Source organism: Salvelinus namaycush, chromosome 19, assembly GCF_016432855.1.
Source record: "Salvelinus namaycush isolate Seneca chromosome 19, SaNama_1.0, whole genome shotgun sequence".
In the NCBI taxonomy this organism is placed as follows: Eukaryota; Metazoa; Chordata; class Actinopteri; order Salmoniformes; family Salmonidae; genus Salvelinus; species Salvelinus namaycush.
The window spans coordinates 39,291,408-39,352,355 of record NC_052325.1 but is presented as its reverse complement, the minus strand read 5'-3'; the positions used below and the strand labels follow the sequence as shown (position 1 = coordinate 39,352,355).

Below are 60,948 nucleotides of genomic sequence, written 5' to 3'. Positions count from 1 at the left end.
GCCGGAAGCCATTGAAGCAACCACTCTGAACGGCAGTAGTCTGGCACGGATCACTATGAGGACTGAACCGGTTAAGATGTTGGTGTCGGGAAATCATTCAGAGTTTATCTCTTTCTTCATTTTGTCCTCGCCCCATGTTCCTCTGGTTCTTGGTTACCCCTGGCTGAAGGAACACAATCCCTCGTTTGATTGGGTGACAGGGAAGGTAACTAGTTGGAACATTGAGTGTCATGCTAACTGCCTTAGGACTGCCTGTTCTCCTGCTGTTTCCAGTCAGGTCAGTGACTCTGCTCCTCCTGATTTGTCCCTGGTTCCAGAAACATATCACGAGTTGGGTGAGGTATTCAGTAAACAGAAGGCTCTGTCTCTTCCTCCCCACCGACCATATGATTGTGCGATTAATCTGTTTCCTGGATCTGCCTTTCCCAAGGGACGGTTATACAGTATCTCTCGACCGGAACGTGAGGCCTTGGAGACCTACATCAAGGAGTCTCTAGCTACAGGTCTCATTCGGCCATCGTCATCACCTTTGGGAGCAGGATTTTTTTTTTGTGAGCAAGAAGGATGGTTCTCTTCGACCGTGTATTGATTATCGGGGTTTGAATGAGATTACGGTTAAGAACAAGTATCCCCTGCCCTTGATGAGCTCGGCTTTCGATTCCTTACAGGGTGCTACGGTTTTTACGAAGCTTGATTTACGTAATGCTTATCATTTGGTTCGGATCAAGGAGGGGGACGAGTGGTTGACTGGGTTCAATACTTCGATGGGACATTTTGAGTACCAGGTGATGCCGTTTGGACTGACCAACGCTCCGGCGGTGTTCCAAAGTATGGTGAATGACGTTTTGAGAGATATGATTGGTATTTTTGTGTTCGTTTACCTGGATGATATCCTCATCTTCTCAAAGGAGCTTTCTAGCCACGTTCTGCATGTCAAGCAGGTCCTGCAGCGGTTATTGGAGAACCGTCTGTTCGTGAAGGCGGAGAAGTGTGATTTTCACGCCCATACAACGTCCTTCCTCGGGTACATCATATCCAGGGGAGAGATCAAGATGGACCAAGAGAAGGTTCGGGAGGTTCGGGATTGGGTCCAGCCCGGTACAAGATTGCAGCTCCAGAGATTCCTGGGGTTTGCGAATTTTTATCGGAGGTTTATCCGTGACTACAGCCGGGTGGCTGCACCTTTAACTGCCCTGACGTCTTGCACCAGAAAGTTCTGTTGGACTCCTGAGGCAGACCGAGCATTTCTGGACTTGAAGAGCCGATTCACCAACGCCCCGATTCTCTCTCAACCTGACACTTCCCGTCAGTTCGTTGTGGAAGTGGATGCTTCTGATGTGGGTGTGGGCGCCATCCTGTCCCAGCGTAGCTCCACTGACGGTAAACTCCATCCCTGTGCTTTCTACTCTGGTCGTCTTTCTCCAGCTGAAAGAAACTACGATGTGGGTAACCGGGAGCTTCTCGCTGTGAAGCTTGCCTTGGAGGAGTGGCGGCACTGGTTGGAGGGAGCGGAGCAACCGTTTGTGGTCTGGACTGACCACAAGAATCTGGCTTACGTACAATCGGCTAAACGTCTCAACGCCCGTCAGGCTAGGTGGGCCTTGTTTTTTGGACGTTTCAATTTTTCCCTGACGTTCCGACCTGGGTCTAAGAACGGGAAGGCGGACGCCCTGTCCCGGATGTTCTCTAAGACGGAGGAGAGTGGGGTCAAGACTGAGACGATTCTTCCCCAGAATGTTGTCGTGGGAGCCGTTACATGGAGGATAGAGGAGGATGTGATGGCGGCCCTTCGGACGCAGCCCGGCCCCGGTAACGGTCCACCCGGTCGGTTGTTCGTACCCGAGTCGGTCCGTTCTGCTGTCCTTCAGTGGTCCCACGCCAGCAAGATAGCTTGTCACCCTGGCGTTGCTCGGACTATGGCACTACTGCGCAGACGTTTTTGGTGGCCTGCCATGGGAGAAGATACCCGGAGGTTTGTTGCCGCATGTCCTGTTTGTGCCCAGAACAAGAGTACCAATCAGCCCAGCTCTGGGCTTCTTCACCCCCTACCTATTCCTCGGCGACCTTGGTCGCATCTGGCCCTGGATTTTGTCACGGGATTGCCCCCTTCTGTTGGGAACACGGTCATTCTGACCATTGTGGACAGATTCAGCAAGTTTGCTCATTTTGTTCCTCTCTCCAAGCTTCCATCGGCTACGGAGACGTCCGAGATCCTGGTCAGGGAGGTTTCAGGGTTCACGGATTGCCCAGTGACATTGTGTCTGACCGTGGTCCTCAGTTTACCTCTGCTGTCTGGAAATCCTTCTGTTTGGCCATTGGAGCTACAGTCAGTCTCACTTCTGGATTTCACCCACAATCTAATGGTCAAGCGGAGAGAGCCAACCAGAAGATGGAGTCCACGCTGCGTTGTCTCCTCTGATCCCACCTCTTGGTCATCTCAATTACCCTGGGTTGAGTATGCCCATAATACCCTTCCTTCATCTGCCACTGGGATGTCCCCCTTCCAATGCCTTTACGGATACCAACCTCCTTTGTTTCCTTCTCAGGAGAGGGATCTCTCGGTTCCCTCTGTCCAGACCCATATTCGTCGTTGCCACCGGACCTGGCATCGGGCCAGGAAGGCTCTCCTTAGAGTTTCTGACCGGTATCAGATACAGGCGAACCGTCGCCGTATTCCTGCCCCAGCTTATACGGTTGGAGATAAGGTTTGGTTGGCTACACGGGATCTTCCTCTACGGACGGAGTCAAGGAAGTTGTCACCTAAGTTCATTGGTCCGTTTGTAGTGGAGAGAATCATAAATCCTGTGGTGGTTCGACTCAAGTTGCCTGCAACACTTAGAGTGCATCCCACTTTTCATGTCTCCTGTCTCAAGCCGGTTCACCTCAGTCCTCTGTTGCCTCCTCGTCCTCGTCCTCCTCCTCCTCGGATGATCGGAGGTGGTCCTGTCTACACGGTGCGCCGCATCATGGACTCCAGACGGCGGGGTCGAGGGTACCAGTTTCTAGTGGACTGGGAAGGATATGGTCCAGAGGAGAGGAGTTGGATTCCTCGGCGACAGATTCTGGATGACGACCTGATTCGTGACTTCTACCGCCTCCATCCTGGCGCTCCAGGTAGTCCGCCCGGTGGCGTTCGTCGGAGGGGGGGTACTGTCACGAATCCCGCTTCCTGAGTCTGGGTTTGCCTGTGTGTCTGTCCTGGAGTGTGTTTCAGGTGTCCTGGAACGCACCCTGTCTGGTTGCCGGGCGAATTAGCTCATTGGGAGATTGATTTCACCCGCACCTGTTTCCCGTCAGTAATCTGCACACCTGTCCTGATCATCATCTCTACCCTTCAAAAGCTCTGACCTGACTTCCATTCCCTGCCGGATCGTTAGCCATGAACAGTATGTTGTGCCTGAGTACCAGACTCCAGTTGGATAGAATTTGTTTTGTTGTTTTCATTTACGTATTGCTTGCCTTGAACTTACCTCCGTTTGTTTTGTCTTCAGTTACTCACCTGGATCATTCACTCCATTCCCGCCTGGTTGACAGAGGATTCTGCTACTACATTGGATTCACCTATTTCCTCTCATCTACTCACCACCGCTGCCCGCTACGCCATCTGGATATATCTACCTTTTCACATTTCACTGTAAATAAATACTCACCTTCTTCCTACGCTCCTTGTCCTGGTCTGCTTCTGGGTTCGATCTTGAAAGATCGTGACACCTTCTTAACATGCAGATGGAGGTTTAGGTCAGGGTCCAACATTTGAATGCTCTTTAGGTTGTTTTGAGCCATGTGGAATGATGAGTACAGTAATCTCTGTTTACAGCACTATACTGTATTCCTGACTCTATTCTCTGTGCACAAAATGTTGATGTGCTCATTATCCAATCAGACCTCACACTTCATCAGCAATTTGATTTAGATCGGATTTACTTCCTTGTCTGTTTACAGAAATGTCATTTACGTACAGAAAATGCCCTGTGTTAAAAATCCACAACAAAAAGATGAGATATAAAGATTTGAAAGATACATACAAAGAATTCATGAAGATGACAACTTATTTTATGTGACATCCCACTAGGCACAGATGTCAGTTCAATGTCTAGTTTTGATTTACATTTGGTTGAGTTGTCAACTAGGGTGAATTCAACGTGAAATCAACTAAACCTTTCAACATGCCATTGGACTTAGGTTAAAAGTCGGGTGGAAAAAAAGTCTAAATTCCCTTACGTTGATGACTTTTTGCAAATCCAATCAGTTTTCCACATTGATTCAACGTCATCACATAGAATTTTCTTGTTGAAATGTCGTGGAAACAACGTTGATTCAACCAGTTTCTGCCCAGAGGGATAGGTCTTCATGTATTGCCCACATGGCTTTACTGTACGCACTGCATTCATATATAAGACTCATATTCAGAAGCATCATCATAAATATTGGATATACTTTCATTATATTCTAGTCCAGTAGTTGCTGAAAGCTATATAGTACACAGTGCCTTCGGAAAGTATTCAGGCCCCTTGATTTTTTCCACATTTTGTTATGTTACAGCCTCATTCTAAAATGGATTCAATCGTTTTTTTTGAATTTTTTGCAAATGTATTAAAAATAAAAACAGAAATATCTTATTTACATAAGTATTCAGACCCTTTGCTATGGAACTCGAAATTCAGCTCAGGTGCATCCTGTTTCCATTAATCATCCTTAATGTTTCTACAACTTGATTGGAGTCTACCTGTTGGAAATTCAATTGATTGGACATGATTTGGAAAGGCACAAACCTGTCTATACAAGGTCCCACAGTTGACAGTTCATGTCAGAGCAAAAACCAAGCCATGAGGTCGAAGGAATTGTCCGTAGAGCTCAGAGACAGGATTGTGTAGAGGCACAGTTCTGGGGAAGGGTACCAAAACATTTCTGTAGCATTGAAGGTCCCCAAGAACAGAGTGGCCTCCATCATTCTTAAATGGAAGAAGTTTGGAACCACAAAGACTCTTCCTAGAACTGGCCACCCAGCCAAACTGAGCAATTGGGGGAGAAGGACCTTGGTCAGGGAGGTGACCAAGAACCCAATGGTCACTCGGACAACTCTAGAATTCCTCCGTGTAGATAGGAGAAACTTCCAGAAGGACAACCATCTCTGCAGCACTCCACCAATCAGGCCTTTATGGTAGAGTGGCCAGACAGAAGCCACTCCTCAGTAAAAGGCACATGACAGCCTGCTTGGCATTTGCCAAAAGGCACATAAAGCATCTCAGACCATTACAAACAAGATTCTTTTGTCTGATGAAACCAAGATTGAACTCTTTGGCCTGAATGCCAAGCATCACATCTGGAGGAAACCTGGCTCCATCCCTACGGTGAAGCAGGGTGGTGGCAGCATCATGCTGTGGGGATGTTTTTCAGCAGCAGGGACTGGGAGACTAGTCAGGATCGAGGCATAGATGAACGGAGCAAAGTACAGAGAGATCCTTGATGGAAACCTGCTCCAGAGCACTCTGGACCTCAGACTGGGGAGAAGAGTCACCTTCCAACAGGACAATGACCCTAAGCACACAGCCAAGACAACGCAGGAGTGGCTTTTAAGGGTAAAGTCTCTGAATGTCCTTGAGTGGCCCAGCCAGAGCCCGGAATTAAACACGATCCAACATCTCTGGAGAGACCTGAAAATAGAAGAATGGGATAAACTCCCCAAATACAGGTGTACCAAACTTGTAGAGTCATACCGAAGCAGAGTCGATGCTGTAATTGCTGCCAAAAGTGCTTCAACAAAGTACCGAGCAAAGCATCTGAATACTTATATATGTAAATGTAGTATATCAGTTTTTTCTTTTCAATAAATAGAAAAAATGTTTATTAACCTGCTTTTGCTTTGTCATTAAAGGGTATCATGGTAGCTCCACTCCCATTCCCCAGGCGCTCTCATTTGTTGACTTCTGTAACCGTAAAAACCTTGGTTTTATGCATGTTAACATTAGAAGGCTCCTCCCTACGTTTGTTTTATTCACTGCTTTAGCACACTCTGCCAACCCGGATGTCCTAGCCATGTCTGAGTCCTGGCTTAGGAAGTTCACCAAAAATGCTGAAATCTCCATCCCTAACTATAACATTTTCCGACAAGATAGAACTGCCAAAGGGGGCGGAGTTGCAATCTACTGGGACATGCTTAACACCCCGGCCATCCTCCAATCTAAACTAGATACCCTCAATCTCTCACAAATTATCAAGGAACCTACCAGGTACAACCCTAAATCCATAACCGTGGGCACCCTCTTAGATATCATCCCGACCAACTTGCCCTCTAAATACACCTCTGCTGTCTTCAACCTGGTTCTCAGCGATCATTGCCTCATTGCCTGCGTGCGTAATGGGTCCGCGGTCAAACGACCACCCCTCATCACTGTCAAACGCTCCCTAAAACACAAGCAGGAATTTCTAATCTACCTGGCCCAGGTATCCTGGAAGGATATTGACCTCATCCCGTCAGTAGAGGATGCCTGGTTGCTCTTTAAAAGGGATTTATTCTCCATCTTAAATAAGCATGCCCCATTCAAAAAATGTAGAACTAAGAACAGATATAGCCCTTGGTTCACCCCAGACTTGACTGCCTGTGGCGTTCTGCATTAGCATCGAAAAGCAACTTTTTTTTTACCCTCGTAAAACTGACCTTCCTACCGATCCTTGACTTCGGCGATGTCATTTACAAAATAGCCTCCAACACTCTACTCAGCAAATTGGATGTAGTCTATCACAGGGCCATCTGTTTTGTTACTAAAGCACCATATACTATCCACCACTGCGACATGTACACTCTCGTTGGCTGGCCCTCACTGCATATTCGTCGCCAAACCCACTGGCTCCAGGTTATCTATAAGTTTATGCTAGGTAATGCCCCGCCTTATCTCAGCTCAAAGGTCACCATAGCAACACCCACTCGTAGCACACGCTCCAGCAGGTATATTTCACTGGTCATCCCCAAAGCCAACACTTCCTTTGGCCTCCTTCCCTTCCAGTTCTCTGCTGCCAATGACTGGAACAAACTGCAAAAATCACTGAAGCTGGAGTCTTATATCTCCCTCTCTAACTTTAAGCAATAGCTGTCAGAGCAGCTTACCTGTACATAGCCAATCTGTAAATCGCACACCCAACTACCTCACCCCCATATTATTATTTACCCTCTTGCTCTTTTGCACCCCAGTATCTCTACTTGCACATCATCATCTGCACATCCATCACTCTAGTGTTAATGCTAAATTGTAATTATTTCGCATCTATGGCCTATTTATTGCCTACCTCCCTACTCTTCTACGTTTGCACACACTGTACATCGATTTTTCTGTTGTGTTATTGACTGTACGTTTGTTTATGTGTAACTCTGTGTTGTTTGATTTTGTCGCACTGCTTTGCTTTATCTTGGCCAGGTCGCAGTTGTAAATGAGAACTTGTTCTCAACTGGCCTACCTGGTTAAATAAAGGTGAAATAAAAAAATATAAAATATTGTGTGTAGATTGATGAGGGAAATTTAAAAAAAATCAATTTTAGAATAAAGCTGTAACTTAACAAAATGTGGAAAAAGTCAAAGGCTCTGAATACTTTCCTAATGCACTGTATATGTTGGCTTCCCCCTGGGAAGTATTTGGCCTTTTGTAGTTGTTATATTTCATGAACTGCCATGGACTTGCTTGCCTAAAAAATGCTTATAATGACAATTCTGTTTATTCAGGTGTCAACTCCTGGACACAGAAGTGTGGTAAGTTAGTTCTCAGATGTATATTTTATGTGCATGAAAAAACATTTTATTTCTGTTTATTGGTCTCTCTGTCAAAGTACATCGTTATGTGTCTCTAAAATAGATTCATAAAATCAATGCTAAACAAATGAATTATCTCAGTGTCAGTGACATTGTTGTGTTTGTTCAAACTGGCATTGATACACAAACGAACATTGTTCAATATGTAAATGCTGGTACTGGTACGCAATGCATCATGTAAAGGTGCAATGCAGCCGTTTTTATCTCAATATCCAATCATTTCAGGGTAACAATTAAGTACCTTACTGTGATTGTTTTCAATTTAAATGGTCAAAAAGAAACAAAAATAGCTTCTTAGCAAAGAGCAATTTCTCAAGCAAGAATTTAGCTAGGGCTGTCTGGGAGTTGTTTGAGTGGGAGGAGAAAAACGGAACATTTGCTGTTATTGGCAGAGGTTTGGAACACAACTCCTTCCCACCAAAATAGGCGGAAATTTCAGGTGGTCTTTTCAAACAGCTCTTACACTAAAAAGGCATTATCATATTATTCCAACCTCATAGTGTAGAAATATAAAACACACATTTTTGACTGCACTGGGCCTTTAAAATAATGAACTTATTACACTGTATAGAAGGGTTTTAGTTGGCTACATTGGGGTGATAGCTCCCCATCTTTTGTATTGCCTCATGGTTTACCTGAGCTCCAGTCTGCAGAGATAGAGAGAGAGAACAAGGTCAGGCCAGAGTGGCTAGGCTGACGGGTCAAGGCGGTGCGGAGCGGAGTGGTGCAGCGATGGCAAGCTGCTACAACAGGGGCTTTACTCTGAAAGCCATACAAAAGAGGGAAACACAGTGGCTTAGCACCAGCTATCTCCCTCTTAGAGAAGAGTCTGGACACCAGTGATGTCATTGTTGTAATCTCATGTAGGATTGGTGGATAAATGGTTGCTCAGTTGTTAAAATCAACAGAGGGAGTGAGTGTGCATTTGTAAGGCTGTTCCTGTCATCGTGAGAAGGTAGACTGCTTTGCAGAGTGTGTGACTGTCCCGGGAGCAGAGGCACACAGGTACTACGGAGCTCAGCTCAGCCTCCTGACCTCGGCTCAGCAGCACTCCTAAGTACAAGAGGACACCTTAAGGATATGTTCATGCATTCTGCTGGAGGCTTGGGTCCTAAAAGTCGTTTTTATTCTTTAAAGGTATAATTGTGCTCTGTTTACTCTGTAATGGTGTGACTATGCTCTGCTATCTGTTCTGCTCTGTGTTTGGGAGGATGTTCTTCGCCAGATGTTCTTAAGGCTATCTAAGGTTAAAGGGTGTGTGTGTGTGTGTGATGCTGATGTTTCCTGTTAATGCTAAAAGCCTTTTAGAAATATCTGTACAACTCGGTGTCAAACAGCTTCACTTTATCATGCTTGCAGTATCCTGTTCTTTAATGACATCAGGGCAAAGTTAACACAACGAAGTATACTATTTGAACGGTGTAAAGTTAATAGCGGAGTGAACACTGTATCGGAGAGTACAGTAAGTACACCTCTCAGAGATAGGAGAAGATAGAGGAGAGATAGAGGGCAGCCAGGGGGCTGAGGTGGGAGAGATGTCCTGCTGATGTCAGCCATTGATCCCTGGGTTACAGGAGAGGAGATGAGTGCACCCATATTAATTCTGCACCAGCAAAGGTGAAGCCTGCTTGCCATTTGGTATTACAGAGCCTGTAGGGATGATATGCTTTTGGATGTCCTTCGTGATTCTTAGAGAGGTGCCAACTTTGTTGCGGGAAAAGTGAATGGAGGTTGATGGACTGTATTCTTTGTATTATGTACTTTGTGTTCTATGCAAAGCTGAGCTCATCTGAGCAGTAGACGCTGATCTTGGGTCAGTTTAGCATTTCCCCCCCACTTATGGTTAAGGTTCGGATTGGGGGAAGGGAAGCTGAAGCTAGATCTGTACCTATGGGAAACTTGACCCCGGAGCCATCTGAGCACGGTGTTGTTGTCATTATGAGGCTGCTGGTGCTATTGCTGCCGGAGTGAACATTGCCATCTGCACGGATCAGACCCCAAATTATGTCTGCCTCATCCAATTAAATCACTTGGGCTGCCCCCACTAATGCCCCACAGTCCTCTGCTCTCAAATATGCCTTTTGCCTTTGAGTGCACAGCGCTCATACAGTGCGAGTTAGGCCAACACTATTCCACATCACCACCCTTTCTATTTTCAACACCGTTGTTCATGTATTGTAGCCTACTGATCTCTGGTAATCTTTTTTCTCTCTTGTCATTCATTCCTACAGTATGTCACGCTGCTACTGTATGCTCGATGTCATTCTCATTGGGAGTGTTGGATGTAGATCAAATCAAATCAAATGCATTTATAAAGCCCTTCTTACATCAGCTGATATCTCAAAGTGCTGTACAGAAACCCAGCCTAAAACCCCCAAAACAGCAAGCAATGCAGGTGTAGAAGCACACATGTAGTGTTGGATGTCGTGTTGGATGTCACACCAGGTTAGCCCGAAACTCCACATAGAGAGGTGTTGTAGTTGGGGGAAAATAGGTCACAAGCCATTGCTTCCTAAAACACACTACATTAACACTTTACACGCACAACAATACACGCCTTGGCCTGCTTTATTGTACAGACAGCGTAGAACGCTATACACGACAAACAGAAACACTTCCGGATGCACACAGACAAAACTGAATACAATAAGAACACATTTTAATGTAAGCTAATGTACTGCGCAGCCGGGACAAAGAGGACTAAGTAAGTAAATGTTCTGTTAATATATCGCTGAACAAAATGTGTGGTGTGTACTTTAATCCTGAAGCACTGTACAGACTTTGATCCCTCCTGTGTATTAGCATTCAGATTACCAACCTGGGTCCTGGCCACAGAGCCTGACCCATGTGCCACAGCAGCTGTGGAAGGACAGCAGTGTCCTTCAGAATCCAAATGGGCCCTTATGTCCTAGCGCTGGTCCAGGGCCAGAGCTTCTGTTGGAACTAGGAACACAAGTATTTCGCTGTACCCGCAATAACATCTGCTAAATAAGTGTATGCGACCAATACCGTTTTATTTGATTTTATTTTGATTTGATGTCCAAGACAGGTTTCAGGGAAGCATGAGCCAAGGCAAACCAGACATGCTAGATCTATACAGCACATGTAATCAATGATAACACACTTCACCCATACTTCAATTGTACTGTAGATGTAATTTGTAGATAAACCTCTATGCTTGTGTCTGTGTTGTGGGAGTGACAGGTCTGATAGCAGAGCGTGCTGCTGCGTCATTGAAGCACTACAGTAGTGTGGGATGTGTACTGTAATGCTCCCAAGTCCAGATGTTTGCTCTACACAGAAATGCTGCTGCACTGTAATTACAGCTTGGATGTACTTACTGCACTTGATGAGACCAGACCATTAGTACATTATTCAACAATAGATTGGTTGCGTCCCAATTGCGCCCAAATGGGCACGGGTCAAAAGTAGTACGCCGTATAGGGAATAGGGTGACATTCGAGACGCGGCCATGGACTTGAGAGACATCGTCAATGCTTTCGAAAACTTGATCTTTGACCTCTGAACTTTGTCTTTTAATGTCTCTGTTTTGATGCTTTCTGAATCCGCCCCCCCCCCATACAACCTGTTCACACACATGACATCCTCCTACTAGAGCGCGTTTTGTGTGAGAGGCCATAGTCCTGGCTGAAGAATCAGAGATGTCCAAAGTGTTGTCTTCAAAGTTTAATTTAGCTTTTTTTTGCCACATCCAGCATGGTTTTCACGCACTTTGTTTGGTTTACACTTTAGAAGCTTTTGGTTAAAAAAAAATCGACTTCTTTTGGTTACTAAGTGGATTTCATTTGTCAGTTTCTGACCATCTTAGAGAACCCATCCAAACAAAGCTGATTCTGTCATTCTTAGTGTACAGAGATGTACAACATACCGACTTTGTCAATGTTTCACATTTCTTGTGCTTGGTATGAACATGGTGCACTAACTGTGTTTGAAGAATATAGTAGAACTTGTTCAATTGGCTTCAGTTCACTCGTAACGGCTACCCGTGGGAAAATGTTGTGTGATATCCATGTCATGATGCCCTGTCCATGTTGCTACAGTGAAGCAGTGAGACATGGGATCCCGTTTGTTTATTGATTGTGTTCAGGGTGTGCTAATTATATACATAGCACTATTGACAGGCCAGACGTTCTTATTGATTTACTGCAGCGTTGGTGCTATGATACTGATACACACTGAGTGTACAAAACATTATGAACACCTGCTCTTTCCATGACATAGACTGATCAGTCAGGTGAATCCAGGTGAAAACTATGATCCCTTAGTGATGTCACTTGTTAAATCCACTTCAATCAGTGTAGATGAAGGGGAGGAGACCGGTTAAAGAAGGATTTTGAAGCCTTGAGACAATTGAGACATTGTTTGTGTATGTCTGCCATTCATGGGGTGAATGGGCAAGACAAAAGATTTAAGTGCCTTTGAACGAGGTATGGTAGTAGGTGCCAGTCAAGAACTGCAAGAGTGATAGGTTTTTCACACACTTTTCACAAAGTTTCCCATGTGCATCAAGAATGGTCCGCCACTCAAAGGACATCCAGCCAACTTGACACAACTGTGGGAAGCATTGGAGTCAACATGGGCCAGCATCCCTGTGGAACGCTTACGACACCTAACTCGTTGTCAGTAATGAGGTTATTACTGCTAGTTCTCCGGAACACTCCTTGGGCCTCTGTGGTTAGGGAGAAGACAGCTATTTGGGTCACACATTTCCATAGACAGGCTGACATTGTAATGACAGTATTTATGTCAGGAGAAGAGGCATCTGGATCATGTCTTATACAAATTAAATGTCACACATTTTTTAGGACATGAAATGCTTTTCTTTTTGAATTAAGTGCTCTCATGTCTGTGAGCCTATGTATGCGTGTGTGTCTGTGTGTGTGTCTGTGTGTGTGGTGACTCATACAGAGAGCAACTCCTATATAGAGCACATGGTACAACAAACTACCGGATCGTTCACATATATCTCCGCGCATTCATCAAACCGGAAGGACGTTAGCAACGTTCCGGTTAATGTATGCAGGCCTATCCAATGACAGTCCACACTGATAAACCAATCAAAGAGTAGATCTGTTGAGCAGGATTGACAAAAACATCCAATGGCACTTTGTTGGGGGCAGTATCATTGAAGTGCTGCACTTAGCTTACTAGAGCCTTCCCACAATTCACTTGCTCTGCCTGCTACTCCATGCCCCTGTGTAGAAAGGCCAAGGTGTTAGAGGGAGTATATCTTCATCTGGCCATGCTTCTCTCTCTGCTGTGTGCCGCTCTCTCTCTTATGTCTCCTCAAAGGCTCCCTCACAGGCAGTGTATGTACCTCTTGCAGAAATCACTGAGTGGGCTGGTGACGTGCACGCTTCTGCTCCCCCCCCCCCCCCCCCCCACCATCTCCTGGGAGTTCTGGTCATATGACCTCCGAGCTGCCACCTGCACACATTAGCATTAGCATGCATTAGCATATTAAGCGAATGGAAGGCACTCAATATAGCATGTTAAAATATAGAGCTGTGAACTACTGCGAAGGCTCTCAATAGGGCATGTTAAAATATAGAGCTGTGAACTACTGCGAAGGCTTGAAGAGAGTTGTGATTATGATTCAGTGCCCTTGTCCGGCTAGCTGTGTGTCTGGGGAAACAGCAGGTCGTGATAGAGCTGGCCAATATCTGCTAACAGAATAGCAGTACTAGCAGAAGTACTTGCATTTAGACAGCACACCATGTAGGGTTTGTGTTCAACTGAAGCAGGGGTAAGACATCTTGAAGTTGTTGGGTTGTTGGATTTCCGTGCCATCTCTGTTATTTGTAAATTCTTATTTTTTGCAGTAGCAGCATAACATTTGGTCTTCGAAATATAACAGCCACCCTGAGACCATAGCCCAAGTCATAACAATGACAAAGCATAATTGTGCGATTGTAATCTACATTGATAACACATCACATCCGGACAAAGACTGCTCAGGACCAAGACTGCTCAGTTGGAGGTTGTAATTCCTAGGGTTTCGAAGGGGAAATCCCTTTCAATTAGATTTGTGAGCATCTTGCTGTGTCGTGACACACATCTGTCCCTTCTCTCTCTCTCACTCGCTATCTCTTGCTCTCTCTCCCTCTCTCTCCCTCTCACACACTGTTTCTCTCTCTCTCATCATCATCCCTGCCGCCTTACATAGGTGGACATGTGAGGTCATCAAATCAGCAGCACTCACCACTAATCCCCCCGCGTCTCCCTCTCATCAGCACCACACATCTGACACGTTCACACTTCATTTAGACACTTCTTCCTCCGTCTATTGTTTTGGAGAGCAGAGGATTCGTTGCACAATGATTGTGTGGTGTAAGGTGCCAAATGTGTTAAAATGTGTTTAGTAACTGCATCACAGTTCATTCGCAATAGGACTGAGTGGTTGTTCGTTCTGATAAGGGTTTTTAGAAGAGGCTCTTTTAGTCAGACTGGGGCTTTGCCAAACAGGAAACACAGTGTGTAAATCTACACTATCCACTGTACACTGTCTTTCTGTCACCATTTAATGTTTTCTGAGGTCAACTTACTTCTCACAAAGGTCTTATATACCCTTTCTGTTTCCATGTTATAACCTCACTCACTTCTATAGCCCCAATGCTTATTGTAGCTAACGGGCCAGTTTATAATTCTTGATAATATGTAAGTCTGTCAACGTTATTCGTCAGTAATAAACTGTACTTTGAGTACTTTTTTGTTGACCCTTGAGTAGATTATTGTTTGAGCTGGAACATTGAAATGCTTAGGTGACCTGGCTACCATGAGCATGCAGCTAAGACAACAAGCATAACGTGCTATTTTGATGAACAAAAGTGTGATATAGCTATTAAAAATATTCCCTAGTTCGACCATTACTCTGTTCCAGCTGGTTGATAGGGGTTATTAGATATGTACTGCCATCTTGTCTATTTCAAATCTTCTCTCAGCACTTTGGGGTGGACACCCACCTGTCTCAGTCAATGAGAGACGATTTGAAAGAGACAAGATGGCGTCGTACACATCGTTGGATTACTTCATGGAGCAAAACATTTATTTTATTTAATAACGGACATTGGTTGTCTTCCAAGTCGGGAATTGAGGAAGTATCGCCAAGTTAAGGTTGGTGAAAAAATTATCTGTGCTACGCCAAACAGTACCTAACCTGTATTGGTTAATGGCGCGTCACATTAGCCCGTTACAATCTGCTAGCTAAGTGTGATCAGTGTGATTCAGTGCACCTCAAAGCAACCATGCCAAATGAGACTCCTGGCTGTTATCCAGGCTTTTTTAAAGCAATAATATTCTCTTGGGGAAGATAATGACTACATGTACATAATGACTATATGGATTCAACATTGCAATTGTTCCAATTATCTTCAATCATTTCAGTTTTTGTCTCTCCTTCACAGAGAAATGATGAAGAGGCTGTGGTGGACAGAGGTGGATACCGGTCCATGCTGAAAACCAATTTTGAGAAGGAGGAACTCGAAGGTACATTGACATTATGTAGTACAATACCTTAAGTTAATTGTGTGGAAGCCTGAAAAGAAGGTTAGAAGGCAACCCACAGGGCCACTTGAGAGAAGGCTGTTGTTTTCAAGACTGAGGCTGTCCTAATATGGACACCGTACCCGTGAGACTAGAGAGGATGGTAACGAGAGCTGCTTGAGCTGCAGTGCACTTCAGGAGGACAGGAAAATACTCTGATTGGTCGGTTAGTCGTGACTCATGATATCAATAGTGTGTAGATCGCTGAAAATCACCTATCTTTGCATCTGAATTGTACAAACCTGACGACCAAAGAGAAGACCTGCTCATTTTAGCACATAGTAACACATTGTGAAGTTTGATTTGCCTGGTTCTTAAGTTGCTCTAATGCATAGTGGCTGGTGACTCTATGTTGTGTGTTGTGACTAGGATTCAGCTCACGCCAACAGTGTGTGCTCAGGTCTCTTCCGTGTGAAGTCACGCACAAGCCCCCAGGCCAGAATCACAGTACCTGAACAACACAGTCTGAGTACACACCAGTAGCGGTCAGTGCCGTTTAAGATGAGGGAGGACAAATATAAATTTTATGAGCATGGCCTTATTTCTAGTACAGCATGTTGGTTGACTGTCATTCATATTCCATTCACCCAGTTCAATGTAACATTGATAGGTTTAGGCTACTACATGATACTCACATATTCCCTATACCTATCATGAGGTTGCTATAACCTGGGCTATTAATGAAAGTTTACAACGTGGGTGCACAGGCTGAGAGAAAAATGTGTGCAATCAAGGTGACAGACAGTGAGACATTCAATACACCCTTGCACACTTCTGCCTGCATCTAGCTGATCTAGGGTGTAAACATTAGTGCAACAGTTGCAAACTAGAGTTTCTATTGGACAAATTCAGGTATGTATATCACCGTTTCATTCCCTTTGCTTCCGTTTAAGAAACATTTTTCAAAAGAATCGGCGGAATGAATACACCCCTGATCACCTGCAAACACTTTCATAGCACCCACATACAAACAGCATGATCACTTTGCTCGTTGAATAATTCCTTCTCGTATCTACGTACTCTCCTCTCACCTTTTCCTTTCGCTTGTGGACTTCAGTGCACAACACAAAACAGCTGTCTCGGACCAGTCGAAAAAAACATATCATAACTGCTAACCGCTACACACAGCCTACATTGTTGTCACCATATTACCTAACGTCATAGTCAACATAGCTACTAGAACTAAAGCGTTAGACAACCCACTACAATCATGCAGTACAGTCTACAGTCAGCAAGCAGTTTAGCAGTTACACCGGCGGGCCCCGGTGGCAATAAATTAATAAAACCAAAAGCTTACCTTGACTTGGAAGAGTTCCAGTGTTGGATAGCCATAGCCAGCTAGCTAACATAGCATCCCTCTCTGTTTGAGCCGGGTGTTTGTGTAGGCTAAACTAGCTAGCTCCATTCGCTAGCTAAGTAAGTGAAGAAACTACAACAAAATATTGCTATCTCTCTCTCTCTATCCCTCTCGCTCTCTCTCTCTTGCTTTTCCTTCATCTTTGAAGAAATTAGTTTGTTTAAAACTGTTCAACTATTGTCTTTCTCTCTTTTTAAGTCAACTACTCACAACACTGTATGCACTGCAGTGCTAGCTAGCTGTAGCTTATGCTTTTGGTCCTAGATTCATTCTCTGATCCTTTGATGGAGGATATGTCAGTTCATGCTGCAAGAGTTCTGATAGGTCTGAACGCTAGTGTTTGTGGGATAACTGGAATTGGTTTGAACAGCTGTAACGGTCGTCTTTCGGTGAGAGAGTAGACCAAGGCGCAGCGGGTGATGAATACATAATGCTTTATTAGACACGACGAACACTGACACGAACTATACTTGAATATTTACAAAATAACAAACAAACAACGTAGACTGACCTGAACATGCAAACTACATATAACGAAGCACGCATGAACAGGAACGAACGAACGAGACGAGACAGTACCGTGTGGTGCAATAAACACAGACACAGCGACAATCACCCACAAACAAACAGTGAGAACAACCTACCTTAATATGACTCTCAATCAGAGGAAACGTCAAACACCTGCCTCTAATTGAGAGCCATACCAGGCAACCCAAAACCAACATAGAAACAGAAAACATAGACTGCCCACCCAAAACTCACGCCCTGACCAATAAACACATACCAAACAACAGAAAACAGGTCAGGAACGTGACAGAACCCCCCCCTCAAGGTGCGAACTCCGGGCGCACCCCTACAACTCAAGGGGAGGGTCTGGGTGGGCATCTGTCCGCGGTGGCGGCTCCGGCGGCGGACGAGGACACCACTCCACCACTGTCTTTGTCCCCCTCCTTAGCGTCCTTTGAGTGGCGACCCTCGCCCCCGACCATGGTCCAGGAACCTTCACTAAGGCCCCTCCTACATAGAGGAGACAGCTCAGGACAGAGAGGTAGCTCAGGACAGAGAGGTAGCTCAGGACAGAGAGGTAGCTCAGGACAGAGAGGTAGCTCAGGACAGAGAGGTAGCTCCGGACAGAGAGGTAGCTCCGGACAGAGAGGTAGCTTAGGACAGAGGGACAACTCTGTACTAATGGCAGCTCCGGACTGAGTGGCAGCTCCGGACTGGGTGGCAGCTCCGGACTGGGTGGCAGCTCCGGACTGAGTGGCAGCTCCGGACTGAGTGGCAGCTCCGGACTGAGTGGCAGCTCCGGACTGGAGGGCAGCTCATGACTGGAGGGCAGCTCATGACTGGAGGGCAGCTCATGACTGGAGGGCAGCTCATGACTGGAGGGCAGCTCATGACTGGAGGGCAGCTCATGACTGTAGGGCAGCTCATGACTGGAGGGCAGCTCATGACTGGAGGGCAGCTCATGACTGGAGGGCAGCTCATGACTGTAGGGCAGCTCATGACTGTAGGGCAGCTCATGACTGAAGGGCAGCTCATGACTGAAGGGCAGCTCATGACTGAAGGGCAGCTCATGACTGAAGGGCAGCTCATGACTGTAGGGCAGCTCATGACTGAAGGGCAGCTCATGACTGTAGGGCAGCTCATGACTGTAGGGCAGCTCATGACTGTAGGGACTGTAGGGCAGCTCATGACTGTAGGGCAGCTCATGACTGTAGGGCAGCTCTGGCAGCTCCTGACTGGCTGGCGCTCTGGCAGCTCCTGACTGGCTGGCGGCTCTGGCAGCTCCTGACTGGCTGGCGGCTCTGGCAGCTCCTGACTGGCTGGCGGCTCTGGCAGCTCCTGACTGGCTGGCGGCTCTGGCAGCTCCTGACTGGCTGGCGGCTCTGGCAGCTCCTGACTGACGGACGGCTCTAGCGGCTCCTGACTGACGGACGGCTCTAATGGCTCGGGACAGACGGGCGGCTCTAATGGCTCGTGGCAGACGGATGGCTCAGAAGGCGCTGGGCAGACGGATGGCTCAGAAGGCGCTGGGCAGACGGATGGCTCAGAAGGCGCTGGGCAGACGGATGGCTCAGAAGGCGCTGGGCAGACGGATGGCTCAGAAGGCGCTGGGCAGACGGATGGCTCAGAAGGCGCTGGGCAGACGGATGGCTCAGAAGGCGCTGGGCAGACGGATGGCTCAGAAGGCGCTGGGCAGACGGATGGCTCAGAAGGCGCTGGGCAGACGGATGGCTCAGAAGGCGCTGGGCAGACAGATGGCTCAGACGGAGCTGGGCAGACAGGCAGTGCAGAAGGCGTTGGGCAGACGGCCGACTCTGACCCGCTGAGGCGCACAGTAGGCCTGGTGCGTGGTGCCGGAACTGGTGGTACCGGACTGGAGACACGCACCTCAAGGCTAGTGCGGGGAGCAGGAACAGGGCACACTGGACTCTCGATGCGCACTATAGGCCTGGTGCGTGGTACTGGAACTGGAGGTACCGGGCTGAGGGCACGCACCTCAGGGCGAGTGCGGGGAGAAGGAACAGTGCGTACAGGGCTCTGGAGACGCACAGGAGGCTTGCTGCGTGGTGCCGAAACTGGAGGCACTGAGCTTGAGACACGCACCACAGGAAGAGTGCGTGGAGGAGGAACAGTGCGTACAGGGCTCTGAGGACGCACATGAAGCCTGGTGCGTGGTGTAGGCACTGGTGGTACTGAGCTGGGGCGGGAAGGTGGCGCCGGATATACCGGACCGTGTAGGCGTACTGGCTCCCTTGAGCACTGAACCTGCCCAACCTTACCTGGTTGTATGCTCCCCGTCGCCTGACCAATGCGGGGAGGTGGAATAACCCGCACCGGGCTATGTAGGCGAACCGGGGACACCATGCGTAAGGCTGGTGCCATGTAAGCCGGCCCAAGGAGACGTACTGGTGGCCAGATATGTAGGGCCGGCTTCATGACATCCGGCTCAACACTCAATCTAGCCCTACCAGTGCGGGGAGGTGGAATAACCCGCACCGGGCTATGCACACGTACAGGAGACACCGTGCGCTCTACTGCGTAACACGGTGTCTGCCCGTACTCTCGCTCTCCACGGTAAGCCCGGGAAGTGGGCGCAGGTCTCCTACCTGCCCTCGGCCCACTACCTCTTAGCCCCCCCCCAAGAAATTTTTGGGTAGTACTCACGGGCTTTTCGGGCTTCCGTGCTAGACGCGTCCCCTCATAACGCCGGTTCCTCTCTCCGGTTTCCTCCGCTCTCCGAGCTGCCTCCAGCTGTTCCCATGGGAGGCGATCCCTTCCAGCCAGGATGTCCTCCCATGTGTAGCAACCCTTACCGTCCAAAACATCCTCCCATGTCCATTCCTCCTTCTTGCGCTGTCCGCTAACCCGCTGCTTGATCTGGGTTTGGTGGGTGATTCTGTAACGGTCGTCTTTCGGTGAGAGAGTAGACCAAGGCGCAGCGGGTGATGAATACTTAATGCTTTATTAGACACGACGAACACTGACACGAACTATACTTGAATATTTACAAAATAACAAACAAACAACGTAGACTGACCTGAACATGCAAACTACATATAACGAAGCACGCATGAACAGGAACGAACGAACGAGACGAGACAGTACCGTGTGGTGCAATAAACACAGACACAGCGACAATCACCCACAAACAAACAGTGAGAACAACCTACCTTAATATGACTCTCAATCAGAGGAAACGTCAAACACCTGCCTCTAATTGAGAGCCATACCAGGCAACCCAAAACCAACATAGAAACAGAAAACATAGACTGCCCACCCAAAACTCACGCCCTGACCAATAAACACATACCAAACAACAGAAAACAGGTCAGGAACGTGACAACAGCAGAGGCTGCTAGCAGCCTTCTTAAAGCCCCAGGCCTAAAGGAGCAGTCACAAAGCTGTATTTCTCCCCGAGGCGAGAGCGGGCGTGGAGTCAGGGCGGATTACCCTTACACTGTCACAGCAGCACATCAATTTAGTCTCACTGATATCAGCAAGGTGACGGTCCACCCCTGCTGCATATCCCATCTAAACTCCTTGCTGTCTCATCATCCTCCCCATTCTGCAGTTGTCTGGTTGCACAGATCCCGGTCAACTGCAAATGGTTTAGTTTCTATATGAGACTAGGGTGAATTACTCATCAATTTCATAATATTCATCTGTACAATACGGTAAATGATAGATAATTTGCAATATATTGCGCTTGACTCAATATTGCATGTTATTCTAACAGACACAGCCATATGCTTCAAACTCTCACGGTCTTTTTACTGCAATTCATGTAATAAAAGGTGACGTCTTTTTTATTCATCGTACCAGATTATGCACTAGAGGCATTTTAAGAGGCCTGTATAGTACTTCTATTGCAAGATAACACATTCCTAGAGATCTATTTTTAGACCTCCCCTGATACAAAATAATGATGTCAGTAAAAGGGTTGTCTACAGTTGTTTAATGTCAGAGAGATTTGTGGTAGGTTATTGTATCGCTCAATGAAAAATCAGTGGCATGACCTTAGAAGTAGAAATCCAGATTATTCTAAGATATATTTATGCAATTTGTGTCTTGCTTTATTTTATAGCCGGTATGTAAGCTGGTATTTACTTATAGCTGGTTAGAAAGTAAAGTGTAAACCACAATGTTTGTCTTTGTTGTGGGTATATCTCTGTTGATATTGACCCGTAAATACAAACAGAAACGGCAGCCTTAATCAGTGACCTCTTTGAATAAAATTATTTCTCTATCTCTTGTCACGTTGTATAAATGATTTGGAGACAGGCGCAGGAATACTTAACAAGGGGTTTTAATACTCCACTCAAAAATACAACTTGCCATGAAAGGCACGGGGACGAAGCCCAAAACAAACACATATACAAAAACACCGGGATGTAACCCAAACAAAAGAGCGAGGTAAAACCTCGAATAAATACACAGGACGAGACCCATAATAACAAGTGCACAATACACGCAGCACAAAAGCCGAAATAACAAAGCACAGGTACTCACAGACCAACGGACATGGGAACAATAACCGACAAGACAATGGTGAACAAAGGGCACATATATACAATTACTAATCAAGGGAATTGGAATCAGGTGTGCGTAATGAGACAGTTCAGTGACGCCTAGAGGCCGGTGACGTAGACCTGCGGAGCTGGTGCACGGAAGTGCAGCGGTACAGGGGGAATCCGTGACAGTACCCCCTCCCGATGTGCTGCACCAGCAGCGGAACGACACCGGCCTGAGGGACGACCACAGGGACGCAGTGCGGGTAGGTCAGGGTGCCGATGGTGAAAATCCCTGGTCAGTGAAGCATCCAGGATGTCCACCGCAGGAACCCAGCACCACTTCTCTGCACAGTACCCCTCCCCTGATGCGCTCCACCAGCAGCGGGCTGACACCGGCCTCGAGGATAACCACAGGACCGCGGTGTAGGTCAATCGGCCAGTTGCAGGTGCCGAAGTTGCGGCCGCGTCGGACGGGCCAGTTGCAACTGCCGAAGTTGCGGCGGCGTCGGACGGACCAGTTGCGGCTGCCGAAGTTGTGGCGACGACGTTGGACTGCCCAGTTGCAGCTGCCGAAGTTGCGGCGGCGTCGGACGGGCCAGTTGCAGCTGCCGAAGTTGCGGCGGCGTCGGACGGACCAGTTGCGGCTGCCGAAGTTGTGGCGACAACGTTGGACTGCCCAGTTGCAGCTGCCGAAGTTGCGGCGGCGTCGGACAGGCCAGTTGCAGCTGCCGAAGTTGCGGCGCCGGACGGGCCAGTTGCAGCTGCCGAAGTTGCGGCGCCGGACGGGCCAGTTGCAGCTGCAGAAGTTGCGGCGGTGTCGGACAAGTCATTCCCGCTATCTACATTTAGGGTCGGTTATTCATGGCAGGTTGTATTTTTGGGTGGAGTATTAAAACCCCCTATTATGTATTCCTGCGCCTGTCTCCAATCCTTTATACCACGTGACACCTCTCAACCTATTATCTTATGTTATCATCTTATCTTATCATATTTATATCCCTGTGGCTGCATCTAGGTCACAGGACACTCTACATTGGGGTACATGTCCCCATTGGGAAGAAGAGCCACCGGAGACATCGACATCACGGACACAAACACAGGAAGAGAAGCAGGGAGCTGGACTCTGGAGTGGACAATGGAAGAGAGTCTCCCACATACTGTAAGTATTGCCACTGCTTGGCTGGCCCATGTAAAAAGTAGCAGCTGGATTATATTTCTATTGTTTTATGAGCTATAGGATATGTTATGTCTATATGGTTACATAGTGCATTTCAAAAGAGGGGATGCTGTCTACACACTGCACAGTGCCCATACGTGTATGGGCATAACCTGCTGCAGAGCTCCTTAATCAGGGAGTCTGTATGGCAGACAGTACTGTAAGTGATGCCCTTACCTGACCCTGCGCTCCAGACACGCCATCCCAGAGAGTGCAGTTCCTGCTGGGCACAGAGGATGACGACGAGGAGCACATCCCCCATGACCTCTTCACTGAGCTGGACGAGATCTGCCTGAAAGACGGAGAGGACGCCGAGTGGAGGGAAACCGCCAGGTAGGGAGTCACATGACACACCCCTGTCATTACTGAAAGCATTCAATCAATTCCAATGACACATCCTAGGGATTCCATGTTCATCCATAGGTTGATTTTTAATCATGCAAAGTTATGAAATCGATATACTGTATATATGATATGATTTATTTATTTATCATTTTATTCCCTGTGATAATATCCTAATGCCCAAAACTGTTACCTGAAAGAGTTAACGTTACATAAAGAGGGATTGTAAACCTTGGGGACGGATGGGCTAAGTAAAGCTCTAATTATAAAGTCTGGTGCATAAAGTCTGGTGCATGAGATCTGGGAGCCCAGATTTAAAGGGAAACTAACCCTTGTCTACTTGTAGTAAACATTTCTGTACCTCTACTTATAATAAACAAGCATAAGGTCTGGACTAGATAAATATCCTGTTGTGCATACTACACTACAATACTTTCTGTCACATTGATATTGACTGATACACCTTTAAATGGATTGTCAGTCAGTCAGTCTCTACCATAGCATAGATATATTCCTTTTTTTGTTTTTAAAGCAAATCGGAGATCCAAATATCCTTTCATATTGGTTTTTAGACAGGACAGGGGGCAGCCAATTAAGGAGGAATGACTGGTAGGCAGGGCACAGACTGCAGCAGCCGGACCAAGGTTCGAACCCCATCACTGAGGGGCATGGTCCGGAGTCGAGTGCATTACCGCTCGACCAGACTCCGGCACAGCATCAGTACGTTCTTGGTGTCCCCGTCTGTGTAAGCTGAGCGCTATCAGTACAGGGCTTCCAGATGGCTGGACAGCTGTCTGTCATCTATCCCCTAGTCCCCTGGAACAGTTTGACATGAAACTGGGCCTCTGTCCCTCATACAGGTGGCTGAAGTTCGAAGAGGACGTGGAGGATGGAGGAGAGCGCTGGAGTAAGCCCTACGTTGCCACGCTGTCCCTGCACAGCCTGTTCGAGTTGCGCAGCTGCATCCTCACAGGCATCGTGCTGCTCGACATGAGGGCCAGCTCCGTGGAGGAAGTAGCAGGTATTGTACAATAGAGCAGTGACTCCCAACCTTTTCCTTCAGGGGACCATCAAATCACAGTCAACATTTCTTGATGACCACCATTAACTGAGTCACGGAATGTCTTAACACAAAATGTCTTAGCGGTAAAATGTAGAGTCAATTTGATCAGGGAATGTAACAGATTAAAGGCAGATTATTACAGATGGATGTTTGTTAAACAATTTGCTTTGTGAAAAGTAATGTCCGCGGACCACAGGTTGAAAATCACTGCTGTGGAGCAGAGTGGCATCTGGAACTACCCCATACGCCTGTGTTGTATTCATTAGTGCATACCGTAGAGAAACGTTTTGCAACATAACGTTTTGTTCCTAGTGAAAATTACCCTGTTCTATGATCTTAATTTCAATCTTTAATTGTAAGCATTGTAATCCGAATGTAATAGATGGTTTCCTAATTGCTGTCGAACTGTTGACTGTGTGGTCCTGTTTGTCAGACATGGTGTTGGACCAGCAGGAGACCGTGGGTCCACTGGGGGACGAGGTGAGGAGGAAGGTGAGAGAGTCCCTCCTCAAACAGCACCACCACCAGAACCAGAAGAAGCTGGCTAACCGCATCCCCATTGTACGCTCCTTCGCTGACAAGAAGCAGTCCGAGCCCCAGTCCATGGACAAGAACGGTGAGTAATAGGCAGCTCTCTGCTCAAGTAAGTAGCAACAATCATTTTAAGATATTTGAAAAGTTCTGATCTAATTTAATCCAGCCAGTCCCTGGATCTAAAACCTGAAAATTCGCTATTTTCATTTGATCTTATCTTTTATGTCCTCATATTTAGCCTCACATTGAAGTGTTTTCTAGAACACAAAATTGACATAAACAGTTGCATTCTTGAGTTTTATTGACAAATGTCAATAAAAAAGGTTTGTCAAGCAAAAACCTGATAGAAATTGGAAATTAATATCCAACCAGTCAGTTACAACTGTGTGGAGTTCGGAGATGTGAGGTTATTACAATATTATATAATCTATGTCCTGGGCGGAATTTGTACTTGAACTTGAAATTAGTGAAATAAACGTTAATGTCCACAAGATGAGTGTCTGAAATACATCTGAGAGATGCTTGAGAAAACATGAGGCAAGATCGCAATGTAATAATTGAATATGAAGCGTTTTCGAGTCTCGCAAAGCTCTAGTTCAGCACCCGTCAATCGCACAGACTAATGGTTGGCATCAGTGGATGCAGGAGAAATAGACAAATCTGATGCCAACAATGATCTACAGAAGTCTTTAGCTCAAACACATAATGTTTAAGAGGGTATGGAATCACTAAAATATTGCAGAAGATAGTATGGGATTTAAGAATAGTTCTTAGGAATTGCACCTAAGAACTATCTTATGAACTTCTTATTTTTCTTTTAAGAAAAATCCTAGATTTCTTCTTCAAAAATGTTTGGTGAAACCTGGGCCCTGGTGCATTCAGAAGTGTTTCAGTTCTCCTCACTTTTTACCTCTGGTCACAGCAACTTTAAAATTGGAAATAATCTTGTAAGTAGTGGTTTCAATCATCCCATGTGGATAACTTTCTCATTCTACATTACATTGTCCATATTTTACCTTCTGTTCAGTGTTCAGTGTGTCTCTCTTCTCTTGTTTCCTTGTGTGTGTGTGTGCTTTTGTGTGTCTGTATATGTGGATGAATGTGTGTATGTGTGTCTGGCAGGTGGTCCATCACTCTGTTCTACCCTTAAATCCTCCTTCTGGTGCTCATTTATGGCAGCGGGGTCTTGCAGTGAAAGGCAGGTCTCATCCTGCACCCCACGGCCACTGTGTTGTCCCCAGTGTGTCTCCTCCTCCATCTCCTCTCCACTCCTGACCTCATCCGCCACCCGCCACCCTCCACCCTCCAGCCACTCCACACACAGGCCCCAGGCCCTAGACCACAGAAACAGGGCCCCAGACCCCAGTCTGATATCCAGCCCGTGGACAAGGAGGATGACCCAAACCAAGGCCACTCTTAAACCTTGACAGAACCTTTCTCTACTGCTAGCACACCCTAAAACATAACTTGTGAAGGTTGCTAATTTCAAAGTTGTTTCTGTCAATAACAGTTAGAGGTTGTGCTTTGTGCTTCAGCTCATTTAACCAAGAGTCAGTTAGTGTATAGTGTAGACAATAACTCATATCATATGAGCCGTACATTGTAAGTGCATGCCATTGATCACAATGAGACATCAGCGACAGTTATTAGGCATATTTATCAAGTCGCTGTACTCTTATCGTGAACATTAACATCGACTATACATGGAGTTATATGTTTTTAATATCAGAATTGAAAATATAGAGATACGGTGTGATCGGTGTAGAAGATGTGGACAGGGAAACATTCAGAAGAGAAAGGACCCCGAGCAGCAGGGTTCACTGATAATACGGAATGATACCTTATTGAGAATGTCCATCACCTTTTACAGGAATTATGTTTCGGGAAGCAAGTTTGCCAGCATTCCACATGGCAATTTTGATACATGAAGACCACCCAAAACCCTTTTAGCGAGTCACTCTCTGCTGTAATTTAATTCAGAGTGGTGTGACACAGGCACGTTCATTTAAGTAGAGTGTTTATCCAAAAGCTAAATTAAAGAGCGGCAAACAGCGAGTGTGGGACTAATTAACAAAACCAGGGCCATGTTAGTGAGGGCACCCTCCTACTCATTGCAAGTAATGTCATTTAAAGCTAAAGAGGCTGTGGTGTTTCTTCATGGGCAGCTAGCTTGGTAAATTGCTTGGCGCTTCTCTCATTGAGTTCATGTGGAAATATGAGTCAAAATGAATCATTGCAAGGCATGCTTTTATTTCTGATTATTTCGATTTGTTATGCATCCGTAAGTCACTGATAGTTTCTACTGGCTTGTGAACGGATCAAACACTGAAATTAGTATTAATCTGTGCCCTCTCACAAATAAAAAGTAATCCTTCCGATTTAAATCCTTTTGCTCTACTCTGGCAGCTGTGGGCTAATTTCCTGTTTGCATCAGTCAGTCTCCTTGACACAATGATAATGCTAAAATGATCATGCTGAAATCCTAATGGACAAGCTTTGCCCACTCATCCTCACCAAGGCCATCCATGACTCCCATCCTCCCCCATGCAGCCACTCTTAGGCTTTATCTTCAGTCCTCTCTTGGGATCTGCACTAAATAAGGGTACTTTGCCAATGTCTGATAAATCCCAGATTACATCACCATTACAGTGCAAATCTATAGATATCTAAAGCAATGTTGGTCATTTTGGTATCCCAAGAGTGCGCTCTCTCTTTCTCTCTCTCTCTCTGTGAGACGCTGTGCTTTATTACCATTGGCACCTGCACTGCTGTGAAACCTTGATGTTGGTCTGATATAGAGGGTTCAGTAGTTAACTTATTGGACTCCTTCCTCTCTTTTTGTTCCAGGTCAGGTGATTCCCCAGACCTCTCTACCCATCCCCAATGATGGCAAAGCTGAAGTCAGCAGAGAGAACAGTGCTGTGGACTTCAGTAAGGTACAGTAAGACATTCTGGGCCCGTATTCTCAAAGAATCTCAGAGTAAGAGTGCTGATCTAGGATCAGGTCCCTCCCCCTCATTCATTATGATTTAAAAGGCCAAACTGATCCTAGATCAGCACTCCAACTCTGAGACACTTTATGAATATAGGCCTTGAACTCACTAACATACAACACTGCCACATACTGCACTTAACATACCAGCTGTTGCAGTTGACGGGTGTATGAACGTTAAAAATAATCTGTTCCATTTTCATTTGTTTGTACTTGTTGCTTTTTTGATCCACAAAAGTCCTCTTTTTGTGGATTAGGATTTAAACCATTATAACCACTCTATAGCAAAACAGTCATCTCAGCAACACTGCCGTTAGCACTGTAGATTAGACTGGGACAACAGCAGTCTCACTTACCTCTAAATCCTAACCTTTTGTAGTAACCATTTGTCTGTGACCTGATACCAAAGTATCAGAGCCGTTTGTTCTTGTTCTGAGAATGTATTTAAGACTGTCTAATGTGGTTGAATAAAACCATAAATAAAATGCAACCAAATATTTTTGGGACAAAGAAGCTTAATAGAGAGTGTTCTACGGATGTCCTGGATTTAACATGCCTATTTAACATACTTAGGCCTGTATTTGAACGGTACACTTTAACAATAGCACCTCCATTAACCTCAGTATTGTGCCAGGGGTTGATCTGGTGGTGGTACTGCTGCTCACAGACCACACATTGCCGCTGAAGTATTGGGTTCAAACCCTGACTGTGTCACTTTCCATTCTATGTCCCTCTCTATCCCCCTCCTCTCAATCACATCTTCACTGTATCTATCAATAAAAAGTACAAATAATAATATATTTAACCTCAGTAACTGCTGCTCGTTCATATCCATCCTCTTCTGTCAGGAGGCAGAAGCTCATGTTACACATTTATTGTCCTATAATATTATAAAAAAGGCAATTGCTAAGTTACTTCAATTTGCTACACATTCTGTAGGCTGAGCTTTTCTGTTCCACTTCGCTACAATATAGTTTGAGGCCTCCTTATTCTGTTAGCAGTGAGCATGGAGTTTATAGCTGGGACTCCGATGCCCCTACTGCCTCTTCTTAAAGTTACCTCACTTCCATTTGACGCAGTGCGGCTCCATAGCTGACAGACAGGATCACAGCAGAACAGAGACAGGAGGATCAGTTTGCAGGCAGCCAGGCAGGCTCAGGTCTGGATGGATGTGTCTCTGCGGGGGCAGACACAGTGTAACAACAAGGAGATGATAACCTCTGGAAATGTTATGTAAATGGAGATACCACTTTAGACTGATTTATGGTAATCTTCTGTAATAGTTTATTATAACACGTTCATGTTATGGTTATGTTATGAAATAGGGTCCAGTTGGCCAATCTATATCTAGCTATTAACAGGAAATGCACTATTATCACAAGGGTTGCATAATTATTATTATTTTATTTAACTAGGCCAGTCAGTTAAGAACACATTTTTATTTTCAATGATGGCCTAGGAACAGTGGGTTAACTGCCTTGTTCAGGGGCAGAATGACAGATTTGTACCTTGTCAGCTCGGGGATTCGATCTTGCGACCTTTAGAGCGTTACTAGTCCAACGCTCTAACCACTAGGCTACGCTGCCGCCAATTCTGGTAAGTATCCCAAAATTCCTAGATTTGACAGAAATCCTAGTTGGACGTTTCCCGGAATCAGGAGAAGACTAGTAGGCAATCCAGAAAACCAGGGAATTTTAGGAAAGTTACCAGAATTTTGTAACCCTAGTCACACATTTTCAGTTAGGGCTATTTTTGTTTTGAGAATTTATTTCAGATTTTCTGCTTTTCTTTTCCTATTTATGGGTTGCACCTTCATCACTCGGTTACGTCATGCCATTGTTATGAGCATTCTTACAACACCTGCGCCATTAAGGCGACTGGTGCCCACACATAATGGGGACTAATGACTGTTTCGTTAAAATTACACTATAGTGGCCTCGATATACGATGACATTGCTAAAGTAGGCAAATAATTAGTAGGAAACAACTTTGACATGATTATGATGTGGCCAAATTTACTTTAGAGAGATGGCAATGTTGCCATTAGCTATCAAAGTTTGTCAAAAATAGCTAGCAATGGTAATGTCAACTAGCTAGAATTCGGTGCTGTCCCCTCAATCTTAGCTAGCTAACTAAAGTTATACTGCATCTAAAGTCAATCTGGCGACATCACAATGATAACAAAAGTTTTGTCACGTTCCTGACCTGTTTTCTGTTATTTTTGTATGTGTTTAGTTGGTCAGGGCGTGAGTTGGGGTGGGCATTCTATGTTTTGTGTTTCTATGTTTAGGTCGTTTGTATTAGCCTTATATGGTTCTTAATCAGGGACAGGTGTTTGACGTTTCCTCTGATTGAGAACCATATAAAGGTAGGCTGTTCACACTGTTTGTTTGTGGGTGATTGTCTTCCGTGTCTGTGTATGTTGCACCATACGGGACTGTTTCGGTTTGTTCGTTCGTTCGTTTGTTGTAGTCTGTACCTGTTCGTGCGTTCTTCGTGTTTTATGTAAGTTCTCATAGTTCAGGTCTGTCTACATTTGTTATTTTGTAGTTTGTTGAAGTGTTTTCGGTTTTCGTATTTACTTTAATAAACTTCAGTATGTCAAACTATCACACTGCGCTTTGGTCCAATCCCTACTCCTCCTCTTCTTCCGAAGAGGAGGAGGACAACCGTTACAAGTTTTCCTACTAATTATTTGCCTACTTTTGAAATGTCATCGTGTTTCCAAGCCACAGTAATGCAATTTAGACAGCGCCCACTGACAATGCATTGAGTAGAATTCTCAGTTGGGCATCAGTCTTAAAACAAATATACAAAACAATATTGTGACGAAACGTGCAATCCATGAATACTCTTCGTTTGAATTGAGGAGTTGAGATATTAATACAGTAGAATGCTGTATTAAGACTTCAGTCGTAAAATGCTCCACTAAAAATGGCATATTCTATCCTGTGTCCATCTAGATAGACCTCCATTTCATGAAGAAGATTCCACCGGGAGCGGAAGCGTCCAATGTGTTGGTGGGTGAGGCGGAGTTCCTAGACAAGCCTGTGGTGGCGTTTGTACGTCTCTCACCTGCAGTCATGCTCAACGGGCTGGCTGAGGTCCCCATCGTTACCAGGTTAGTAACACTATGACCCCCAATTAGTGTTGCAGTATTCCCAACTCTCCCAAAATTCCCAGGATTTCTTGAAATCTCAGATGGAATATTCCTGGAATCAGGAGAAATTAAGCAGGACATCTGGGAATCTTCCAACCTGGATTTCTGGAAGCCTGGGATTTTTTTTTTTTAATTACAGGAATTTCACAACCCTACCTTCTATAAGTCTGTAACTATGGTCTCCTGTCTATGACTAACACTATGCCCTCCTTAGTCCTTTTTGGGCTGACCCTCAACTGTCTCTACACCGCTCTGTTTTTTTAGGTTCTTGTTCATTCTACTAGGGCCTCTTGGGAAAGGGCCACAGTACCATGAGATTGGCCGATCCATCGCAACACTAATGACAGACGAGGTAAGACAGCCTCTCCGATAATGAACATAGCTGTTGGGCATGACTGAATTAACATGTCAATTCATGACTGAATTTATTCTTGTTCTTCGTTCCAAGGTTTTCCATGATGTTGCCTACAAAGCGAAGGACCGCAATGATCTGATTGCTGGAATCGATGAGTTCCTGGACCAAGTTACTGTCCTGCCACCAGGGGAGTGGGATCCTTCTATACGAATAGAGCCACCAAAAAATGTGCCGTCTCAGGTGAGTTTAGCCTTTTCTTTAACAAGTCTGTCATCAGCAGACATACAAATCACAGCATTGTCTTTCATTCAAAAAAATGAAAGAAATAACAGATAAGTGTTCTTTGAATAACAGGAGAAGAGGAAGATTGCAGCACAGACCGGCACAGACCTAGGTGACGAAGAGGAGCACGAGGGACATGGTGGTCCGGAGCTGCAGCGTACAGGACGGTAGGTGAGGTGGGGCAGCCTGGTGCTCAGAGAGTGTGAGTGTATGTGGTCGTGGTTGTGTATTAAGAAATAACAATAGATTAAAAGTAACCAGGTTTTTCACCTATTTTTTTGAAAAACATCTACGGAACCTTGGACAGAGGCCAGGATGCCATTGCATGCAGTTCATTTTAGGTGTGAACGAAAGTCATGCAATGGTTGCCATACGCTCTCAGAATAATGGTACGATTAGGGTACAATAGAGTATATGTGCAGACAATTTAGTATAATGGTACATTTGTGTACACAACATTTTGAATAGAAAGGTATAATTATTGGAGGTGTGGCTTAGTGGGGGAGTGGCTTTCAGTTAGTTATTTTTGCCACCCGTGAGGGGAAAATTTGTCTATAGTCTGTTAATTCAAGTTTGAGCATGGCCTATAAGGGTACAATTATGTACCTATAACTAATAGTACAATTGATGTACCTTATAGTGTACAACTATAGTGACAAGCGTTTGTACCAATTTTAAGTACAATGTGCAACCTTTTCTTCTCAGAGTGTAGTATTGATGGGTTCCCAAATGCCTGGTCTATATTCTTCCGCATGAGCTCATGCGAAGTCATCCTCATTACTCTCTCTACAGTATTTCATGCTCATTAAGTAGTGTGAGGAGTACATCAAGTTAAAAAAAATATTTAAAAAAAGGCTCCAACTGCAAAATCCACACTTCACCACGAGACAGCAGATTACCTATGCGGTTGGATATGGATTTGAAATGCAGGCAGTTGTTAGGAGGTTAGTTTCAATGTGAGCGTCACAAGAGATTAAATGAATGACCATTATATAAAATTAAATAATTTTTATCTGTGCTGGTATTAGATATACAGTAGGTGTTCTGTGTCTTAGTTGATAGAGCATGGAGCTTGCAAAGCCAGGATTGTGGGTTCGACTCCTGCTGGAGCCACCTAAACTTGTATGCACACAATAATATTAGTCATTTTGGATAAAAGTGTCTGCTAAATGGCTTATATTATTATCATGTTTACAGATTATTTGGTGGTCTCTTGTTGGACATCAAACGCAAGGCGCCCCACTACCTGTCTGACTACACAGACGCTGTCAGCCTGCAGTGCTTGGCCTCCTTCCTCTTCCTCTACTGTGCTTGCATGTCACCTGTCATCACGTTCGGCGGTTTACTGGGAGAGGCAACAGAAGGTCGCATAGTAAGACACCATGGTTTCATCCCAAATAGCTCCCTATTCCTTACATAGTGCACTACTTTTGTGACCTGGTCAAAGTAATGCACTATATAGGGAATAGCATTCCATTTAGGATACAACCCATCCTGATCAAATACACAGTAATAGAATAATAAACTGCTTAGACATTTATTGAGAGATTTTTCTTGCTCATAAATATTATCTACACTGTAAAACCAATTCTGGCTGCTCAAACATTTTGAGGAAACCAATTACCTAAAAAAAATTAAGTTAAGAAGATTAAATAGCTGAAGTGAGCAGTACTACCTCCATATAAGTAACACAAATGCAGTTTTTTTGTTGTTGTAAGGTACACTTAAATTTAACGCCCCCACATAGGCACGCCTCCAATCATTTCCCAGTGTGCCTTGCCTTTTCGATTGAATTGTAGAGTTGCCATCGATGACTGTATTTGTTAGTGACAGAGACATGGTTGTTGAATTTGTTTATTTTCAGTCCTGTGGCCTAAACCAAGTGAGTTCCTAGGTGAATATTATCATTGAACCATTACATATCGTGAGGCCTTATACAGTGGCCTGAAACTCATAGTTAGGCCGCATCAGTCCTGCAAGTAGGGTTGCAAAATTCCACAAGCTTTCCCAAATATTTTTTCAGGTATCTTCCAACCAGGATTTCTGGAAAACCCTGGGACATTTCCCAGAATTTTGCAACTCTAACGGTAAATCACATTCTGTTGGCTTGCAAAGTGATGTGTAATTCCTATTGGAACCTAGCCAGCGTTAGGCTATCCAACAGTTTACATTCATAATGACTGCCAGGGTTAAGAACAGTGGTAGGAAACTACCTTAAGCCATTTAAACTGGAACAACCATTTCAGTAACGGATGCAAAAATTCAATGACTGGATAAGTTTATAAAAAATATTTGTGTAGGTACATGCAAAAATGCAGATGTTAAAAACAATTGCATAAAATCAACCTGCAAAAGAGCATGCTGGGATTTAAAAAAAATGTAGTTGGTGTGACTTCTCATGTAGATTTGAGTCAGTACCACATTAACATTTTAAGTAATAATGACTTCATTGAGTTTGAGTACAACTTACTAGAAGTATTTGAGTTAAAAATGCCTTGGGGTTTACAGTGTATGTTTCTTTGTGTCCCGCAGAGTGCAATTGAATCACTGTTTGGCGCCTCAATGACAGGAATAGCTTATTCCCTCTTTGCTGGCCAGCCACTCACCATATTGGGCAGCACAGGGCCTGTGCTGGTGTTTGAGAAGATATTGTACAAATTCTGCAAGTAAGTTTGTTGACAACAGTATAGTTGTATTGTTATATATAGTTATAATTATATATACAGTAGTATAACGCTATGGGCCCACATGATTAATAATCTCTATGTATTGTCTATAGCACTCAGGCCATTTCTGTACTCGCATCTCTGTGTTGTGGAAAATTCGATCCAAAGATTAAGGCAGAGATATAATATAATATAATGATATAATAGAACATTCTTTAATACAAGGAGCTGGAGGGGAGATCCACCTCTGATTTCACAGGGAATAACTCAAATAATAAATGGTTAATTGTCCCTTATATAGTGGGAGGTGATAATACAATCATATTGTTACACAACAGTTCTTTCAATACAAGCAACAGTTCTGGAACACAATGGCCTTGTGTTAGGGTGCAGACATACCAGGAGTCTGTGAAAGGCATAACATCACAGTCCAACACAGAACATATCCCTTGAGAAGTTACAACAGCTCACCCCAAATTCTGCCACCACATCTGATCACGTGTGATTTGATTGCATGATGATCATCCGTCCCTATAACAATAGTTAAGGTCACATACTGATGTAGGATGACCGGATGTCATATACAGTACTGCCATAGTACATTGATCATTTGTTTTAATCTTCTATACTGCTTTAAGTAATATTAAAATACCATTGTGATAATGACAACCTCAGATCCCATATCCTACAGATAGATCAGATAGGAGGTAAACACCTCACAGATGTTGTCATATAATATACGAAATGTTAGCGCTGCAGTGTCAGTGATTTTTCTTCCGGTGCTGTGTATGCACTGTACTGTGAAGGATCTATGTATTTTTTAATTGAGCTTCCCTTTTCCTGAATAAATAAAGATTACATTTAAAAATATAAAATAAAAGGGATGTTTTGCACTCTGTCCTCAGGGAGTATGGATTATCCTACCTCTCACTGAGAACCTGTATAGGGCTGTGGACAGCATTCCTCTGTCTGCTCCTGGTAGCCACAGATGCCAGCTCCCTGGTCTGTTACATCACACGATTCACAGAGGAGGCCTTCGCCTCGCTCATCTGCATCATCTTCATCTACGAGGCCTTGGAGAAGCTCATCCACCTGGGCGAACACTACCCCATCAACATGAACAACAACCTGGACAAACTCACACGATACTCGTAAGTGTGCACTCACTCCATTGAATCAAATCAAATCAACATTTATTGATCGCGTACACAGATTTGCAGGTGTTATAGCAGGTGCAGCGAAATGCTTGTGGTACTAACTCCAACAGTGCAATAGAATGTCTCGCAAGTACAATTTAAAAAAACACAAATAAAAACATCTAAAAATGAAATAAAAAATTGACAGAACGGGTCCAATTAATAATCCTGAGAAGATACTGTATATTGGAGTGAGCATGTGTCAGAACCAGAATATAAATAGGTGGTGTGTATAGACAGTATATCATTTGGATATAAATTGGTATGTACAGTAGTAGGTATATTAGGATGGGCTATGTCAAGAATACAGTATAAATACAGTGAGTAAACAACAGTATATAAACAGAATATTAGGTGACCAGCGTTCAATGACTCTATATACAGTACACGGCACATTAGTCTCAAACTGCAGGGCAGATTCCCAGGTGGCTAGGGATGGCCTGAAGATAGAAGCTGTTTTTCAGTCTCTCTTTGATGCACCTGTACCGTCTCTTTCTGCTAGAAGGTAGAGTGAACAGATCGTCTCGGGTCGCTGAGGTCCTTGATCATCTTCTTGGCCTCTTAAAGTGCATCTTAATCCAGAACTAGGCATAATCTGTGTCAAGCAAACCGTCCCTTAGAGTTCAGAATGACAGCAAAATCTTAACTTGTGTTTGAAAGAAGTCCAGCATAGCATTTGAGATGATCGTGATCGGTAAGGGATTTGATGGTGAAGTGTTCTGTTGTTTCCATAGGTGTTCATGTGTTGAACCTCCGGATCCCAGTAATGCCACCCTACGGTACTGGGAGCAGAACAACATCACTGCTTCGGAGATCTATTGGGAGGCACTTGAGGTCAAGGTAGTGTATGAGAGGGTGTGGCATAATTTGTTGATAGGATCAGGCAAAATTAGGAAGATGATGCATACTGTAAATAGAACCCATGGTTAGTCCCGTGGTTTTTCCAGGTTTTGTCACATGTTGAGGATAAATGTTTTACCCTACACACAAAAGGAAATGTTGTATTGTATTTTTTGATTAAGCAGCACACCCCCAGCATGATGGTAGAGACCAAAAAAGCGCACATTTAGGTTGTTCCACACAAAGTGGCAGGCTCTCCCAGATGGAGCTGGCCCAGTGCAGGAGATTAAGGACATGTGGGCTGGATTACTCTGGATTACCCCATGACAAATCATAAAAACACATTTTTAGTATTAATTTAACTTTTTGTGGACAAGGATGCTCTTATCCCAGCAGGACCCTGGGGTCAATTCCATTTAAATGCAGGATGCTCCAATTCCAATTTCCTTAAATGCTCTGAGAATTCTTTCAAATTGTAATTTCAGTTAATTCAAATCAAATCAAATTGTATTGGTCACATACACATATTTAGCAGATGTTATTGCGGATGTAGCGAAATGCTTGTGTTCCTAGCTCCAACAGTGCTTCCTGGTGCACAACTGAGCAAGAGGACAAGTACATTAGGGTGTCTAGTTTGAGAAACAGACGCCTCACAAGTCCTCTACGGCAGCTTCATTAAATAGTACCTGCAAAACACCAGTCTCAATGTCAACAGTGAAGAGGCGACTCCGAAGATGCCTGGATGCTGGCCTTCTAGGCAGAGTTCCTCTGTCCAGTGTCTGTTCTTTTGCCTATCTTAATCTTTTATTTTTATTGACCAGTCCGAAATATGGCTTTTTCTTTGTAACTGCCTAGAAGGCCAGCATCCCGGTGTCGCCTCTTCACTGTTGACGTTGAGACTGGTGTTAATTTGCGGGTGCTATTTAATGATGCTGCCAGTTGAGCCATCTGTTTCTCAAACTAGACTCTCTAATGTACTTGTCCTCTTGCTCAGTTGTGCACCAGGGCCTCCCACTCCTCTTTCTATTCTGGTTAGAGCCAGGTTGTGCTGTTCTGTGAAGGGGTAGTACACAGCGTTGTACGAGATCTTCAGTTTCTTGGCAATTTCTCGCATGGAATAGCCTTCATTTCTCAGAACAAGAATAAACTGATGAGTTTCAGAAGAAAGTTATTTTGAGCCATTTTGAGCCTGTAATCTAACCCACAAATGCTGATGCTCCAGATACTCTAAAGTCTAAAGGCCAGTTTTATTGCTTCTTTAATCAGAACAACAGTTTTCAGCTGTGCTAACATAATTGCAAAAGGGTTTTCTAATCATCAATTAGCCTTTTAAAATGATAAACTTGGATTAGCTAACACAACGTGCCATTGGAACGCAGGAGTGATGGTTGCTGATAATGGGCCTCTGTACGCCTATGTAGATATTCCATAAAGAATCTGCCGTTTCCAGCTACAATAGTAATTTACAACATTAACAATGTTTACACTGTATTTCTGATCAATTTCATGTTATTTTAATGGACTTTTTAAAAACTTTCTTTCAAAAACAAGGACATTTCTTAGTGACCGCAAACTTTTGAATGGTAGTGTAAATATTAGGATGAGTAATGTCGGAGTGGCATTGACTAAAATACAGTAGAATAGAATACAGTATATACATATAAGATGAGTAAAGCAGTATGTAAACATTATTAAAGGGACTAGTGTTCCATTATTAAAGTGGCCAGTTATTCCATGTCTATGTACAGTTGAAGTCGGAAGTTTACATACTCCTTAGCCAAATACATTTAAACTCAGTTTTTCACAATTCCTGTCATTTAATATTAGTAAATATTCCCTGTTTTAGGTCAGTTGGGATCACCACTTTATTTTAAGAATGTGAAATGTCAGAATAATAGTAGAGAGAATGATTTATTTCAGCTTTTATTTCTTTCATCACATTCCCAGTGGGTCAGAAGTTTACATACACTCAATTAGTATTTGGTAGCATTGCCTTTAAATGGTTTAACTTGGGTCAAACGTTTCGGGTAGCCTTCCACAAGCTTCCCACAATAAATTGGGTGAATTTTGGCACATTCCTCCTGACAGAGCTGGTGTAACTGAGTCAGGTTTGTAGGTCTCATTGCTCACACACGCTTTTTCAGTTCTGCCCACAAATTGTTTATAGGATTGAGGTCAGGGCTTTGTGATGGCCACTCCAATAGCTTGACTTTGTTGTCCTTAAGCCATTTTGCCACAACTTTGGAAGTATGCTTGGGGTTATTGTTCATTTGGAAGACCCATTTGCGACAAAGCTTTAACTTCCTGACTGATGTCTTGAGATGTGGCTTTAATATATCCACATAATTTTACTTCCTCATGATGCCATCTATTTTGTGAAGTGCACCAGTCCCTCCTGCAGCAAAGCACCCCCACAACATGATGCTGCCACCCCCGTGCTTCACGGTTGGGATGGTGTTCTTCGGCTTGCAAGTCTCCCCCTTTTTCCTCCAATCATAACAATGGTCTTTATGGCCAAAGAGTTCTATTTTTGTTTCATCAGACCAGAGGACATTTCTCCAAAAAGTACAATCTTTGTCCCCATGTGCAGTTGCAAACCGTGGTCTGGCTTTTTTATGGCGGTTTTGAAGCAGTGGCTTCTTCCTTGCTGAGCGGCCTTTCAGGTTATGTCGATATAGGACTCGTTTTACTGTGGATATAGATACTTTTGTACCTGTTTCCTCCAGCATCTTCAGAAGGTCCTTTGCTGTTATTCTGGGATTGATTTACACATTTTGTAGCAAAGTACGTTCATCTCTAGGACACAGAACGCATCTCCTTCCTGAGCGGTTTGACGGCTGCGTGGTCCCATGGTGTTTATACTTGCATACTATTGTTTGTACAGATGAATGTGGTACCTTCAGGCATTTGGAAATTGCTCCCAAGGATGAACCAAACATGTGGAGGTCTACATTTATTTTTCTTTGGTATTGGCTGATTTCTTTTGATTTTCCCATGATGTCAAGCAAAGAGGCACTGAGTTTGAAGGAAGGCCTTAAAATACATCCACAGGTACACCTCCAATTGACTCAAATGATGTCAATTAGCCTATCAGAAGCTTCTAAAGCTATGACATAATTTTCTGGAATTTTCCAAGCTGTTTAAAGGCACAGTCAACTTAATGTATGTAAACTTCTGACCCACTGGAATTGTGATACAGTGAATTATAAGTGAAATAATCTGTCTGTAAACAATTGTTGGAAAAATTACTTGTGTCATGCACAAAGTAGATGTCCTAACCGACTTGCCAAAACTATAGATTGTTTATAAGAAATTTGTTGAGTGGTTGAAAAATGAGTTTTAATGACTCTAACCTAAGTGTATGTAAACTTCCGATTTCAACTGTATATAGGGCAGCAGCCTCTATGGTGCAGGGTTGAGTAGCCGGGTGGTAGCCGGCTAGTGATGGCTATTTACCAGTCTGATGGCCTTGAGATAGAAGCTGTTTTTCACTCTCTCGGTCCCATCTTTGATGCACCTGTACTGACCTCGCCTTCTGGATAATAGCGGGGTGAACAGGCCGTGGTTCGGGTGGTTGGTGTCCTTGATGATCTTTTTGGCCTTCCTGTGACATCTGGTGCTGTAGATGTCCCGGAGGGCAGGAAGTGTGCCCCCGGTGATGTGTTGAATATGTCCATAAACACTCCAGCCAGCTGGTTTGGCCACGGAGAACGAGAGCCCACAGTCCTTGGGAGCAATCTGCGTCGGTGACGCTGTGTTATCCTCAAAGTGGGCAAAGAAGGTGGTTAGCTTGTCTGGGAGCAAGACGTTGGTGTCCGCGACTTTGCTGGTTTTCCCTTTGTAATCAGTGATTGTCTGTAGACCCTGCCACATACGTCTCGTGTCTGAGCCATTGAATTGCGACTCCAGTTTGTCTCTGTACTGATGTTTTGCCTGTTTGATTGCCTATCGGAGGGAATAACTACACTGTTTGTATTCAACCATATTCCCAGTCACCTTGCCATGATTAAATGCGATGGTTCACGCTTTCAGTTTTTTTGCGGGAATGCTGCCATCTATCCACGGTTTCTGGTTTGGGTAGATTTTAATAGTCACATTTGGAACAACATCCCCTATACACTCAGTCACCTTGTCCGTGTAAATTGACTGATTTGAAATGGATTTGACGCCAACCCTGTAACACAGGATGTTTTGAATGACCACATGTTGTTGCAGGACTGCATAAAGAGGCGAGGGGAGTTTGTGGGCACCGCCTGTGGCCCTCATGGACCCTACATTCCAGATGTTCTCTTCTGGTCTGTCGTTCTCTTCTTCTCCACTGTCTTGATGTCGGCTTTCCTCAAAGAGTTCAAGTTCAGCCGTTACTTCCCCACCAAGGTAAGGCAGCAGACCCAGTTCCTACTGTAATCCCACTCATTTGTATCTGTTATGTGTTTGTAGACTGCAGACAGGGTTTCTGTCATGCTCCTGAGTTTTATGGTGCAGTGGAGCACTCTAGTGGTCATATGTGAGTACTGTCGGAGTTTCTAATGGAGAAGTGTCCGCCTCCACCACTTTCTTTGGATTCTATTATGGTTTATGGCAGTACTTTTTCTCCCGTTGTCTGAGCACAGAACCCCGCTTTTTTCTTCAAGCAAAATGTGTGGCCCATGTGAGAATTGAATCAACAACCAAGGTGCTCTGTGTTTGATTTACCTGTGAAATCTGTGATTGACATAGTAGTTTGATATTAAACAATAATATAGATGTTTCCTGTGATAAGACCAGACAGTTGACATGCACCCCTCTCTTGCACAGTTGAGAGCTGTCATCAGTGACTTTGCTGTGTTCATCACCATCTTTACCATGGTCCTGGTGGACTATGTCTTAGGGGTCCCATCTCCAAAACTAAAAGTCCCCAGTGTGTTTAAGGTGAGGTAGATAACAAGATATTACAATGTGATTCTAAATTTTTACTCAAGATACTCTACACTATGGACAATCGCCATGCTATGTAGATGCAATATTTACCAATAACCTAAATTCTTGCAGCCGACCAGAGATGACCGTGGTTGGTTGATCAGCCCGTTAGGCGGCAACCCTTGGTGGACCACCTTAGTAACAGTGATCCCTGCTCTGCTCTGCACTATCCTCATCTTCATGGACCAACAGATCACCGCTGTCATCATCAACAGGAAGGAGCACAAACTAAAGGTACTTTAGACCAGTGTTTCCCAAAGTCGGTCCTTGCCCTAGCACCACACAGCTGATTCAAATAACCAAACTCATTATCAAGCTTTGATTATTTGAATCAGCTGTGTAGCGCTAGGCCAAAAACCAAAAGGTGCACCCCAGGACCGAGTTTGGGAAACCCTGCAGTAGGCTACTAGAATGGGGAGGCTCCGATCATCTGGGAGGCTTTGTACACCATAGCCTGACTGTTACTTGTTTAGAAGGCTTTGGTTTGGTGCATGTGTAGTTTATTATGAAATGTTGTAAAGTGTTTGGTACTGGTTGTTGATATGGATTAAGTTTATCTTTGCAGAGTGGTCAACATTTTGACAGTGGAGCACTTCTGTCAACATCATTTCTTGAAACATTGTATTTTAAAATGTTGCCGTTCCTAAATATTGAGTAGTGCATTCTCAGTTGTGCTGTATTGTCTATCAATTCCCACAGAAAGGCTGTGGGTACCATCTGGATCTGTTCGTGGTGGGCATCATGCTGGGAGTGTGCTCCATCATGGGGCTGCCCTGGTTCGTGGCTGCCACCGTGCTCTCCATCTCCCACGTCAACAGTCTGAAGCTGGAGTCGGAGTGCTCGGCCCCCGGGGAACAGCCCAAATTCCTGGGCATCCGGGAGCAGCGCTTCACCGGCCTCATGATCTTCCTGCTCATGGGCTGCTCCGTCTTCATGACCTCTGTGCTCAAGGTCAGATAGCTTCTCTGAGCTCATATTGTGTTGGCCCTAGTCTCCGGACTGTCCAAAGGCTTTTCCTATCACAGTGCATTCGGAAAATATTCAGACCCCTTCACGTTTCCACATTTTATGTTACAGACTTATTCTAAAATTGATTAAATCGTTTTCCCCCCTCATCAATCTATGGATGGGGAGCGTCGCTGCACAGCTATTTTCAGGTCTCTCCAGAGATTAGGTTCAAGTCCGGGCTCTGGCTGGGCCACTCAAAGGACATTCAGAAACTTGTCCTGAAGCCACTCCTGCGTTGTCTTGGCTGTGTGCTTAGGGTCGTTGTCCTGTTGGAAGGTGAACCTTCGCCCCAGTCTGAGGTCCTGAGCACTCTTGAGCAGGTTTTCATCAAGGATCTCTCTGTACTTTGCTCCGTTCAGCTTTCCCTCGATCCTGACTAGTTTCCCAGTCCCTGCCTCTGAAAAACATACCCACAGCATGATGCTGACACCACCATGCTTCACCGTAGGGATGGTGCCAGGTTTCCTCCGGACGTGACCCTTGGCATTCATGCCAAAGACTTAAATCTTGGTTTCATCAGACCAGAGAATCTTGTTTCTCATGGTCTGAGAGTCCTTTTGGCAAACTCCAAGCGGGCTGTCATGTGCCTTTTACTGAGGAGTGGCTTCCGTCTGGCCATTCTACCATAAAGGCCTGATTGGTGGAGTGCTGCAGAGATGGTTGTCCTTCTGGAAGGTTCTCCCATCTTCACAGAGGAACTCTGGAGCTCTGTCAGAGTGACCAAGGCCCTTCTGTCACCTCCCTGACCAAGGCCCTTCTCCCCCAATTGCTCAGTTTGACCGGGCGCGAGCCCTAGGAAGAGTCTTGGTGGTTCCACTATTTTCTTGGGGACCTTCAATGCTGCAGAAATTTGTTGATACCTTTCCCCAGATTTGTGTCTCGACACCATCCTGTCTCAGAGCTCTACAGACAATTCCTTTGACCTCATGGCTTGGTTTTTGCTTTGACATACACTGTCAACTGTGGGACCTTATATAGACAGGTGTGTGCTTTTCCAAATCATGTCCAATCAATTTACCACAGGTGGACTCCAATTAAGTTGTGGAAACATCTCAAGGATGATCAATGGAAACAGGATGCACCTGAGCTCAATTTCGAGTCTCATAGCAAAGGGTCTGAATACTTATGTAAATAAGGTATTTCTGTTTTTTATTTTTAATAATTTGCAAACATTTCTAAAAACCTCTTTTCACTTTGTCGTTATAGGGTATTGTGTGTAGATTGACGAGAAAAACAACATTTATTAATTTTTGAATAAGGCTATAACGTATTAAAATGTGGAAAAAGTCAGTGGGTCTGAATACTTTCCGAATGCAATATAAGTGTCTCTGTCTTGCTCAAGTTGTATTTATTTTGCACCCAGAGTATTAGTCTGCAGTCCCTCAAAGTGAACAGATAATTTATACCATTATGTTTTATATGGTTCAATCCCACGTTTTTGACTGTTTCCTGTCTTTACTGATGCTGAATCATAATATGATTGCTCTCATCCCTTCAGTATATTCCCATGCCTGTCTTGTATGGAGTATTCCTGTACATGGGAGCATCTTCGCTCAGAGGAATACAGGTAAGATGTCACTAAGCACACTCAGATACAGTTAATATACAATTAATATACACTCTCAGTCAAAATAGGCTTGTAAGGCTAAGTTCTAACACACTTGGCTAACATCTAAAGCTAAGTTCAAAAAGACCATCTGAGAAAATGCAGACTTATCACAACACAGTTGGACTGAATTTAATTCTCCTGAGGTTGTCATATAAGCCTTTGTTCTATTGCTCATCAGTTCTTTGACCGTCTGAAGCTGTTTGGCATGCCAGCCAAGCACCAGCCAGACTTCATCTACCTGAGATACGTTCCCCTGAGGAAGGTCCACCTCTTCACCATCATCCAGCTCAGCTGCCTGGTCATGCTCTGGGTCATCAAGACCTCCAATTATGCCATCGTCTTCCCCATGATGGTTCGCAAATGCCTTTCTCCTAGCTTTCTCCCTGGGTCATAGGTTACATGTAGATGTATTTGGCCACATTGTAGTTTAACACAATTAGCACCACTATGAGATGTACAGTATAGCCATTGACTTAAGTTATACATTAGAATCCGTTCTGTCCAGTGGGTGTAACGTTACTTGTACATCAAGCTGCATAGATGCACACCAGAAACAGGAGATAGGCTCCTGCCCTATGGGCCGGTCTTGCTGGGACAAGGTTTATTTACGTAGATCATTTTGTCTGAGTATCACTCGGTCACATCATGCCATTGTTTTGAACGTTCTCAAGCCCCCCTCTATCGGCGGCACCATAGTGGTGCCCTAAAGTGGTGAAAAACTCAGCCATTCTGGACGGAGGATAACTACTGTTTCGTCGAAATTACACTATACTGCATGGAAATGTGATGACATTGATAAAGTAGTGAAATATTTTGTAGGAAACAACTTTGCCAGCATTATCATGTTGTCAAATTAACTTTAGACAGATGGCAATGTTGTCATTAGCTAGCAAAAATAGCTAGCAATGATAACGTTAGCTAGCTAAAACCCGGTGCCCCCCCCAATTTTAGCTAGCTAGCTAATGTTATACTGCATCTAAAGTAAATTTGGTGACATCAAAATGATGACAAAAGGTTTTCCTACTAATAATTTGCCCCGTTTGAATGTCATTGTATTTCCAAGCCACCGTAATGCACTTTTGATTAAATGTTCATCAACGCTCCTTGATGCATTGAGTAGAATGCTCAGTCAGCCATCCGTCCAAAACGAACGTTCAAAACTACATTTTGACAAAACATACAATCCGTGAATAGTAAGTTAAGTAGTAAGTGTGTTTGTGTTCCTTGCAGGTGTTGGCTCTGGTGTTCATTAGGAAGCTGATGGATTGCTTCTTCACCAAGAGAGAGATGAGCTGGCTGGATGATCTCATGCCAGAGAGTAAGAAGAAGAAATTGAAGGATGCTGAAGAAGAGGTATGAAAATAGCATCTACATAACAAAGCGAGAGCTTGTTATAAGGTTCTATCTGCAAAAAGATGATTCTGAGAATTGGCTTTAAAGTTCCAAACCCTCATTGGTTTGAATGGTGCCAGCGATTTTTATATTGTATTCTTTTGAACGTAACAACATGAATTTTGTTATTTAGAGTATCAAATCAAAGCAAATGTATTTATAAAGCCTGTTTTACATCAGCCAATGTCACAAAGTGCTATACAGAAACCCAGCCTAAAACCCCAAACAGCAAGCAATGCAGATGTAGAAGCACGGTGGCTAGGAAAAGCTCCCTAGAAAGGCAGGAGGGCTCAGGTCCTCCTCCCTAGGGCTCAGGTCCTCAAGAGGAAAGCGAGAGAGAGAGAGAAAGAGAAAGAGCATACTTAAATTCACACAGGACACCGGATAAGACAGGAGAAATACTCCAGATATAACAGACTGACCCTAGCCCCCCGACACAAACTATTGCAGTATAATTACTGGAGGCTGAGACAGGAGGGGTCGGGAGACACTGTGGCCCTGTCCGACTATACCCCCGGACAGGGCCAACCAGGCAGGATATAACCCCACCCACTTTGCCAAAGCACAGCCCCCACACCACTAGAGGGATATCTTCAACCACCAACTTACTACCCTGAGACAAGGCCGAGTATAGCCCACGAAGATCTTTTCACGGCACGAACCTATATATAGGTCGAGAACATTGAACAGAACAAGGCTATGTCAATAACTCAAAATAATGTTTATTTTTATTATAGATATGTAACTTTTATGGTAATGATTTATCACTGCATGTGTTTTAACCAATTAATTATATACAGTACTATCACTATAGTTTAACAACTTCCTGTTGATTATCATATTCTTCAGGAGGAGGAGCAAAGCATGTTGGGAGAGGAAGAGGGAGTAGTGCAATTACCATTAGAAGGATATCAAAAGTAAGTCAGGCCATTATGATAACATTATATCTCCCTTTTTATACTGTAAAAAGACTTCAAGCTTCATTGGTATTAAATAGTTGACTGTTTGTTGTGTATTATTATGCATGATTATTTATTGTTTTTTAGGAGTGAATCCGTACTCAACATCACAGATGAAATGTCCAAAGGCTCTTTTGGAAACACGTGGAATGTCAACTCCAACAACTCAAAATGGTATTGCATTGCCTCAAACATGTATACCCAAAATCAGCACATTGGAGTTGATACATTTTTCCATTTAAAATGTACCTTTGTTTTTCTTCTGTCAGTTTGTATAAAAATGTGTCTTAATTTAAGATATGTGCATGTAACTCAAACTTTCTTGCACATTTCCCCATGGCATCAATCCTTGTGAAAATATGGACTTTGTTGAGAATATCTCAAGTTAGGATTCCTCCTATACTGAATAGATATTGTGTTATAACCATTATATTGGAAACTGATGACAATGTACCATTGAATTCATAAAATGCCTCATATTGACCAAGTTCCATGCTCATATAGAGAATTTTCAGAATATTGATATGTCATTGCTATTGTATATGAACGAAATTACAGATTCACCATTCGGTTGAAACTAGATGCTACTTAGAAAGGAGTTGTCTCTCCATTTTTAGAACTGATGAGTTTCTTGACTGTATTTTCCCATTCCATCTCTGTCATAAACTCCCTTATGTCCTCTTAGATGCTGAACCCCTCAAAGGTAAGAGTCTGATTCCCCGTGCCCGTTTGATCATCCTTACTCCATTTGGTGACCATCACTTTTTGGGAAAAAAATTATTCTGTTTATCTTTGCATGATATGAGGCAGAATTGTACAATGTCTAATTCCTCAATTTACCATTAGGTTGAAATTAGATGCTGCTTATTTTGCATCGTTCAAATTGTCATGTTATGCATTTTCGAATTCATGAACACTGGGAGAGCACAGCTCTTTGAAACTCTTTGATGACTGCTAATGTTAGGCAAAGATAAATATTATGGATGCAAAGTCCATTACCTGTTCACTGTTTGGAATATAAACCCAGCGTATTACAGGCAGTGATGAATGAATATGCTCAGTCTAAAGTGACATGACTGAGAAAGCAAGGATGTAAAGTGCATGTAGGAGCCATCTCTGACAACATGATGCTGCTGTACCAATCAGGCTCTGCTAGCATGACAATCATCCCTCTACCCAATCTACTATGCCTCAGTCAATGGCCGTAACGGGCAGTTCGGCAAGGAGCACTACAGCGTACGAGCTGTAGGCTCCCATTACGCAACAGCTGGAGAGTGTAATTATATTAGTACATCTCTCTTGTGAAAACTGCTCTTTCATGAACATTGTCTGAGATTCTGATCCCATTATACTTCTCAGCTGCCTGGACATACAGTGCAATTCTGTATGGGAGGGGATTACAATGCGATTTGCTAAAGCACATCAATATGGTGTTAATGTTCACGTAAAGCCCCTCCCAACTAAAACATCAGTTGATGATACATTTGGGGACACAGATTAAGCCTAATCCTGGACAAAAAATTATTCAGAATGGAGAATCTCCATTGTTGGAGCCGGACAGCTGATAGTTATAAGCTACGTTCTGAAATTGTATACTTGAAAGCACTAACAGCCAGTGTTTATACCCACAGCTTATCCAAGAACAGTGGAAGGAAACAAAAGAAGAGGAGAAAGATGCAGAAGGGCTGCTTCGCCAGGGAGACAAGTCTATGACGTTTCCCCCTTCACTGTGTTTAAAACAAATCAAAATTGTGTGCCACAGTTTACCATTCCTTTACATTTGTCTTGCAAATCTTTGTGTGTTCAAAAGCGTTAGTGTTTTTAGTTTATGTGTCAGAAGCTGCTTCTTTGTGAGGCAATCTAAAGAAATGTAAGCTTTTTATTTGTTTTTGTGTTTTTAAATGTCAAGTAATACCAGCATGATATAGGAGAGGTTAGTTTGACTGTATGTGAAAGCAACGGAATGTTTCTGTCGAGGATGTATCTGTCAGATTAAGAAACTATTTTCAACTTATGTTTGTTTTTGAATTTATTGAATGTATTTTGTATGTTTTTGTATTTTTTCAATATCATAATATTACAGTTGTTTTGAAATTTAGAAGTTATCCAACCAGATAAACAATCGATTAAAAAGTTTGTACAATACTGCAGTTAAAGACTATGTACTGTGCATCAGTATATACAATTGATGAGTTCATATATCTACAATATAGGCAAAGTCAAAATGTACTGTATGCATGCAGCTTTAATTAATTCACTTTTATGAAATATACAGCATCTGATTAACCTTTTACTGCAGTGGGCTAAATCAGGGTCACACAGAGTGATTCTTGGTAGTCTTAAACAAATCTACTTTGAAACAAAAGTATACACCTCACACAGTTGGTTATGGGTTAAAACATTTTTTATTACCTTTTAAGTTTGCATCCAGGCGTAAAAAACATTTCACCCATGGGGCCACTAGGTCATTTGACTGCAGGAAAGGGCTACTAATTCAATGTATTGCATTATGATTTTAGCTATTTGCAATAGTCTTTAAGCTTAGAATATTTTCCAATTGTGTTACTACCAGTAAAGAGATTAGCTGAAAATAGCCTTTTTATATTATTTATTGTTGGCAATTTATTCTTGTACAAAGAGCAAACATTGAACTGAGCATTTGATTAGTAAAACGCCTGACTTACATTGTAGAATACTGTTATGCATATCAATAGATAGTATTGAAACAATGTTCAAGAAGAAAATATAATCCTGGCTTTATTTTAAATCATCATATTTGTTGCCAAAGTTGAAATAGTTGCAGTTATTGCAGTATATCAATATTTTCAAGCTGCAAAGTTAATGCTTGTGTGTCATTTTATTTGAGTTGTTTGTCATGGGGGCATTGTGTGTGCCCAGGAATGATTGTCCACTCAATAACTAAAGATGAAGCTTAACTGATACTTGAAGGTGTCTGCTAAAGGGCAACATACATGGCTATAGAAACAATTGCAATAGCACTTTTTCTAGAAGGGGAACATTTATGGGAGCTATATTTATTGTTATAAAGATTATTAAACTATATTTCCTTTGTACAATACCAACAATTAATTTGTTCACGTCTAATTTTCTAAGCCTATTTATCTATAATACCTTTTGCTTCATTTTAAATGATCAGTATCTGCAAAATATTTTGAAATCTCTTGTTGAACATTTCTACTCTACTACTACTACTACTCGTGTTGCTAATTGTACTTAGCTCTGAATAAATGTGTTTGAAAAGTCACTCAATCAGTTTTGTTTGTGGCAGAAATCCGTGAAGCAGTGTAAGGAAACATGGCACTGCAAAACACTTTTTTTTTTAAAAATGTTCTGCTATTGTTACTGGTCTTTAGAGCTGAAGTATTACTGTTTTTTAATGTATCTTGTATACAGTTGAAGTCTGAAATTTACAGACACCTTAGCCAAATACATTTAAACTCAGTTTTTCACAATTCCTGACATTTAATGCTAGTAAAAATTCCCTGTCTTAGGTCAGTTAGGATCACCACTTTAAGAATGTGAAATGTCAGAATAATAGTAGAGAGAATGATTTGTTTCAGCTTTTATTTCTTTCATCACATTCCCAGCGGGCCAGAAGTTTACATACACTCAATTAGTATTTGGTAGCATTGCATTTAACTTGTTTATACTTGGGTCAAACGTTTCGGGTAGCCTTCCACAAGCTTCCCGCAATAAGTTGGGTGAATTTCGGCCTATTCCTCCTGACAGAGCTGGTGTAACTGAGTCAGGTTTGTAGGCCTCATTGCTCACACACGCTTTTTTCAGTTCTGCCCATGTAACGGATGTGAAATGGCTAGCTCGTTAGCGGTGGTGCGCGCTAATAGCCTTTCAATCGGTTACGTCACTTGCTCTGAGACCTTGAAGTAATGGTTCCCCTTGCTCTGCAAGGGCCGCGGCTTTTGTGGAGCGATGGGTAACGGCGCTTCGTGGGTGTCAGTTGTTGATGTGTGCAGAAGGTCCCTGGTTCGTGCCCGTGTCGGGCCGAGGGGACGGTCTAAAGTTATACTGTTACACCCACACATTTTCTATGGGATTGAGGTCAGAGCTTTGTGATGGCCACTCCAATACCTTGACTTTGTTGTCCTTAAGCCATTTTGCCACAACTTTGGAAGTATGCTTGGGGTCATTGTCCATTTGGAAGACCTATTTGCGACCAAGCTTTAACTTCCTGACTGATGTCTTGAGATGTTGCGTCAATATATCCACATAATTTTACTTCCTCATGATGCCATCTATTTTGTGAAGTGCACCTGTCCCTCCTGTAGCAAAGCATCCCCACAACATGATGCTGCCACCCCCGTGCTGCACGATTGGGATGTTGTTCTTTGGCTTGCAAGCCTCCCCCTTTTTCCTCCAAACATAATAATGGTCATTATGGCCAAACAGTTCTATTTTTGTTTCATCAGACCAGAGGACATTTCTCTAAAAAGTACAATCTTTGTCCCCATGTGCAGTTGCAAACCGTAGTCTGGCTTTTTTATGATGGTTTTGGAGCAGTGGCTTCTTCCTTGCTGAGCGGCCTTTCAGGTTATGTCGATATAGGACTCTTTTTTCTGTGGATATAGATACTTTTGTACCTGTTTCCTCCAGCATCTTCACAAGGTCCTTTGTTGTTCTTCTGGGATTGATTTGCACATTTCGCACCAAAGTACGTTCATCTCTAGGACACAAAACGCGTCTCCTTCCTGAGCGGTATGACGGTTAAGTGGTCCCATGGTGTTTATACTTGCGTACTATTGTTTGTACAGATGAACGTGGTATCTTCAGGCATTTGGAAATTGCTCCCAAGGATGAACCAGACTTGTGGAGGTCTCCAATTTGAGGATTTGGCTGATTTCTTTTGATTTTCCCATGATGTCAAGCAAAGAGGCACTGAGTTTGAAGGTAGGCCTTGAAATACATCCACAGGTACACCTCCAATTGACTCAAATGATGTCAATTAGCCTATCAGAAGCTTCTAAAGCCATGACATCATTTTCTGGAATTTTCCAAGCTGTTTAAAGGCACAGTCAACTTAGTGTATGTACATTTCTGACCCACTGGAATTGTGATACAGTGAATTATAAGTGAAATAATCTGTCAGTAAACAATTGTTGGAAAAATTACTTGCGTCATGCACAAAGTAGAAAAACTATAGTTTGTTAACAAGAAATGTGTGGAGTGGTTGAAAAACGGGTTTTAATGACTCCAACCTAAGTGTATGTAAACTTCCGACTTCAACTGTATGTACATTTACTATGAAAGTATAAAACTCAAACTTAATACATTTATTTGAACATGTTTCTTTCCCCCATCAGTATTACTGCATGCTGTTTGGAATGTCTGATTTGGAGTAAGTCAACTAGTGATCTGAAATGGCCTTGACACCTAAAACAAATGTCCAAAATAGAACCCTAATTCTAAATTTGTGAGAGTTTTTAGATTCACTCTGTATGCTTTGACCTATGAGAAGGCCAAGGAGTATGCAAGTTCCAGTGAATAAAGGCAGGGAGGGTCAACTTTGAGTTCAAGTTGACCAGTCAACCTTATACACTCGGGCAGCATTTAGACAGGCAGTCCAATTCAGAATAATTTTTTCACTAATTGTTTTTTTGACCAATCAGATCAGCTCTGGGAAAAATCTGATGTGATTGATCAAAGGTCAGGTCACATTACACTGTAATTACATTACACACATTACACACGTTACACTGACCTAGGTCAGGTCACATTACACTGTGGATGAAAGTGTTTGACAGAAATCCCCTCAACTGAACTGAGTCTTCCACTTCACTCACAGCCACATCTTTGTGAGCATAAGGTTGGATAAAGAGGAAGTACAATTGCTGAAGTCATTCATTGCAGGACCTCAATTTGCCTGGAGGATTATAATAATACGATGGATTATACACTGTGACTTCACTTGAACATTTGTACAAAACAATGACAGCCTCATCCACAGAAGTGAATTAAATATAATTTTTTATTCAACAACAAAAGAGACCCAAATTCTATTACGACAAATGCCCAGTATGACCCTTAGAGATTTGGAATATAAATAGAATTGTGTGGGCAGGCGTTTAAAAAAAAATCAACAGATGGTTTTCAATTCACTAGCTGACAGCTTAGAGAGGTATCACATCCCAAAGCATGACATATATCTGGCTCATGTGACTAGTTTATTTCCATGCCAGTAACACCTAGGAAGTGCTCCCTGATCACTGATCCCTGCCAGGCTGTTGATTCACATCACGTCATTCCATTACTTGATTGAAATCCCTGGGTGTGTTTTCCCCTTGGTGATATGGCTGTCCTCAAGGCTGATTGATTTGGGTTCCACCTCCGTGAACACTGGTTCTCTACTTGAACATGATCTTGAAATGTTACTCATCGATTGACACAGGTTCTATAATTATATATAATACAATTACATGTATTATAAAAGTAAGGATTATATTTGAACTGAATACAGTATTTCCACAAAATGTGTGTTTATGGGTTCATATGATAAGGTATCTCTCTGGTTAGTGTTTAGATACACTACATGGTCAAAAGTATGTGGACACTCATTCCAAAATCATGAGCATTATATGGAGTTGGTCCGCCCTTTGCTGCTATAACAGCCTCCACTCTTCTGTGAAGGCTTTCCACTAGATATTGGAACATTGCTGCGGGGACTTGCTTCCATTCAGCCACAAGAGCATTAGTGAGGTCGGGCACTGATGTTGGGCGATTAGCCCTGGCTCGAAGACGGCGTTCTAATTCATCCCAAAGGTGTTCAATGGGGTTCAGGCCAGGGCTCTGTGCAGGCCACCACTCCAGCCGACACTTGGCATTGAGCATGGTGATCTTAGGCTTGTGTGCGGCTGCTTGGCCATATAAACCCATTTCTCGGTGTTCCCGCTCTGTGAGCTTGTGTGGCCTACCACTTCACGGCTGAGCCGTTGCTCCTAGACGTTTCCACTTCACAATAACAGCACTTACAGTTGACCGGGGCAGCACTAGCAGGGCAGAAGTTTGATGAAACTGACTTACTGGAAACGTGGCATCCTATGGCGGTGCCACGTTGAAAGTCACGGAGCACTGAGATTGTATGGCTGCTTGCTCAATTTTATACACCTGTCAGCAACGGGTGTGGCTGAAATAGCCAAATCCACTAATTTGACGGGGCGTCCACATACTTTTGAGTGTATCTTTGGATATTTGAATACAGTTTGTATGGCAAGAATAATGGTTTATTAACATTTTTCTCCACAAAATTAGCAAGGTACAGACTACAGATTTTGGGCCAGTTTTACCAAAGTTTTGAACCTGTTAATTATAGAAGGAGAGTGTTTTTTTATCAAACTTTTAATTAGGCTATTGTTTAACCATTCGATCTTGTTCCCCTCCTTTTTTAACACTGAAAATATTGCCCTTGAAGTACAAAGTGAAGCATTTAGTTAATACAGTATGTCACCATTTTATGTTAACAAACAAAAGCAATCGACAGGCAACACAATTTCTTGTTATGGGATTTATTAGCATGACCAGAGGAAGGAGGATACAGGTTATAAAACAGGAAATGGAACAGGGGGGTCATTCTGGATGAGTTGCATTCTCTCTTGACTGGGGGCTCGTAAGACATAAGACACTGGGACTCTGTGACTGAGTAATAAGACACTGGGACTCTGTGACTGAGTAATAAGACACCGGGACTCTGTGGCTGAGTAATAAGACACTGGGACTCTGTGACTGAGTAATAAGACACTGGGACTCTGTGGCTGAGTAATAAGACACTGGGACTCTGTGGCTGAGTAATAAGACACTGGGACTCTGTGACTGAGTAATAAGACACTGGGACTCCGTGGCTGAGTAATAAGACACTGGGACTCTGTGGCTGAGTAATAAGACACTGGGACTCTGTGACTGAGTAATAAGACACTAGGACTCTGGGGCTGAGTAGAGGAGCCCTATTCTCGTCTGCCTCGGCCATTCTTCAGCCAGGACACAAACTCCTTGGCTGCCTGGTCCTGCAGGTAGGAGCTCACGTCGCTGGTGTAGGTACCCTCTGCATGTCGTTTGATGGGACCCCTGAAAAAAATATGGAGAGATTTAATAGTGTTGATAGTAACTATTTAAAGTTAATAATATATGAGAAATAAGCAGTTGTTAAACATATTGATTCACTGTGCATTATTAAGCTGCTATAGTAAGATTTTACTGAGCTGTAACTTAAAACCATATAAAACCATGAAAATCACCAACATGTAGTAAATATGTACAGTATGTCATAAAAATGTAGGGCATTTTTATCTTTGTTTATAGCTCAGCAAAAACATTTGACATTTCCATCATCATATCTCTTAAGTTCTGCGTTCATACAGTTTCAGGTTAAGCTGGCACGTATTGGAAGATGATCAACTGCTTTTTGAAATGGAATGAGGAAAACAGACACACCAGCAGGAGAAAAAAGAAAGAAACACTCACCCACTTCTCTTGGAGTTCATTAGCCACTGGACAAAGTCTTGCACTCGTCTCGACTCGAGATATTTACTGTAGTCGTTAGAGAATGTTCCCTCTGAATGTCTCTTCGTGTTTGAAAGCTCCCTTGGCTCGCTGAACATAGAGTCCTCTGTCAATAGGCTGCAGAAACAGACAAGTCAGTAGTTACAGGATGCTGAGAGGAGAGAGAGAGAGGAGAGAGAGAGAGAGAGAGAGAGAGAGAGAGAAAGAGAGAGAGAGAGAGAGAGAGAGAGAGAGAGAGAGAGAGAGAGAGAGAGAGAGAGAGAGAGAGAGAGAGAGAGAGAGAGAGAGAGAGAGAGAGAGAGAGAGGAGAGGGAGAGGGGAGAGAGAGAGGAGAGAGAGAGAGAGAGACAGAGAGAGAGAGCTTCAACCTGAATGGTGCAGAGTTCAGAAGTTGCTCCGAGTTTGAGGCTCTTACCTGGAGTTGTCCTCTGTGTCCTCCTGCGGGATTTGCAAGCTGCTCTGAACAATGATCAAGAGCAGAAGTCCAGCGAAAGAGTGGGTGCCTTTCATCTTTTGACCTCCTAGATATTAGCAGTGGATATAGGAGATTGTTTTTTAAAAATCTGCAACTTCAGCCAAACAGCATCACATAGAAGAGAATCTCATTCTGAATTTAATATAATTCAGAGAAACTTCCTGATGTGAGGTATCAGCAGTTGAAAATGAGTTTTAGGGGTTTGGTGCTGCTCACCTGTGTTCCCTCTGTTGAGTGTCAGTGAGAAAGGGGGAGTCTGTGCCTTGCTGCCTGCTGTGCGTAGGTAGATCTCTGCTGGTTTCTTCTCTCTTTGGCTCCCTGGAGCTGCTTCTTGGCCCCTTCTTGGTCTGGCCAGCCTTTATATAGTTGAGCTGGGTGACTGTCTGCTCAGGTGGCACCCTCCTCACAGACGCACAAGCACATTCGTTACTCTCAATCCATTAGTCAGAACTCGACTCAACACACTAGATACATTTTCAGTCCATCTTTGTTTAAATGTGGAAATGTCCAGAGGTAAAAGCTGTCACTTAGGTGTCGAAATCAAACATGATTTCATCCTGTCCAACAAATCCAAATACTTATATAACAGTCTACCATCTGTTTTCAGGTAGCCTGGTTTGCACTGCAGGTTCAGTGTTTGTGGAACGTAAGAATATGGAGTTAAGCAAACATTGGAACACCTCCTCCTTCCTCCTCAGCATTTTATCCCTGAGTGGAATTTAGAAAATGATCAGATATTTAGGTGATCAAGGCACGAAAACAATGTAATTCAGTATTATATTAATTTGTTTATTTGTTCAATACTAATTTCATCATATGCAAAGCACACAGTCTGTATCAATAATGTGTACAGACTGAAGAATAAGATACCATGTGAACTTGATATATACGCATATACACTACATGGCCAAAAGTATGTGGACACCCCTTAAAATCAGTGGATCAGCTATTTCAGCTCCACCCGTTGCTGACAGGTCTATAAAATCGAGCACACAGCCATGAATTTTCCATAGACAAATGTTGGCAGCAGAATGGCCCGTACTGAAGAGCTCAGTGACTTTTAACGTGTCACCATCATAGGATGATACCTTTCCAATAAGTCAGTTCGTCAAATTTCTGCCCTGCTAGAATAATGAAGCGCGTAGCGTGTAAAAATCGTCTGTCTTCGGTTGCAACACTCACTACCGAGTTCCAAACTGCCTCTGGAAGCAACGTCAGCACATGAACTCGTCGTCGGGAGCTTCATGAAATCGGTTTCCATGGCCAAGCTGCAACACACAAGCCTAAAATCACTATGTGCAATGGAAAATGCGTTCTCTGGAGTGATGATTCACACTTAACCATCTGGCGAATCTGGGTTTGGCAGATACCAGGAGACCACTACCTGCCCCAATACATAGTGCCAACTGTAAATTTGGTGGTGGAGGAATAATTCTGTTTTTCATGGTTTGGGTTAGGCCCCTTAGTTTCAGTGAAGGGAAATCTTAACGCTACAGCATACAATGACATTCTTGACGATTCTGTGCTTCCAATTTGTGGCAGTTTGGGGAAGACCCTTTCCTGTTTCAGCATGACAATAACCCTGTGCACAAAGCGAGGTCCATATAGAAATGAATTGTTGAGATCGGTGTGGAAGAATGTGTCTGACCTGCAAAGATCCCTGACCTCAACCCCATGGAACACATTTGGGATGAATTGGAACGCCGACTGCGAGCCAGGCCTAATCACCCAACATCAGTGCCCGACCTCACTAACGCTCTTGTGGCTGAATGGAAGCAAGTCCCTGCAGCAATGTTCTAACATCTAGTGGAAAGCCTTCCCAGAAGCCTTCCCATATTAATGCCCATGATTTTGGAATGAGATGTTTGACGAGCAGGCGTCCACATACTTTTGGCAATGTAGCGTACCATGTGAACAATCATATACCATGTGAGCAATCATATAAAGTGCCTTCAGAAAGTATTCACACCCCTTGACCTTTTCCACAAAATGAGGAATTCAAATTTATTTAATTGTCATTTTTTGTCAAGTGGAAGAAAAATGCTAACATTTGTAAAAAAATTAATGAAAAATAAAAGACTAATGTATATTGATTAGACAAATATTCAACCTCCTGAGTCAATGCATGTTAGAATCACCTTTGTTAGTGATTACAGCTGTCAGTCTTTCTGGGTAAGTCTCTAAGAGCTTTCCACACCTGGATTGTGCAACATTTGCCCGTTATTCTTTTCAACATTCTCCAAGCTCTGTCTAATTGTTTGTTGATAGACAGCTATTTTCAAGTCTTACCATAGATTTCCAAGTCAATTTAAGTCCAAACTGTAACTAGGCCACTCAGAAACAGTCACTGTCTTCTTGGTAAGCAACTCCAGTGTAGATTTGGCCTTGTGTTTTAGGATATTGTTCTGCTGAAAGGTGAATTCATCTCCCAGTGTCGTGGAAAGCAGACTGAACCAGGTTTTCCTCTAGTATTTTGCCTGTGCTTAGCTCCATTCCGTTTCTTTTTTATCCTGAAAAACTCCTCACTCCCATAACATGATGCAGCCACCACTATGCTTGAAAATATGGAGAGTGGTACTCAGTAATGTGTTGTTTAGGATTTGCTCCAAACATAACACTTTGTATTCAGGACAAAAAGATAATTGCTTTGCAAATTGTTTTTGCAGTATTACTTTAGTGCCTTGTTACAAACAGGATGAATGTCTTGGAATATTTTTATTCTGCACAAGCTTCCTTCTTTTCAGTTAGGTTAGTATTGTGGAGTAATTACAATGTTGTTGTTCCAGCCTCAGTTTTCTCCTATCACAGCCATTAAACTGTGTAACTGTTTTAAAGTCACTATTGGCCTCATTGTGAAATCCCTGAGCAGTTTCCTTACCCTCCGGCAACTGAGTTAGGAAGGACTTCTGTATCTTTGTAGGGACTGGGTGCATTGATACACCACCCAAAGTGTAATTAATAACTTCACCATGCTCAAAGGGGTATCCAATGTCTGCTTTAATTTTCTCACCCATCTACCAATAGGTGCCCTTTTTTTGCGAGGCATTGGAAAACCTCCCTGGTCTTTGTGATTGAATCTGTGTTTGAGATTCACTGCTTGACTGAGGGACCTTACAGATAATTGTATGTGGGGTAAAGAGATGAGGTAGTCATTCAAAAGTAAGGTTAAACACTATTTTTGCACATAGAGTGAGCCCATGCAACTTATTATGTGACTTGTTAGGCAAATTCTAACTCCTGAACTTATTTGAGTTTGAATAATTACTGAATCAAAACATTTCAGCTTTTCATTTGTAATTTCTAAAAACATAATTCCACTTTGACATTATGGGGTAATGTGTGTAGGCCAGTGACAAAATCAAAATGTAATCCATTTTAAATTCAGACTATAACACAGCAAATTGTGGAAAGAGTAAAGGGTTGTGAATACTTTCTAAAGACACTGTACCATGTGAACATGGTATATTATTCTCATACCAATGTTTAAATTACAATACAGTTGAATTACATTTCTCATACAATTTAAAACAAGATTAACATTACACAACTAATTCAGTGCAATAAAAAGTTTAACCAATACCACTGAAATCATTTATATGAAAATACTATACAATACAAACATGCATTGGCTTTCAGTACATTGTGGCGAATTCAATGTTCACATTTTTCTTTGTATTTGATATAAAATTATTTTGTTGATCAAAAGTCAATAGAAGCAACACAATGTTAATTACAGCATATAAATTGTAAAAAAAAAAGATTAAAAAAAGCCTTTAACCACATTGAATCCTCACTTCAGAATATCAATAAGAACATAATTAAAGAAAAGCGGTCAAACATTTTATTGTAGCAATATACTATTTACAGTGCATTTGGAAAGTATTCAGACCCCTTGGCTTGTACCACATTTTGTTATGCTACAGCCTTATTCTAAAATGTATTAGATAGTTTTTTCCCCTCAACACAACACAAAAATTGTAATGACGAAGCAAAAACAGGTTTCTAGATTTTTTGCAAATGTATAAAAAATATAAAAACTGTTACGTGCCTCCTAAGAGGAGGGAGGTGCAGGAGTCAGGAGCAGGAGAGCAAGGAAGTCCCAAGTCACAATCGTTTATTAGAAGTCCCAACTCAACAACAACAGGTGGAGGGACACGCCCAAATGAAGTCGCCACACACATGGAAATAAATGCAACACACGGAGGAGAACCCTCTTCTCCTAATTACAGTCCAAAACGGTACAACGACCGTGAGAAAAGAAAACCCCGTGGCGCAAACACGCACCCCTAACATACCAACAACATCAAATAATCCCGCACAAAGAATAGCAGGCAGCGGAGGTTAATAAACCCACCGAAATGAACTAATAGGACACAGGTGTAAAGAAAAAACAGACAGACACAAACGAAAAAGAAAAATGGATCGGTGGCAGATAGTAGGCCGGCGACGACGACCGCCAAGCACTGCCCGAACAGGGAGAGGAGCCACCTTCGGTGGAAGTCGTGACAAAAACTGAAATATCACATTTACATACAGTTGAAGTTGGAAGTTTACATACACTTAGGTTGGAGTCATTAAAACTCGTTTTTCAACCACTACACACATTTCTTGTTAACAAACTCTAGTTTTGGCAAGTCGGTTAGGATATCTACTTTGTAATTTTTCCAACAATTGTTTACAGACAGATTATTTCACTGATAATTAACTGTATCTCAATTCCAGTGGGTCAGAAGTTTACATACACTAAGTTGACTATGTCTTTAAACAGCTTGGAAAATTCCAGAAAATTATGTCATGGCTTTAGAAGCTTCTGATAGGCTAATTGACATCATTTGAGTCAATTGGAGCTGTGGATGTATTTCAAGACCTACCTTCAAACTCAGTGCCTCTTTGCTTGACATCATGGGAAAATCAAAAGAAATCAGCCAAGACCTCAGAAAAAAATTGTAGACCTCCACAAGTCTGCTTCATCCTTGGGAACAATTTCCAAACATCTTTAAGGCACCACATTCATCTGTACAAACAATAGTATGCAAGTATTAACACCATGGGATCATTCCGCTCAGGAAGGAGACGCGTTCTGTCTCCTAGAAATGAATGTACTTTGGTGCGAAAAGTGCAAATCAATCCCAGAACAACAGCAAAGGACTTTGTGAAGATGCTGGAGGGAACAGGTACAAAAGTATCTATATCCACAGTAAAACAAGTCCTATATCGACATAACCTGAAAGGCCGCTCAGCAAGGAAGAAGCCACTGCTCCAAAACGGTCATAAAAAAGCCAGACTACTGTTTGCAACTGCATATGGGGACAAAGATTGTACTTTTTGGAGAAATGTCCTCTGGTTTGATGAAACAAAAATAGAACTGTTTGGCAACATCATGTTGTGGGGTTGCTTTGCTGCAGGAGGGCCTGGTGCACTTCACAAAATAGATGGCATCATGAGGCAGGAAAATTATGTGGATATATTGAAGCAACATCTCAAGACATCAGTCAGGAAGTTAAAGCTTGGTCACAAATGAGTCTTCCAAATGGACAATGACCCCAAGCATACTTCCAAAGTTGTGGCAAAATGGCTTAAGGACAACAAAGTCAAGGTATTGGAGTGGCCATCACAAAGCCCTGACCTCAA

At 43.3% G+C, this 60,948-nt stretch overlaps 2 protein-coding genes across 3 annotated transcripts; one reads left to right on the top strand and one right to left on the bottom strand.

Annotated features, from left to right (window-relative positions):
* Positions 1–8,743: 8,743 nt before the first annotated feature.
* Positions 8,744–49,578, top strand: LOC120064409 (sodium-driven chloride bicarbonate exchanger-like). Of its 2 annotated transcripts, XM_039014974.1 has the most exons (26): positions 8,744–8,939; positions 15,227–15,308; positions 22,756–22,899; positions 23,151–23,289; positions 24,159–24,319; positions 24,795–24,977; positions 27,743–27,831; positions 30,851–31,008; positions 31,312–31,399; positions 31,496–31,642; positions 31,757–31,851; positions 32,882–33,056; positions 34,217–34,350; positions 35,256–35,501; positions 36,281–36,386; positions 40,602–40,763; positions 41,184–41,297; positions 41,418–41,579; positions 42,045–42,296; positions 43,852–43,920; positions 44,141–44,314; positions 45,193–45,315; positions 46,204–46,271; positions 46,401–46,487; positions 46,999–47,016; positions 47,945–49,578. In XM_039014974.1, coding segments are annotated over exons 1-25 (3,216 nt in total). In that variant the 5' UTR covers positions 8,744–8,882; the 3' UTR covers positions 47,000–47,016; positions 47,945–49,578. The 2 variants fall into 2 exon arrangements, with proteins under 2 accessions (XP_038870902.1, XP_038870901.1); XM_039014973.1 differs by lacking the exon at positions 46,999–47,016.
* A 4,287-nt stretch (positions 49,579–53,865) lies between these two features.
* Positions 53,866–55,631, bottom strand: LOC120063838 (glucagon-1-like). The gene is made up of 4 exons (XM_039014152.1): positions 55,534–55,631; positions 55,258–55,363; positions 54,804–54,959; positions 53,866–54,407 (listed from the first exon to the last, which is right to left on the bottom strand). Exons 2-4 carry the CDS (start codon positions 55,350–55,352, stop codon positions 54,287–54,289), a joined length of 372 nt encoding a protein of 123 aa, XP_038870080.1. The 5' UTR covers positions 55,353–55,363; positions 55,534–55,631; the 3' UTR covers positions 53,866–54,286.
* Positions 55,632–60,948: the final 5,317 nt, after the last annotated feature.

Bases quoted from the DNA above. Each gene is read 5' to 3' on its own strand.
- LOC120064409 (XM_039014973.1), top strand. From the start codon at position 8,883: ATGTTCATGCATTCTGCTGGAGGCTTGGGTCCTAAAAGTCGTTTTTAT. The intron at 23,290-24,158 runs GTAGGGAGTCAC...TCCCTCATACAG, and splicing joins GAGTGGAGGGAAACCGCCAG to GTGGCTGAAGTTCGAAGAGG. The intron at 44,315-45,192 runs GTTCGCAAATGC...TGTTCCTTGCAG, and splicing joins CCATCGTCTTCCCCATGATG to GTGTTGGCTCTGGTGTTCAT.
- LOC120063838 (XM_039014152.1), bottom strand. From the start codon at position 55,352: ATGAAAGGCACCCACTCTTTCGCTGGACTTCTGCTCTTGATCATTGTT. The intron at 54,960-55,257 runs GTAAGAGCCTCA...CTGTTTCTGCAG, and splicing joins GACACAGAGGACAACTCCAG to CCTATTGACAGAGGACTCTA. The intron at 54,408-54,803 runs GTGAGTGTTTCT...TATTTTTTTCAG, and splicing joins ATGAACTCCAAGAGAAGTGG to GGGTCCCATCAAACGACATG.